Below are 72,089 nucleotides of genomic sequence, written 5' to 3' on the forward strand. Positions count from 1 at the left end.
GCCTAAGCATTGTTTCTGGTGTTTGGACAAAGGGATCGTGCCTTTCAAAACGTTCAAACAACATTCGCACACGGTATCGATGACCTCTTTGGAGGCTGTTTGAATGAGTTTTTTTCGTAGGGGTGGAGAAGCTTTGGACAGGACAGATAACATGTCCCCATGTTTGGCTAAACGTGGTGGTAGTCCTTTCCTTTTCTTTCCTTGGGGTTTTCTGGAGGGTGACATCTTTGAGTCTTCAGGAGCACCAAAAACCACTGATACCCTACTCGGTCACAGGCCTTTTTTATACTGGAACGCGTCGCCACTGATTGTCTTTAGGTCGTATCAGTTTGAGGACAGACATGACACGTCGTGCAGGGGTACGCAACGGACTAAATCGAGCCAGTTCTTGCTTGGACAAATCCAGTAAGCTTTGTAACATGCCCGATCTTTCATGGACTTTGATTTTGGGAGAAGGTACTTTGTGAGCAGCAGCCACTGCCACTAAATTGGAGGGTCCTGCCACTGGGGAAGTTCTTTTGGGGGTCATCAACGGAGAAGTTCTTGGTGTGATCAACGTCTCCAAGTACTCTTCAGTTCCTGGTGTCATCAACGGAGAAGTGGACAAACGTGAGGATGCCGGAGACGCAGTCACTGCCGTGGCAGATCGTGGTTTGCGAGTGTAAGGTTGCGTCCTGGCCGAAGTGCCTCTCTTGCGACTAGTTTTCTTCTGTGGACTTTTCTTTTTCTGGGGACGTTTTCTCTGTTCCTTTTTCTGGGGGCTTCTTTTCTTTTTCCGGGGTGGTGGTGTCTGGTCAGAGGAGGGTCCTGCCACTGGAGAAGTTCTTCGTCGGGACCTGGTCTTTTTCTTCTTGGGGCTTCGTTGGACTTTTGTCTTGGGGATAACTTTGGGGGCATTAGGATCCCATCTTAAGAGAGAGCGAATGATGACCCCTCCTAGAGTACCGCTCCCTCCAGGTTTCAAAATGATTTGTTTTTTGGTTTGAGTGTCGATGCGGGGATCGGCCAGTTGGACCAAAGCAACTTTGTTTCGATCGAAAAAGCGTTTGGTTTGATGAGGAATCTGAACGATTCCTTGGAGTAGTTGACGTGCCGTCACCGTGAACCATCGTAAGACTTCTTTGAGACTAGCTTCTAAGACACGAGCTCGTGTTTGTGGATTTTTTTCTCGACTGATGCCATACAAGGCACGAATCAATTTGACGGGAAGATGCGACTGAAGGGACGTCATGTTCACACTGTGTGTCAGACAGACGAAAAGGGTCTGAGGTTTTTATAGATTTTTTTATGGGGAGTGAAATGAAGTCGAGGACGGAGACGTGTACAGGACAGGCCCTCCGTCTTGGCACCAGTGGTGAAACAAGTGGGTACGAAATCGCAAATCCTCGGGGGTCGTAGGTTTCAAATCGACGAGTAAATAGGCGTGTGGAGTTTGAGTGGCATCGTCGTACGCCTGAGTCAGCCAAGGCGTTCCTAACTGTTTGGCTAAGACTTGCACTTGCGATTTATCTCGAGGGCTTTTAAACAAGACCACGTAATGCGCATTGAGACTGATGGTGCGATGGGCTTTACTTTGTTGAAACAAATTTTGGGTGATGTAAACGATACTGGCATTACGGTGATGCCCTTTGCGCGTAAACCACAGTTTAATTTCTTCTTCGTCTTCTCCTAACATGTCGTCGAAAATGACCAAATGGGTTTGACGGGAGTCAAAGACGATGCCGTCGTCTTCTTTAGGAATGCCTTCCACAAACACGATGGAATCGCCTTGACTTTCTCGCAAGAGGCTGTACGCCGATTGCCACTCTTTGTAACACCACACGATCCATTGAGGTGGTCGATCGATCAAATGATGTTTATGTTCGATCAAACGTTTGACGAATTCGGTTTTGCCTGAACAGCTAGGTCCAGCAATGAGCATGTTAAAGGGATGGCGAAGATACAAAGCCTCCCAACTGGCACGATCTAAGTGTTCGTCGATGACTTTGACAGTAGAGGAAGAGGGAGCAGAGACAGCAGAGGTAGCCATGGTGTGAGAAATGTCACTTGTGACACGAAAACAAACAAGACAAGAGTTTATATACTTTTTCAGAACACGTTTATTGAATGTTTCAAACATGAATACGAAAGACAAAAATACATAAAAGCCAAAGGCTTAAGTACAAGAATAAAAGGCACATGATAACCATGAACGTGGAATAAACACAAGTGTCTGTACAACATGTTTTGGGTAAAGTTCTAACCAGTTCTATAGTAGCGGGTAAGGTCACACAAGTGTCCTCCCGAAAGGGTTTTTCAGGCCTGTCCACGACAGTCCCGTCCTGGGTGACGGGTTCTTCTGGCACCGTCACTAACACGGGTTGAAAAGTAACTTTTTTCCTTGAATAACTCTCGTGCATACTGGGCCACCTCTTGTGTCCAAGCCTCAAAACCCTGGTCTCGGTGATGTCCAACATTTGACTGCTAACCAATCTGGTTTCTTCTTCGTCAACGACATGGTAAGTTACTTCAATGAACAATGAACTATCGATCTTGCCTAGGGTTCCTTTTCATATACAGACCAATACCGACGTGACCGTACGGTAAGGTGAAGTGATTGGGAAGTCGCACTCACTTCTGGTATACAATTTGATAGACTTTTTCCAAGGGTCGACTGACGATGTGGTGAGTGGGTAAACGTACAATCTTGTTCGGTTGATAGGTGGTCACTTTAAAGTTTCCATCCTCTCTCGATTGCAAGGCTTCTTTCAATACCCCAAAGTTGACCACTCGACTGGTACGATGATTCAGAGTCAGTCCTTTCACTTTGCACGTCGTGTGCACTTCTCCTTGTTTGTCCCGGTATTCGTAGCCGTAATTTTTGGGACCACCACTGACGAAACTTAGAATCTTGTCGTCGGGATGCTCGTCTGTCCAGGCTCCTAAACGGTCTCCTTCGATGTCAGGGTGCTGTTGAATCGGGTGATGGATGTAAATGCAACTGTCCGTGTCAAAGTACAGGACGCGTTCTTCTAACAGTTCTAAAGCTTCGTACAATTTTAAGCGAGCATGAGCTGTCACGTAAGCCGCAATGATGACATTTCCAAAAGGGTCGTCTTGTACAAAGTCCAGATCTTCTTCGTAATTGACCAAGATCAAATCCTCTCGAACGACGTCCACGTGTTTCATGTATTTGGTTTTGTCGTGAATCATCTGGAAGTAGCGGGAAGGTTCTGTCAAATATTCCGTCTTGGGTAAACACGGTCGTTGTGCCATTTTACCCCACAAGCAATTTAACATCACTTTGGCAAACGATCGCCTGCCTTCGTTTTTTTCGATGTGGTCTAAAGAGATGCCTTCTTGTGCGTAGTATTTCTCTTTGAATTGTATTTGGTCTTCGAGAGTGTGACACCAGGAAGGATAGCCGCTGGCTTCTTGTTTCAGTTTCAAAAAGGCATCCACGTAGTCGGCGAAAATGCCTTTCTGAGTAAGGTCACCCTTGTGGTACTGTTGTGTCTTGGGAAAGTGGCAAATTTCGTACACTTCTAACAGTTGGTATCCCATGTCCAGAGCTTTCAACAATTCCACGCTGACCCAGGTTCCCGTCAAGGCACGTTCTTCCTGGCTGTGATGGCAAGGTTGATCCTGGTTGAACGTTTCGGCACAAGTTCGGCACAAGGGAAACATCAGTTTGCCTTGACAATGGTGAGGTAAGACGGGATGGTATAGGTTCGTGGGAGGCAAAACTTTACACTTGATCAAGCCTTCGTATTGTCGAATGTTTTTCAGATCGATATGTTCCGTCAACAATTGCGGGTGCCCTACAGGAAAGCGACAATATTTGCACACGTAGGGATACAGCGAACACGCGTCCAAGTATTTGATTTCTTCTCCTTTCTCTTCGTCGGCTTGGTACAGCAAACAGGTGGCATTGGTCCTTCCTCCGTACAAACTATCCCTCGGGTTCAGCGGGTCCATGAACTGGTAACTTTCCACGAGGCGTTTAAACTCGGGATCGGTTTTCATACGGTGATCGTACTCGTGTTCCCACATTTCCACCACTTGGTATCCTTGCTGTTCTAACTTTAGGCGTCGCTGACAAGTGTCCTGGTACAAGTCTTCCATGGTTCGTTGCAAAAACTGATTTTTAGTGCCACGGTCAGGGTAACAGACGGGACATCCGTGAAATAAGCAACCGGTAAACTCGTACACGATCTTGCGGTTTTCTAAGTCCCAGCCGTCGACCGAATACGTTCCGATGGTCTTTTCGCCTCCTCCGTTGCGGGCATGCTGAATCCACTTGTCTTCCTTGTCGCACAAGTAATGTAACCAACGTAGGGCTTTGACCGAGTATTGACGTTTGACATAGTGGGTCGTTTGAGGACTGATGCCAGCCACGGTGTTTTCAGGCATGAATCGTTGGCGGTACACTAAGGAACACGCTTTGGCAATGGTGCAAGCTTCTTTCAAAGGATCGACCCCTCTGTGTTCCATGAACAGTTCTCGAAATTTTCCACAGCAACGTCGTAAAATGTCCACGTCGGAACGACAATACTTTAACATTTCTTCCTGAAAGTCGAAGGGGTCAGAGGCATGAGCCTGGTACCAAGCGTAGAAAGCTTCTCGTTGTTCGGTACGCATGTTGTCGGGGTCGTAATAGTGAGCCTCAGGCAAATGGGGTAGAACGGCGTGTTGATTGGCTTCCGTATTGAAAAAGTGTGGAAAGTACCCTTTAGCCATTTCTGTCATTCCAAACGTTTTAGGCATTCGACTCAAAGGCATGGCCAAGTAACTCATCGAATCTTTAAACTGCACTTGTCCCACTTGCATGAAAATGATTTTGGCTCCGTTCAAAATCACTTTAGGACGTTCGGTGCCATGTTCCGTATAGTACCTCAAAAGAAACTGTCCATCGTATCCGGAGAAATTGTGAGCCATCACCGTGGCATGACGATGACAATCTCCGTAACGATCGATGTCCTCTTGGTTCCACGTCTTGTCGATGAGGTCTAAGACCCATTGGGCAAAATCGGCTAACGTGTTTGGTCCCCGAAAGATTTTTTCACGCCCTCCGGGAATCTTGCTGCAGTGAGGGCAATGACTGAAGATAGGTTCTTGAATGCACTTCTCGCACGCTCGATGAGCCACGCAGAAATTAGGGATGTGAATGCCAGTCTCTTGCATGCATTCGAAATCGAAAAAGATGAAATTGCCTTTCTTCTTGTGACCGTCCTCTTTCTCTGGTGGGGGTTGGTATTTTTGCACGTAACATTCGTGTTCCAAGTCCACGATGTGGTGACAAATGTGACATTTTTCTTTCATCGACATACGTGTGCCTTGGCATTGTTGGTAAGTATGCCTTGTCCACACGTAGGGCACAATCTCAGGAGTTGACAAGCACATTTCTTCTGTGAACCTTGTGTTTTCAAATGTTGCTGGTAACAGGCAGGGCTGACAAACGTGCGCAGACAAGTTGAACAAGGCACTGGTTCTTCGCTCAGACAGGGTGGAGAGGCCAAACATCCTGGGCATTTCAATCCACAATGCTTGTGTTGCTCTCGATTGTTATAACCATAATCACATTTCTCACAATAATAACTGTATCCCAGGAATCCGGTTATACTGGTAATGGTATCGAAATGGTCATCGTGATAATAAAGGTGAATGTATTTTCCGTCCTTAAAATCCTGGCCTCGAAACAACAGAGACCCGCGCATTTCTTGAGGGTGCACTTTCAAGGTGTAGCGTGGAGCTAGGGCATCTTGCAATTTTTGCATCTCAGGAATGCCACAGGGTGTGTCTTTGGACAGGCCAGCTTGTTGCAACAGGAGTTCTGCTTCGTTTCGTTGTTTGGCTCGATCGGATCGTTGAATAGTGTTCCAGGTTCTTTTCCATTCTGTCGTGTCGTTCTTGTTGGCATAGGTTCGTCCCACCACGATGGCACGGGCTAAACACATCTGGTCATGAGGATTGTGAATTTGGACAAGACTACACTTAATGCTGCGAAGCTCGTTCACCAATAACATCTTTTTGCGTCCTGTCCATTGATGAAGAGAGACGTGGGCCATTTTCAGTGTGGCTTTACCATCGGTGATGTCAAACTGGTCATTAGATTGTTGTACGTGTTGAATCTTGTCCATGATTTTGGAAGGGGTTAGTTCTGCGGGTGTGCTAAACTCGATCCAAACAGGGGATTTCAAACCGTCGTGATCTATGGATAGTGTCAAGCGATCGTCTTCTTTGGGTTGACATTATCGCTTGAGTGCGGTGAGCAAAGAATCCCACATCTCGGTGATAAACCCTTCTGCTTTCTCCAACGGTACGTCGGCCTTGAAATCTTTAAACTTCACCGTGTAGGTGTAAGCCGTGGTTCTAAATTTTCTAGAGGAGCGCTTTTCCGTCTCTCGAATGGAATAGTACTTTTCAGGGTTGACTAAGGGTGGTGAACTTGGTTTAGAGGGTTCGGATTCTGGTTCACTCATGTCCTCTTCAAAATCACTGGCATGAATTTGTGCCAAGATTTCAGCCCTGGTACGAGGCGATAGATCACGTTTCTGCCTCTTACTTTCTTCTTCTTCTTCTTTCTTCTCGAATGAATGGGATCGTTTCATCTTGAGTGCAAAACGTCAAATGACTCAAGTTTAAACACCATAGACTAATTTATAGTCTTGGCAAACCAGCGTATATAAAAAGGGTGTGTCTTGTCCTTTCACTATTCATTTCACTCTCAAACCGAGGAGAACGATGGAAGAGACTACCCAGATGGAACGTTTCGTCAGAGCTTTGCGAGGGGTCATTAGAAAATTCTCTTCAGACCAGCCGACGGACTACTCTCCTTCCTTTCGAGATAAGAGTCAGGATACTTGCTATATCTGTCAGAAGAAAGGGCATTGGTCTTCAGAGTGTCCAGACCGTCAAAAAAGAAAAAAAAAACAGGGGCTAAAAAAGACAAAAGTCAAGATACCTGTTATTATTGTAAAGAAAAAGGACATTGGTCTCCAGATTGCCCAAAAAAGAAACAAGAGGAGTCAGAAGAAGAGAGGGATTCTTCGGAAGAAGAGAGGGATTCTTCGAAAGAAGAGAGGGATTCTTCAGAGGAAGAAAGAAGACAATTCTATTTAAAAGAAGCAAAGAAACAGGAGAAGAAAAGAAGAAGGGAAGAAAATGAGGAAAAAACGGTGAAGAAATTCAAAAAACAGAGAGACTAAACAAGGAGAAAGAAGTCAATGAACTTTTAATTAAAGTGTTGTGTTGTTAATTGGATTGTAAAAGATGGATAAAAGAATACATGAATGATATAAGGTAAGTGTCTTTGAGTTTTGATTTTAAAATAAGAAGCTACACTCACGCACTCATACACAGACACGTACTATAAGGGTAAAATGGGTGGGGTTTATTTTTGAGTTATTGGCAAATTGAAATTGTATTTCTTTTCGAGAAATGTGGGTGGCCCTGAAAAGGGCCTTTTTATTTTGGTGTAGGGGTGAGTTTAACCAATCAACTTTAACTGCCTTAAGCCTTTGCCACGGCCAAGGCCTACTTCTGATGATTGGGTTGAAATCACTAAGGGTGGTACGACAGGCTTAGTCACAGGGTTGGCGTGTTTAGCTCGGGAAGGTCGTATTCTCTTCGGTCGTGATAAAGAAGTCTGATACATTTGTTTCAGACTTCTTAACTCCGCTAAAATGTCGAACAGTACCGTAGCCGTTTGATTTTCACCCTCTTGTTTCTTTGCTGCTACTTCTTCTTGCTGTTGTTGCTGTTGTTTTTTTCTTACCTCTTCTTGTTGCTGTTGCTGTTGCTGTAGGAGAAAAGCTTGTTCCGCTTCCTTTTGTCGTTGCATAAATTTCTCCAATTCTTCTTTCTGTCTCTGTCTAAAATTCTCCACTTGAGGTAATGAAGAAGGTAACGAAGGTTCCGGAACAAATTCTTGCGAGGTAAGAAAGTCCACAAAATCCCAATGTACCTCTTCTGAAAGTAAGTCCGGGTTCCCTTGGGCAGTCTCCCCTGCTGGTGCACCCCAATGGATCGTTTTCTGAGTTTCCGTCATGTTGAATCACTGTCGCATAGATTGACTGCACACAAGCGCTAACGAATCTATATAGACCACGTGACGTCACAGACTGCTCTCTTCGGATTGGATGCGAGCTGACTGAATTTTGTAACGCGTGTTCGGATTGGTGAATGAATTCAATCCGTTTCAATCCTTCCTGTACCTATAAATAAGCGCAGTTCACTGCATTGATTCACTTGTTCTCGTCGCTTCAAGATGTGGACCGATGTGCAATCTCCTATGCTTGTGTCTTCCATGATGTTCCGGACGGACATGCTCATGTATGTCCGATCCAAGTGGACCGTTGTCCACAGGACAAACACCAGCCTGTGGATACGTAGGATCTACGTTGAAAGACAAGGATGCCTGAAAAGAGTGCTGATTTACGGACCAACAGTGAGACGTAGCCTAAGGACAAGAAGAAGACCAATGCGGTACCATTTATGTTAATGAATACATTAACATAAACCCAAAGGCCCTTTTCAGGGCCAGCCATATTTCTCGAAAAGAGATAGCATTTCCATTGCCTACCCCTTTATTAAAAAAAATTTAAAAAAAAAAAATCCCATATTCAATTCCCCTTTGTCCCTAAACATCCCCCAAACTCTATTCCCATGTTAAATTCCCCTTGTACGTATATCGGCCCACAATTTTTTCCCATGTTAATTCCCCTTGTACGTATATTAACCCACAATTTTTCGCCATATTAAATTTCCATTGTACGTATATTCACCCAGGGGTCTCCGTAATGCTAATTTCCATTGTACGTATAGTGCCCCACTTAACTACTCACGCCACAGACATGTAGCATTATGTCCTACCCAGTAACATTATCCTGACATCAGGCCGACCAGTCCTAAAACTAACCTCTCAATGCTGAGCGCCATGCGATGCAGCTGCTATTACCATTTTTTATAAGTCTTTGGTATCACTCTGCAGCGTTTCCAACCCGCGACCTCCCTCTTCAGAGGCAGACGCTTTAACCATTTAGGCCACCAGAGCGGTCTTCGAAAAGTTTAAAATGAAACTATCTTAATGTTGGATAATTTGTGACTCGGAATGGGAAATTGAACAACTTGAAGCACTTAACTATTTTTATATTATCGAATTCAAGACTACATCCTTTAGAAGTATTACCGCTATTTTTAAAAGTAACCTTCTGGTTCTTTATCCTCGGCCATTGATTGTCTCTCATTATCAGATCAGGTGCATGTTATAAAGGTAACTGTAAATCACTCTTAATGGTTACATCAATCTGTGCCGACAGTTGTACATTACCGCCAATGGTTACATCAGTCTGTGCCGACAGTTGTACATTACCGTCAATGGTTACATCAATCTGTGCCGACAGTTGTACATTACCGTCAATGGTTACATCAATCTGTGCCGACAGTTGTACATTACCGTCAATGGTTACATTAATCTGTGCCGACAGTTGTACATTACCGCCAATGGTTACATCAATCTGTGCCGACAGCTGTACATTACTGTCAACGTTTACATCAATCTGTCCAGATAAGATTTAATATTATTGAGTACACGGTGAACTATTTTTAACAATCGTGTGAACAGAGAACAATATTATCATAATAACTACAACAACCATCCTCATTAAGAAAAAGTTTTCAAGTACAAACTTCTCTTATGTTACCTATGAACATACAAGTACTAGCATCATGTCCCACCCAGGTTCTCATTGTATCTTATTTCTATTGTACCAAAATTGTATTTGGAGGAGCTCTTCCTTGCCGCTCACTTCGAATTTACCCAATAACAACAACAATAAAAACTATCCTTGGTAACATTATTGGTATATATAATAACTTTCAAATGTCTATACCAAAATAAAGATAATTGTTGGCCTCCCGTGCTTCCTTTATCTTCTCTATTTGCATTCATACCTTAAAAGTGCTCTTAGCCGCTTGAGTTTAATCAAATCTTTAGGAAAGTATATAAGCAAACGTTTCTTATTTCCGTTCCTGTAATCATCAATCGTAACATTTTTGTTGAACTTTCTTTCTAGACCCATTCACAGACCATCATTTATAAGTCAATATAATTTGTGTACCAAGCTGTGCGCGGAATTTGGTGATGTAACCAAACGATATCGTAATTTGGATAGTGTAAATCTTTGTGTTATTATTTTTCAAAAGAGTGTCAGTGATTGTCAGATCTATTGGAGAAGCACAAGTTTTACAGTGCAATCTATAATCATAAAGTTGCCTTTATCAAAGCCAAATTCAATGGCAAATATTTGTCAATGAAGGTGAATTACTCACTAGTTAGATTATAATACGAGCTGTAACCAAATTCCTTTTGACTTTTCAGTGTTTATACTAAGTCAAAGAAACTTTGACAATTTATGAGAACTAATGCAGATTTTTTACTGTCATCTAAAGTTGAATAAATTTGGAAAAATGTCATTAGAATATTGTGACGTCAGTTGAATACTATTGTTTATATTACTTATGTTAATAGTTTGTGATCTTTTCTGATCATATGGATCAAATTATCTGCACATGATGTAACTTATCCTTGTAACTTCTCCATATACCATTACGCAAGATGTAACTTGTCCTTGTAACATTATACGTGATGTAACTTCTCCATATACCATTACGCATGATGTAACTTGTCCTTGTAACATTATACGTGATAACTTCTCCATATACCATAACGCATGATGTAACTTGCCCTTGTAACATTATACGTGATAACTTCTCCATATACCATTATGCATGATGTAACTTGTCCTTGTAACATTATACGTGATGTAACTTCTCGCATAAGTTTTTATGCAATAAATGAGATTTATCCACTTTAGCAACAGATGTCAATTTTTAAAAGAATAAAGGAAACTTCCAAAGGATGAAAAGCTTTCTCGAAGTCAATTAAACCGAGAAAATAAAAACAGACGTATTACTCTTCGTAGTATAGCAACTAAGGTCGCTACGAATATTTTATAAACACATCTCATCTGATGGGTTTTATTTATATCAGGCAAAACAGTTTTATTATATTTGCAATACGGGCTGGATCTATTTTATAAGACACATTTAATTTCAATGGCAGACTGATGGCCGTTTAGTTGTTTCAAATATTGCTTTTGTTTTTATCGCATTCCGTAAGCAAGCAACGGCCACTTCGTTTTGAGTGAATAATAATAATAATAATAATAAAGAGGACTTTGTATAGCGCCTAATCTTTAGAAGCTCTAAGCGCTTTACAACATTAGACAACGCCTATGACATTCAAATCATAAATAAAGATATTATTACAGAAAACAAACACCATGATATTAGGAAATATAAAAACATGCTGTAAATATTTAAGGTAGGTCTTTAAATTTGTTCTTGCGGTCGAAATAAGTAAGTTTTAAGAGCACTCTTGAATGGGATCACTGTGTCTAAGTTCAGTGGGCAATTCATTCCACGTTGCTGGGCCCTGGTATGCAAAAGAGCATTGTCAATATGATTTCGTTTTCGTAGTGGGAATAATGAGTAGACGATTCTCAGAAAAGGAGCGTAAGTATCTTGCTGATGTGCACACATGGGTGAGTTCGGATAAGTATGTTGGACTGGAGTCCATCAGTGAAACGTAGCACAGAGAACAAATTTTGTGTTTGATTCTGGATCGAATGGGTAGCCAGTGTATGGTACAGAGCAGCGGAGAGGTGTGCTCTGATCGTGGTACTCTAAGTATAATCCGAGCAGCAGTGTTTTGAACTTTATGAAGTTTCTGTAGTAGATACTAAGATGAACCAGACAAACTTGGTAACAATAGTCCAGTCTTGAAAGTACTAATGAACATACAGGTGTTTTAGTGACATCGACTGAAAGATATTTGCGAATGGAGCTCATGCGTCTCAACTCCAGATACGCAGCCTTGCACATGTTCTTGACATGTTGGTGCAATGTGAGAGTACTGTCCAGAGTGACACGTAGGTTTTGTACTGACTGTGTGAATGTAGTGTTGGTGTTACTGATATTTATTGTTTGAGGTAAAGGATGTGACTGATAAAGTCTTTGTGTTGTGATCAGAATGGCCTCAGTTTGGTCATCATTCATCTGTAGCTTGTTACATGTCATTCATGATTTCACATCAGAAATGCACCTCTCTACACCTTGGATAGTATCATCAACTTCAGTTGGGTGGCTAAATTTGTATATTTGTGTGTCGTCAGCGTATGATTGGTGAGACTATTGATGATGGTCTATGACACTTGAGAGCGGCTGAGTGTATAGAATTAAAAGAACAGTTACAAGAACAGATGCCTGTGGAACACCAGAGCATAGATTAACTGAGCTGGAGTGTACTCCATTTGCAGACACAATTGGTGTCCTGTTGACCAAGTAGGACTTGAACCACAGTTAGGCTGTATCATGAATGCCAAATACATACTGGAGACGGTGAAGTAATATATCATGGTCTATTGTATCAAATGCTGCAGACAAATCAAGGAGGGTGAGGACTGTAATATTTCCGCTATCCAAAGCAGAGAGAATGTCATTAACTACTTTTAGAAGAGTAGTTTCAGTACTGTAGCAAGGGCGATATGCAGCTTGTACATTGCTAAAAAGACTGTTTGAATTCAGATGAGATACAAGCTGGGATAGAACAACGTTTTCTAATACTTTTTATATGAATGGGAGATTAGAAACTGGGCGGTAGTTCTTTAAACCGTTGTGGTCGAGTGTTGGTTTCTTCAGCAAAGGCTTTACAATGGTGGTTTTGAAAAATGATGGGAATTCCCCGGATGAGATTGAGATGTATTAATAACATCAGTTGGTGAAGGCAATACTGGATCTAAGCACTCAAGCATCAGTGATGTTGGAATTTGATCAAGTTCATATGACTTTGGTACACTCTTCATCACGATTGTACGTATTAAATCCATAGAGACAGGTTCAAATGATGCTAATGGTTACCCCTGAAATTCTGTATCCCAACTGTATGGTGACTACGAGTCAATTGAAATTATGTTGTCAAACTTATCTCTAATGGTATGTACTTTGTCACGGAAGACATTTGCAAACAGGTCCAGAAGGTCGACTGGAGAGATGGTAGTTGGAAGTGGTGTAGATTTGTTCCTTGACATTAGCTTGTTAGTAATCTCAAAGAGTTCTTTGCAGCTGGAACTTTTCATGACCATAGTAGTGTAGTGGGCTGATTTCGCTGTATCGACTATTTTTATGACATTCTTCTTATAGCGGCTTCGTAGATTTGCTTATGAATAGTGAGTCTGGTGGAATGCCAAAGCCTCTCAGCTTTAAGGCGGTCTCTTTTAGCAGTACGGAGCTGGTCACTATCACTGCTATACCATGGAGAACGCTTTTGAATTGATACTCTGCACTTGGTGGTTAGGGCATGTTTGTCGAGCAATGAATGCGGACAGTTATCGAATTGTTCTGCTGTAGGAGGTAGGCAAGTTGTTAGATTTCATTGGACGTCATGCATTAGTTTGGTTCTATTTATCATACCGAGGTTTCTCTAAGTAGCAAATAAAGGTGGAGTGTTATGGACTGATACGTCAAGATGGCATATAATGAAGAGGTGATCTGATGCAAGTTCGTGGGATACCAGGGAGGAACTTAGACTATTTTTATTAGGTCTATGAAGAATCCAGTCTAAAATGTGACCATGTTTATGAGTGGGTTGGTTAACTGAATGTTTAAGGTTGAAAACATTAATGGAAACTAGGAGTTTTTATGTGTTTTGGTTTCCAGGACAGTCAAACTGAAAGTTGAAATCTCCAAGAATAATAAGGTTGCCACCTATAGAATTCCCATATTCCAAGATTCGGAAACTGCTTTAAAAAGAGAGATTCAGTCAGCTTGTTTTTTCTGCTAGGAGGAGGGCGGTATAGGCAGCAAAAATGGACTGACCTTTGTTCCAGTGTTAGTGTGGTTTGGACTAGTTCAAACGATGTGTGGTAGTAATTGAAAGTTGTGGTGTGGTTAAGACGTTTGATCATGTAGTTCTTTGTGATGACAGCAATTCCACCTCCGCGAGAATTACAGGGGAACGACTTGATAGAGTAACCGGTGGGTGTTAGATCCGCGCATTTGGGCTCATCGCATGAAGTTTTTAGCCATGTTTCTGTCAGGAAAAAGGCGTTGATAATCGGTCTCACTGAATAGTTTCGTATTTGACACACACACCCAAATTTTTAAGGTAGAAGGCATGAACCTAATTATCACAAGCCTATCATTTATAAATTCACACATAAGCTAAATCTATAAAGTGGTTTAGATTTACTTTGAGTTAGGCTTGGAAATAGGTTGGCTTGTTGGTGACTGCCTGTCACAGCTAGATGCGCATTGGAGATCAAATGCGTAACTTGGGATGCAAATGAGCTGCCGACTTGACTTACGTATTTATGTGCGTCTGCTACAGAGGTAAATATCTAAAAATCTAGATGGTTGTTGTTGTTGTTGTAGGGTTTAACGCCATTTTCAGCACAACATAGGCTATACACGGCGGCCAGTATTAATGGTGGAGGAAGAACCCGGGAAAACCCCGGAAAGAACCACCGACCCACGAGAAGCTACTGGCAAGCTTTCTCACATACCAACATAGGCCGAACCCGCGACTCGAAACCACGCTGTCTAGATGGTTGAGGGGTGATGAAATGTATGCTAATTTGTTTTATTACTAGTGAACTTTATTCATGCATAATGCACATACTGATTCTTTTAGCTGCCTTGTCACAGGAAAATATTAAAAATATATATTTCTTGTCAAAAATGAACGTAATATTTAGGGGTTGGTGGCAGTGTTGGTTCAGTATATAAACCACCAGTTGCATCAGGAATTAACCTGATTACTGCAGTCAAAATCTCACATGTATGCTTTCTACAAAAATCATTAGTTTGTTTGTTATTTGTATCTTCAGTGTAAATGTATTCTCATTTTTCTGTAATTGGTCATTGTTTCAATGAAATTCACCAGATAAACTGTCCAGTGAGACCTTAATTCTGATTGATGATACAATTAACTATTTATGTGCGCTTTTCCGGTGGTCCTACTGACTGGGCATTGAATAATGCAATACGCAGATGCATCTCTTGGATAGTTGACACAAAGGTTGTCGATTTAATAGGGATTTGAATTAGGTTATCTAAATTAACGGTCGAATTTTTAATTTGTTGAGCCGGAAAAGGCATAAGGGAGATAACTGGAATTCTTCTTCCTTTTCTACGCCGACCAGCTTTGAAACAATGTTTCTTTTTTCGCTTCTGTTGACATTTAAGTAATGATGAATGTAGTCCCAGTTCGTTTAGTCTGGTGCACAATGTAGTGTGGAGAGCCAAAGAGTGGCCAAATAAAGCAATTAATGAGGATCCATCATAGCATAAACGGGTTGACTGGCGAGTATCACGTGATGGCAGTCTGTTCAACAACAAAAGAAATTGTTGCAGTGGAGCAGGACAGCTGAGAAAAAGTTTAATTGTTCTCGTTTCCAATACAAGGAGATGAAGAAACACAAACGAACTGAACAGACAAAGCATGACGAACACATTAACGTAGACGAAGACAGACAACAACTATATATATCATGAAAAACGGCACAAAAGCAGAAGAGCTGATTCAAACCGGTTAAGCGATAGCGGCCATCTTGTACACATATATAATGTGCATGGGATTTAAGAGAAATTTATCGCTTTAACTAAAAAGGACCACTCCAAATGAACTTAAACAATTAGCCCAAAATCGTTGTGATCCTCTACTTTATTTGTTGCTATGTTTATGAATGGTTTAGTTGCTTCGCAAATAGGACCCTCTAATGTTTCTCCTTGTGTATTGTCCAATTTAGAAATATGTGGGTACCTTAAAAACAGACTCATACTCAACGTGTTGAAATGAGTATACATTTGGATAATATAACTTCCATTCCACTTGACTCCCAGTTAAGCTACCATAAATCTGTATTTGAATCGTCATCATCTTCATAATGATGCAACATCTTTAGTTAAATAAATCACCACCCTTAAGACCATTCTACCATTAAATAAATATATTTCATTCTTTTTCATCCAAATTACCTCGGTTTCTTGTTTTCGTTTTCTTTAAAATCGATTCGCTTGTTTCTGACCGTTGAATTTCGTTAGCAAATCTTGTATGTAAACATGTGTCTGATTTAAATTTGAAACGTTGATTATCAAGGTCAAGAAATAACACATATCGTATTAGGCCTACACTTACGTTCAATTTCGCAAGCTTTCACGTTTACCGTTCCATCAAACGATATGAAAGTTTAGGTACAGCGTTGATGCTATAATGACACAATGCATATTGATTGCCAGCTATTCATTCATCACACCTGGTTTCCAGTTTTCAACATACATGAACACATTGGTGCATTAAAGCTTGCAGCTAGACTGTATGGCCTTACCGTGCACATGTGTTAGCCAGCATTATCGCTTACAGTTAAGCTGTACGGTCTTAACGCAAACTCATAACCTGCATTATTGCTTACAGTTGGACTGTACGGTCTTAACGTATACGTCTTAACCTGCATTATTGCTTACAGTTGGACTGTACGGTCTTAACGTATACATGTTAACCTGCATTATTGCTTACAGCTTGACTGTACGATCTCATCGTGCACACATGCACGCACTTGAAAAGTTTACTTATCAAAACTCTAATCATGCGCATTTTCACTTGACCTATTGCGTAGTAGAATGTTAAGATTGGCGACGAAAAAACTAGTATAATTGTATACATGACTGTCACTGAATTCTCGTTACGTAAACAGCCTAGAATGTTCTGAACTAAATAGTGCAGTCAATGTGTTTTTTAAACCTTCAATCATGGACAAAGGTTAGTCATGTTAACATTCTGTTTATTACGGAAAATTATTTTAAAGTACAATCTACAATTATGGACAAAATTTAAGTCTACAATATATATATATATATATATATATATATATATATATATATATATATATATATATATATATATCTTTGGGAACTGAACAAAATTAAACCATATTTAAGCAATCACATGACTCGTTATATTTAAACAATTTATTCTTCATGTCACGTGATATAACTTAGTTCCCATTCAGTTTTGTGTTTAAGAAACTGGTACAGTTTCCTCTTATCTCGATCATCAGCGCTATATTTTTGTACCTACTTTATTGTGCTGCTTAGAGCCATGTTACGTAGATCTGATTTAACTCAGATTCATTTTAATTTAATTAGTTTTCAGTTTTAAATTTTTTACTCAATTATATATTAATTTATTAACTGGAGATGATATATTTCCAGAAAATCATATGGCCTTAATCATTCTTTCGTAAACACCAGGTGTTGACCTAGATCCTAACCTTGATTCAAAATTAGTGACAACAACGAAAATAAGTTCTATTTTTATTTTAAAATTATTGGTTGTTGTCGAAGCCATAATTTAAGATGTAAAAAAAATATTTTTAATTTTTATTCTCGGAGTAAAATCATTTGTCTAGTCAAGGCCATATTCTGTGTACGTGATTTTTTATATGTAAACACGGTCACGTGGCCCTGTGTTTCGCTTTTCCGGTTTTTCCATTACTGCGCATTTATTAGTTTTAATAGAGATGCGTAGAGATAGATTTCTCAGTTTTGAGCTAGTTACACTGATGTCAAGTTATTTTGTTGTAGCCAGATTTTGAGTTATAATTTTCTTCAGATCAGTTGCATTTGAAAAGGATCAAGTTTTTTGCTCTGGAAATATATTGAGGAGTGCTCATACAAATATTTGGGAAAGACATTGCTTACAAATTTAATTTAGATTTCCAACACTGGAGTGTCATTATTTTTATTTCTACAAAGAACTGTAGATAAGCACAGTACTGACTACAGCATACGTCATCGTCATCCATCTTGGATTTTCCATCAGGATTCGAGCTTGAAATTATTAGAACATTTATTACTAGGACTTTTGCAATTTAATTCGTGGCTTATTATTGGATTATTTGTGGATTTGATTCTTGAAACCGTAAGTTCTTCTCCTTTTTTCATTTTTACAGAATTTTTACAGGGAAATAAATTATTTGTTAAATTTTAAAAAGCTTGTTGTTTTCACTCTTTATGTGTTGCTGTTTATTAGAGCCTGAACACGGTACAGCCAACAAAAAGTGTTTCTTCAAGTTTTAGTTTTCTGCTCTTAAGCTGTCAGGGTATTGTCAGGTATACTTTCTGTTTTTTATTTTCTTCCTGCAGGTTTCGGATTTGTTTATATTTTGGCCATTCTCTACCGATAAGCCGAAAAAGTCTCTTTTTATCTGACTGACATCAAAGCTAATCTCAATTTCTTGTTTTATATCTTTCAGCGAACTGCACTTTTTAAGAGCTTTCTCAAATACTGTGTTACTGTCTGATTCAACCTGACTTCTGTATACTCTTTATTTGCCATCTTCCCCAGAAATGCAGGTAGCTCATCTGTTGTTTTCTCACTAGAATCTGCTCCTCAGCCCTCACAACTTTTAAAGTACGGTAGAATATTTTGTAAACTGGTTTACATAAGATTGTGAAATGTCTGACTTTTAATTTTGGTATGTACTTCAACAGGTCGACATGTTTTATCAGAGTAGATTATTGTGATATATTAGCATTCTTGCATCGTTGTTGGTGGGTTTGGGTGGGTGGGTTTGGTTGGGTGGGTTTCGTTGGCTGCGTTTGTGTATGTGGGTTTGGGTGTGTGGGTTTGGGTTGGTGGCTTTGGCTGGGTGGGTTTGGGTATCACGATACCAATTGTTTTTCCATAGACCTTAATGCTAATGTTTGGAGAAATAAATATATTTTCTATCCTACTTTAGCGTGCATGTCACACACTTTTCTAGAGAGCAGTGTTGGATTGTCAATTTGACAAGGACAAAGCTAGGTACTCCACTGCATTTAAGAGAAATAAATCTGCTGGAACTAGACAGTGATAAGAGTTATCTAGTCACAACAGACAGTTTCAGACATGTGTACCACATTTTTAAAAAAAATCATAAAAAATACAAAATATCATCTAGATAGGAATTAACATAATCTCACATGTTGCCAGGAGGCACAACTTTTTTTTTTAAGTCTAACAGAAAGTACAACTCTTACATAATGCACCAATCACAGTTAGTTTTGTTGTTTATTTCGAAATACAATGTTCCCTACACCTTAAGCCAAGCCCACCTGTACTTGCGCAATTGGTACCGTTATACCTACAGCAAGCCTTAAGTTTTCCAATAATCTGTAAAATAGTTCAGGACTGCATAAGTAACAAACGTACTTAGTCTCACTCGTGAGAAACAATTTTATGAGGTACTAAGCTATGTCTGATATGATTGTGTATAGAAATGTCATTGAGCTGTTTTGAACTCTTGTTTTCATACTTTTGCTTTACTCGCAAAATCATTTTTTTAAATAAAATGAATTCTTTTAACTATGAGTTGTATCTTATTCATATCAGCAATTATTAAAGTTCACATGGGTGATATGGGATAAATCACTTTGTCATATCATGTAATAACTAGGTCAAAGGTCAATGTACCAAATAGTATGTACCTGTCCTACTTCAAAATGTACAATTCACCTAAAAGAAAGGATTTATATTTGTTTGGTAGATGCAGAACTTAACACCAGAGACAGGTGGACATGACCCAATCTTATTATAAAGTATAAGCTTTGAACAGTTTACACTGTCTGCAGGTACAAGAGGTCACTAACCACCAGTCCTCACACAAAGGTCTACCTATCCATCCTCTTTGTAACACAAATGGATAGCTTCCCTTCTTTGTAATGTGAATAAAATTGATTCAGTAAGCCAATCAGTCACCAAATATAGTAAATCACATCTTCTAAGTGGTTATGTTGGATTGGGGGTGGGTGGGTGAAATTAGGGGAATAAAATACAGAAAAATGCCAAATATCAACACTAAGTATAGTGCATCAAATGGAGTTAAAACAGTAGGAAAGTGTATATCCAAAAGGAAGAGGTAGCTTATGGTAAAGGAATTAAAAATCACCAATGCGAAAAATGAGAAGTGAAAGTTTGATGACCTTACCTTGGACAAATATATGGGGCAGGGTCACATAGGTCCAAGGACAGCCCAAAGGCAACTGTGCTATAACATCCCTTACAGGTACACACATTTCAGGTGATGTGGTGTTCATTTCCATCTAATATAAAAGGGTGAATAATTTAGATAATATAAATACATATAATGTATATTTCTTCTACATAAGAAATTAAAAATAATGGGCTAAACAGTTAGGCCGTAACTTGCCTTGACCAAAGAAAACATACTTTCTCAGTTTTTAAACTTGTACACTTTACTGTGAGAACTTATTAAATTGCTTCTACTTACATTTGCATCAAGATTGAGGGCTAATATAATACTTCACAAATCTTCTCTTTATTTTCATAACCAGTCACTGAAAATGTGAGCTTTTATTTTATTTAAATGTTATGACAGGTGTAAGGGAGATAACTGAATGATATAGATAAGTGTAACATATTATCCATGTAATATATATATGAGTTCATGAACAACCTGCATTAACTTCATTGCAATTAAATTATCCAGATTACATTATTGATAAAGTGAGAACCTAACATTTACACTTCTATATTTAGTGGAGACTGGAGACCTCAAGAGTCATGTAATTTTAATGTCTAAGATGACGCGGCTCTTTCATATCACATAGTTCATATTTTTCATAATGCCGGCGTGTAAAGTGGAGCCTTCCATAACCATACAGACATGATCTGATGCCAGTTTGGATTATTGCGATGGGATGCAAAGTTTCAAGAACACAGTGGATTTGAATGGAATGAATGCACACTGTGTGACTAAAATGGTTATCCATCAGTAATGTTGGACCTAATATGGAAATTCCACAAGAACATATGGACAGAAATAAATAGAATTAATTGAAAGTCAATAGTAGATTATAACTGGACTTATACAAGTGTCAATGGGAAATGCTGACTGAAAGAAACTGCTCTTGTTTGATGGTATTCCCTGCTACTTCAACAAAAGCGAATGCAAGGGAACTTGACTAACTGCATGAACAATTTCAAGGCAGAAAAGTGTACACAAATGGATAATTAGAGAAGGACAATTCAAATCAAAGTGGGTAGAAATACCATGTCTTTAATAAATTACCTAAAATTACTCATACTAGAACATCCTACATTGTACAAGTGATCTATCTACAAGTAGATAGAGTGTTCTCTATCCTGGTTTATGGCATGCCTTACAAGAACAAGATAGCTGTTTTTGCACACATGATTTTTCATCTTTTACAGGTAAAATAGTCTATATTTGGCCAAAATAAACTATATTATGTTTACATATCTTATTTTGTTGCATGTATTCAAATCTAGGAGTTAACATCAAAGATATAAAGGCATCAGGCAACACAAGTCTATATCTGCTATAACTATAGCTATCAAAAGTCCCCTTCCAAAGCCAACTTGTGCTATTTTCTGAAGATTTCATACATTTTATTCTTAAAGGACTTTCAATATTTGACCAAAGCTGTTCAGCACCCATTTGTTTTCCTACATCAAACTAGTAAAGTTCATAAATACCGCCCATATGTATGCGTTTCCATGGATACACTGCGAGGCTATTCTTCCCTTTAGTTATCACGGTACCAATCGTTTTTCCATAGACCTTAATGCTAATGTTTGGAGAAATAAATATATTTTCTATCCTACTTTAGCGTGCATGTCACACACTTTTCTAGAGAGCAGTATTAGATTGTCAATTTGACAAGGACAAAACCAGGTACTCCTTTGCATTTAAGAAAGATAACTCTGCTGGGACTAGACAGGGGTAAGAGTTATCTAGTCACAACAGACAGTTTCAGACACGTGTACCACATTTTAAAAAAATCATAAAAAATACAAAATATCATCTACATAGAAATTAACATAATCTCACATGTTGCCAGGAGGCACAACTTTTTTTAAGCCTAAGAGAAAGTACAACTCTTACATAATGCACCAATCACAGCTAGCTTTGTTGTTTATTTCGAAATACAATGTTCCCGACACCTTAAGCCACGCCCACCTGGACTTGCGCAATTGGTAACGTTATACCATTGGGTTGGTGGGTTTGGGTGGGTGGGTGGGTTTGTGTGTTGTGTGGGTGGGGCTGGGTGGTTGGGTTAGGGTGTGTAGGTTTGGGTGATTGGGTTTGTGTGGGTGGGTTTGGGTGGATGGGTTTGGGTGTGTGGGTCTGGGTGGATGAGTCTGGGTGTGTGGGTCTGGGTGAAGGGGTTTGGGTTGGTAGGTTTGGGTGGGATGGTTTGGGTGTGTGGGTTTGGGTTGGTGGGTTTCGGTGTGTGGGTTTGGGTGGGTTTGTTTGTGTGGGTGGGTTTGGGTGGGTGGGTTTGGGTTTGTGGGTTTGGGTGGGTGATCAACGTTTTGACGATGCACTAATAAATTGTCAATATTTGTACTATTTAACTCTGACTACGCTGATGCTGTGATTCAGTAACACCTATGTATTATTGACAATATTATTATTATTGACAAAAACATACAGACAGGAATGAAAATATGATAAAAGAATGAATTCTACGCAATTGACCCAAAAGTCTCGCTCAAGTTTAAAAAATGCTCTGATCTGTGCATTTGATTGTTTCAAAAATTTACTTAACTAAATCAAGGATTTCTTCAAGTAAAACAACATCATGTATTAAGTTTAAATATTCTAAGAGTAAAATCTTGTAATCGTTTGTGTAAATCGAAGCCTTTTTTTATAGCTATTAAAGACGTTTTTAGTGTGGGTTTTTTGGGGGGTGGGGATAAATGTAATCAGCAGATTCCACTCGATCCTTTCATTTCGCATTTTGTAAAAGTTTAGCGTGGGGTAAATATTTTAAGAGCTATTCTATAATTTCCTGCAGCGATAAAACGATTAGATTTGTTTCTAATAAACAAGGCGTATTCATGGCACGTTTCTAATAAGCTATTTTGCAAATGTCTGAACGATTCGAACTTTGTCTGTCTGTCACGACCATCAACTAATGTGGATTGAGATGACCTTACCCTCGCATAAATTAGCCTTAGGTAAAGTTATGAAACCATATTTCCTTTGTGACAGATTGAAAACAGTATTGGGGACTAGAACATTTATTTACTTGTACCTTCTGTTTCTGCAAATTTAGACAATTTAATGTCAAACTATAGTCTACTACCAAAGCCATGTTTGATCCAGTCTTTGTACGTAGTGCTACAGCTATACTTCACAATTACATTTTTCAAAAATTTGATACAGAATTTAGTGACCATGACGCTCCTAATGTAGCAATCAGTGTTAACGTGTAGCCACAAGCGGACTACAAGCGTCGTGTCTATACCAGATATGATTTTAACAAAATCAACGCTCTGATAACAGGAACTATCTGGGCAGATCATTTGCACACACAAATAGATACTGATGTTGCAACTTTATATATTCACAAAAAATTATCATTATTCGCAGCTTTATTTATTCCTTGTAGAAGTGTAAAAATTATCCCAACCGATAAACCGTGGTTTGATTCCCAATTAAGAAAAAATGCAAGGAAATGAGACAGAGAATGCAAATTTGCCTTCAATTGTGGCTGGCCAATTGAATGGAATACTTTTAAAGAAATTAGGAATAAAGTAAACAGCATGAACAAAGGCAGCATATGGATAATATTGAGGTTCGTCTTTCAGATGATGAGGAAAAATGGTCATAAAATATTTAGGAAAATTACAAAATCACTTTTGAAAAAGATAAATCCATCAAAATCTATTCCACCTCTCAAAAAGTTACAATATATAATGCTTCGTTATGTATTTATAATGAAGAAACAAAGGTCAAGTTACTTAATGATTATTTTACTTGAATTACAACTATTAGTGATGTAATGCTTATCTCCCTTTATTTAAAAAAAAAGATCCTAAACGAATTATTATTACTAAAAATGGAATTAAAAATATTAACAATGTCCACGTCTGTCAATAAGGCAAGGGGTCTGATCACATAAGTCATATAATGCTTCAAGACGTCAGTGAAACAATAGGAGCGCCACTAAAAAATCTTTTTAATCGATCCTTGAAGTAAAATAAATTTCTACATAAATGGAAACGTGCTCAAATTCTTCTTCCTAGAAAAGGTGAATTACACGAGATTGCCAAGTGTAGGGTAATCTCTCTTTGAAAGGTTCATTTTTAAACAAATATATAATTACTTTCATAAAAACTGTATATTTTGTAAGTATCAATCAGAATTGCTTCCTGGTCACCCCACTGTTTTTCAACTTATTGAAATGTACCTTACATAGTACAATCAAGTCACTGGAACAATCTCAGAAGTTTTATTGTAGTCAGTGATCTATCGAAAGCTTTTGATCGACACTTGAAAAGAACAAATGTTGTGTTTTAGGTAACATGATAAAATCGTTGAAAATCATTTAAGTCTCGATTTTGTATTGTGTAAAATATATTTTAAGACATCAAAGTTAACATTCCAGATAATCTCTAGAGAGCCCCTTGCAAATATGAGAATGTTCGCGAATAAAGCAACCAATTAGTTGGCTCTGTAGAGGAACTGTGAGGATTAATGGTGTTTATTCCACGTTTTCTTTTCCCTTGTGTTTGAGGAGACCAGCATGGTTTGTTTGCTTGGCTCTTTTGGTCGCGTTGAATATTATATCATTCTTGTAGCTCCTCCTTGTTATTTGTTGGGTTTGCTCTATGCTCCTCATATCGTTGTTATGTCATCAGACAAGTTACTTTATATTGTAAGTGACTGATTGTGGAGGATGTAATGTGTGCAGCATATTGGGTATGCTGAACAAGGGCTTTATTTTTTTCAGGTATACTGGCATTCACTGGCCTGACAATATTTAAAGTTCGCATTAATGGCACAAATTAAAAGTAGAAATAATTGACTTTCGTCTCGATGTACCTTCCAGTGATCATATTTGTCATTTGCGTTGCATATGTGCATGTGCAGAATTAACATTGGCATATAGACGACGAAATCCTTAAGGAAGAAGGTATGTACGTTGAAAAGGAAAGCGAAAGTTTGTATTCATTAAAAATACAGCAACATTTATACAATGGATGAATTTAAGCCTTTCTTAAATTTAAGATGTGTAAAACAGATTTTATACTCATGAATGTCTACATTTTGACATACTGCTTTAACTGACTAATTCAACTTGTGCAATGGTATTTTTTAAAATGTATTGTTTGTTTATTTGTTTATGTTGTTGCTTTATTAATTGAATTTTCAAAGTCTCCAGTAGCCTAGAGATTAGAGCATCCGCCACGGAAGCGGGGGGTCGCGGGTTTGATCGCCGGCCGAGTCATACTAAAGACGTAAAAATGCTACTAACAGTTGCCTCGCTAGGCGCTCAACATTAAGAGTTTAGTGTTAGGACTGGTCGGCCTGGTGTCAGGATAATGTTACTGGGTGGGTCATGATGCTACATGTCTGCGGCATGACGCCTCAGTGCTAGACATCGCTATAAACTGCCACAATGCAGACATCATAGCGATATGACAGAAAATGTTTTAAAGATACGTCACATATGCCAATCACATGCACACACACTCAAATTAATTGTGTATGTATGAGAAGACGTGTACCATCACACACGAGAATATTCATAATTACTGAGACACACATCACTTAATTAGCTTAAAACAATATAACTTACACCATTACAAATAACATGGCATTTAAAGTGTTTGTATAAAGCAAATTGTGATCCGACCATGGCGCAGTAACACTCATACAGAAACATTGTGCAACTGTGCGCTGATGATTCTAGGTCAATGATTAATTTCCATTTATTAAGCATTAATGACGTATGAAAATAACGATAAAAAGTATGAATAATCCCTCCTTTCTAATGGAATTTCACATGGTAAACAAATTTCATCGCAATCCTTTATGCTTTCCGCACACCGCCCCCACTATCTCACGCATTCATGCAAAAGGAACAAAATACGCAGAAATCTGGAGTGAGAAGGAAAATGAGTTTTGGTCAGGATGAAAACTTGAAACTGATCTTACACCAAATAACTTACAAGAATATGGATAGTCGTTATGGTATGTGTACACTTTCCTTAAGATTTCAATCATACAAAGTCTCGCTTGTGTCATACGACGATGTTTCTGGACCAGTGAATGATGGTAAAAGTTAAGTCGAACCCACGAGAGAGAGAGAGACAGACAGACAGACAGACAGAGACAGACAGACAGTCAGAGAGAGCATTTTATGATCGGTATTATGGTAAATTACAACAGAATAATGACTTTGATAAACTGCTTTTAAATGTATTAAATATTGAATTACCTCTTGTTGGTTCGTCATGTGTGTGTGTGTGTGTGTGTGTGTGTGTGTGATTTGGATTTTTAACATAGCTTTAACAATGTTTCAAGCATATCAATACGATGTTAGCAGTGAGACCGTTTATAGTGATGTCTATCACAAGGGTATCATGCCGCAGACATGTAGCATGATGTCACGCCATGTCACATTATTCAGACACCAGGCCGACCAGTCTTAACACTAACCTCTTAATGCTGAACGCCAAGCGAGACAGCTGTTAGTACCATTTTTGTTATAGAAAAATTTCATTTTTGAGGCAATAAAAACATTGCCACAACACTAACTATCAATGCAAATTAAATTAACATAACAATTACAATAACTCTTCTAGCCATCTGAGTATTGTGTAACGCTATTAAATCTAATATAAATAACGTATGCACGAAATTGTACTTTAAGCTATCAAACGAAGAAAGGAAACAAAAATTCATATCATTTATTCCTGTACTAAAGAATATGAATCATGAAAACACGATGCCCTAAATAAAGTATAATATTTTTGGTCGCAATTATAAAAACTTAATTAGATTAAAAATATTGTTTGCAAAGAGATTGTCTAAGTTTTTACTGATTGAATCTATACAGTTCCTCTGTTAGAATGATTTGGGTTGGTAATGCACTGAATAAGGAAAATATGCACTGAAAATGAAACAGCCTACCTTTCGCTGCGGCATACATTCGGTTACTTTGTTTCGTGTAGTATAATTTGTTAATATAATTAAGCAATAGGTAGAATTTTAAGAAGATTAGCATGTAATAAAAAGTTTATTGCATTTGTATGGGAAAATGTGAACTCGTTTTTTCGGATGGATATACTGCACTCCCAAGGTCGTGCTGTATTTCCATTCTAAAAAATTCGTTCATATTTTCCCATACAAATGCAGTAACTATACATATTATAGGACAGAAACATTAACTTGGATTTAAACTGAATTCAAACCTGGAATTAATTGCCGTGTTTCAAGTAAGATTGTTGCTACAACAACAAGACACATGCCGCCAGAGGCACATCAACACCTACAACGTTGGACTGATTTTGGATTTAGATTAATGTTTACTCAGAGCTTTTATTATTAGGACTTGTGTTTTTAAATTCGATGATTATTTTGGATTTAATTCGCAATACCGTAATTTCTTTCTTTGTTTTTCAATTTTTATTTTGTATTCTAGGGAATTAAATCAAAACATTATTTGTTGAATTTTACAAAGAATGTTGCTTTTCACTAGTTTCCGTTAATTTTTTTAAGAGCACAGTATTGTAACATAATGATATCAGTAAACTGTTATGCTTTTCTATGTTTCCGCCGGAGGGACATAAAGAATCTATCCGGAGGGACTTACAGTCTTTCCTGGACACAACATTTAAAAATCGTGAATTTTACAAAGCGTGTTGCTTTTCACTCGTTTCCGTTACTTTTTTAGAGCACATACCCATAACGTAATGATATAATAATAATAATAATAATAATAATAATAAACTATATTTAACGGGGATAACACATCTGGTCATGGCTGACCCATCTGCCATGTGGTCTTCAGTATTTGTAATTTAAAAATAATATATAAAAAAATGGGCGACCATGCACATTACCATGTATCGTCGCACACTCATTCGTACATGTTTGACATGAATGACTATGTGTGACTATATTGGGAAACATACAAATATATATCAATTATGGATATGATTATATAGTTTTCTATTCAGAGCTTTTAATATGTCGTTCCAGCTGGTATAGAAGGAAATTCGTTAATGATATTTTAAAAGAAGCAAAGGAAGTTGAATTACGTATCTCCATTGGTAAGGAATTCCATACAGTAAAAGAGCTTTTGTAATGATTGGTTTTCGACCAAGGAATCTGGAGGTCGTTGTTAGTCGTCAATCGGAGATTAAGCTCCGTATTCGATGATCTTAGTTCAATTATGTTAGAGATATAATCTGGAGAAAGACCGTTTAAAGACTTGTATGTCATGATTCCTTTAAAATAAAGAATACGTTTTTGTATAGGTAGCCATTTCAGACGTGAAAACAAAACATTTGAGGGAGTCATAACAGGAAGTTTCAATATTATTCTGGCTGCCCTTTTCTGGAGTCTATCAATTCTGGACAGATTATAATTTGATGTGTTTCCCCTTATGGTACAGCCGTAATCTATCAGTGGTAGTATATAACCCGAAAAATAAATCTCAAGTGATTGTGGAGGTAGAAATTTCGAAAGCAATTTTAATAGTTATTCTTTTGACTACCATTGCACGTAAGTGATCGATATGCGCATTCCAGCTGAGGTGTTGATCAATGTAGATACCAAGAAGGTTTTTGATTTTTGACAATAGATACGTCTAAGACATTTTGAGTTAGAAGCAAATCCATGTTAGTAGATAGACGCTGCCTTGTTCCAATTGTCATACATTTCGTTTTAGAGATGTTTATATGCATTTTGTTTTGATGACTCCAAACTGATATATTGTTGAGGTCGATTTGAAGTTTATTTTTAATGGAGTCTAGAGATTTATCAGATAAATGTAATGTCGAACAGTAAACTGTTATGCTTTTTTAAGTTTCCGCCGGAGGGACTGAAAGAATCTAGCCGGAGGTACTGAAAGAGTCTTTCCTGGACAAAACATTTAAACATCGTGACAATATATAATGCTGTATATGCCTTTATAATGTGCATGACGTCACGAACGTAATCAAGCTTTCGGACAGTTTCCTCATAAAAATTTATGCATTCTCACAGGCTTCAAAAGAGTACATTTTAAAAAATTATATGCTTCTTTTCTTTCTTCTCCGTTAACTTTACATTATCAGAATAGTTCAATATTTTACGATATTGCACACCTTCATATTGCACCCATGCGCTGGACACGTGTGTCCAATAGTGTATTAGGAAATACTTCGTAAACAAATCATGTACATTCGCATAGTAGACGCAATACGTTTAGGTTGATTAAATTTGTTTCTGAATGAACAAAAGCAGATGTTTCGTGGACTGCAACATGCCAACTGTTTTGCTATATTCCACTTTTTGATACATTGTTTCAGATTTTTCGATAGACATCAGATTTCATAACATTTCTTGGTACCTACAAATAACACGCAAGCTATAAAAGCATAATCTGTCTCCTTTTGTTGGTAATAAGAATGGCAAACAAAATATACTTACAGTTTTACATCCAGAATTTTCTCAAAATGTACTTTCTTAGTTCTGCAAATCCAAATTACATGAGCCATGTCATGAGTTCTCAAGCTTGATTACACATTTCGATATTGTACTGTAATTTCGACTATATTCCAAGTGCAATTACATCTTCCTTCCTGTACTCAAAATGAAATAAACAATAAATTCAATAGCGTCCTTTTGATAATTGCAATTGAAACACTTCATATTTTCCCCACATAATGATTTCAAATAGTCAATGACAGAACAAAGACACTTGCAGATATAAACACCCTTCTCCCGCGCCGCTTCAATCCGATGTATTTCATGTACAAGTTGCACAGATGAATCCAGTCCAAAATCACAAACTTTCGTCGAATCGAAACAAAATACCAAAATCTATTCATTCCAGATCAAATGGAAAAGTTGTTGCAATGCGCATTCATTCACAATATGACTGCAAATTTCAATTTTAACTGGAAACGCCATTATGAGCATATAATAAAAAGGTTACTGCATGAGTTATATGCGCATTAATAATGATGTTGTGTAATGATAAATCTGCGCTTGTGTATTTGGTTTGGAATATGGCATTCATTCATTTTCGTTGTTTCTTGTAGTGTATTTTGTTTATATAATTAAACCTTAGGTAGAATACAAAAAACGAGCTTATAATAAACAGGTTACTGGATATGTATGGGGAAAATATGAACTCGTTTTGTGGGAAGGATATACTGCACTCACAAGATCGTGCAGTATTCCATCCCAAAACTCGTTCATATTTTCCCATACAAATGAAGTACCTATAAATACTACATTTTCGGGGTAATATTTTATGCCTGATACTCATTGTTATGAAGTCGACACTTGAGCATGTCTTAAGTTAATACGATACTGATGATATCCGTCTTTTACAAGCACTACTTATTAAGGAGCAATGGCGGGGGGGGGGGGGGGGGGGTCGGAAATGACCGTAAGCGGTCGTGCGATGTTAGAAATCCGCCCACGTGCTAAATGAGTAGAAGGGGGAAACTCGGTAAAACATCGACTGAGAATTTAGGCATTGTTTCATAACAGTATTTCAAAAACCGGGTTCATGGCATACAGATCGCGTATTCCTCATTACTAATACGCGCCCTCAAGAGTAATTTTCTTATCATACACTGCCTTATGTTATGTATTATACCCCGTCAATTGAGATACCACATCAGGTAATTCTACCTTATTTGACTACGGTAACCTTGCCGACAAGATATCGACTGTTTTCGTAGGTCACTGCATTAAGTCACATGCTCGTGAAATCGCCTCAATAAAAATATCCACCCAGATATATTAGAATCACATCGCCCCGATACGATTCATCGTGATTTACTTATCCTGATGTATGTGTTTGGTTAATGGTGTGAATGAATCTGGAGCGTTATTTATCTTCAAACATTTCTTGAAAAGTCCATCGCACTGACATAAGATTAAAATAATTGGGAAAGAAACTATTTACACTTTTAGAATGAAGTGCAATATGCAAAGGTATCAAAGGCTACTTTATTAAAAGTCATCACCCTTCTGTCTGATCAAATCTCTTTTTTACATCGTATACATACTAGCAAATTATACACTAAATGGATACAACACTTTCAAGTCATACGACGGGAATAAGGTTTTTCCAAAAAATGTTTATCAATACTTGGAAATGGGCGTAACTTGTTGAAACCACTTATGAGAGCCACATCCCGCCAAAATCATAACTTGAGGGTCGTCCGTTTCAAAACAATATTCAATTAAGTTTAAGAAATAGGATTTAAGAATTTAATCTCTTTTTAGATATAATATTATGAGAGAAGAGAGAGCTTAGACACAAAATTTACGACCTGCCAACTCACACAACAGGGAATAAGGTATTTTCTAAAAATGTTTATCAGTAATTGGAAGAGTGTTTGACTTGCTGCGTCCGGTTCAAGATAACGATATCGCGCAAAGATCATCATTTGAAGGTCGTCATTTTCGGCTTCAGGTTAAATTTACGCTTGGAAATAAGGTATGGTGTGCTTTTGTTCTCTAAATTCTCTTTTTTTTTTTTTTTTTGAGGTGATTCAATATCGATGGTTTGATTTGTTTTGTGAAATATTTCGATACAGCGGCTGATTAATTAGATCAAAATACTTTATTTAACTATTTTAGAACGGCTTTTAAAATGTATAATTTCTTTCTTTTTTCCTTTCAGTTGTATATTAAAGTTTTGTTTTATCTCTGAATTTGGAAATTGTTTCTGTCCGCTTTTTAATTTCAATGTATTCGATTCATCCATTTTCTAATAATTTTAATAGCGTCATGTTATCTCAAATTCGGAAATTGATTTTGCACTATTTCATGATATTTTAAATAAACATTGAGACATTTTTTAATTCCAGTTTGGTTCGCAACAAAATTTGTTTCACAATATATTGTCACCCTATATCCTATTTGGACGTAAGGGTAAGACTTTTAAGTATGTAACTCATGCGTTTGAAGTTTGTATTCGAACAATTGTAAATATATATTTTCCACTCGTGAAAGTATTAACAAAATTCAAAAGGAACGTGTTTTTCCGCAACAAAATTTATTTTGAGAATCGTTCAACTCAAATTGATCTTTACCTTTTTACACTAAAAGATTATAAAGAATGTTTTCAGAAAGCAACCGCTACACTTCGTCTCATACATGCATTCGTCGTCAGACAGTAACCTATACAGTGTCTGATGCATACCTGTAGATAACAACCAATACACTTTGATGGATACATTCATTGGCAGAAAGCAATCAATACACCTTGATACATACATTCACCGGCAGATAGCAACAGACACACTTTGTTTGATACATACATTCACCAGCAGATTGCAACAGCTACACTTCGTCTGATACATTCATTCATCGTCAGAATGAACTTAAGAAAATACGTTGGATGAATTCAGTTTCTTTAGCTGTACTCTGCAACTATAACACGAAATTTTAGACGCACTGGAGATGAAGACGTAGATGGGTAATTTTCAGCAATAGTGCAGTTGTAATATTTTCCGGTGATTAAGATTTAAACATATGGATGAATCTGAACGATTGTCTTCAATGCCAGGCTACAATCGGCTGAACCGTTTCTGTCGAGACTATTTGCAAGGCCTTGGTGGGAACATGGCGCGGGAATGACAGCAATACTTTGACAGTTTTGTTTATAAAGGGATTGGACCAATTGTTGGAACTTACTGATACAAAAGGTTCTTGCAGAAGATGTTACCCATTACCTTTTGCATGTCAAGTGAGGCTACAGCATAGTTTTCACGCTTGTTTAGTTTTAAACGCGAAATTCGAAGAAAAATAAGTTCCAGCCACGTTTGAGATAAGAGCAATAAGAATTAAAAAAAAACAAACGAGAATATCGTTTTCTTTCTTCTAGATTATGACGGCATATTTATGCCTCTTTCGTTGGTAAAAAAATAGTTAGGTGCAAAATGCATCATTCCCGACAGAGCATTCACAAAATTAGTATTGGACATTAAATCTTATTACATGTAAACGTGACACCAAATTTTTGTAAGTCGTACATAAGAAAAGTACAGAGATAGAAAATGATTAATGAACAAGGTACAGACTGTTTGAAAGCTAATACCCGCAGTATCTTCGATATGTAAAACATGTTTAGTCAAACATTAGCAAGTGGTAGACCTGAGATACTCGAATTTGTTTTCCAACCTTATATTTACAGCGGGAATCAAACTGCTATCAAGAAATTGCATCTGGACTCGACTAATATAAATATCTTCATAAATTCTACAGTTCAAATAATGAATTTATACAAGAAATTGAAAAGAGCTGAAAGAGTAACCAATACTAATGATGGATAGAAGTACATTGGAATTCTGTTCACTTAACAAAGCTGGCAGTGAGAAATGTTTAGTTATGTCACCATGTATTGATTATTGCACGTGGAGAGCATCTCACCTCTCATTGACTTTACATGGTAGCTAGAGACCTCCAAGATGGCAACCCATTTTAGAAGTAAAAAAAACTAAGATGGTTTCTGTTACGGTTATCCTCATATGTTATCGTAAAGTATAATGTTATTTCGATAAAGTCGTATTTTATAGATAGATTACATCAGCGATTTCGGATATTGTCTGTTTTTATCGTCAGAATATATATAAATTTGACTATTCCAGGATTGTATTGTCTAATAGTAAAATAAATGCAGAATACCTATTCTTCTCTCACTAAAGTGGCACTCTACAGTTTCGTATTTTGCATAGGGGTTAGAATTTTAAAGTAAAAGAATGTTCCCGGGCTGCCTCACTGGTTATACTGGCTATTTAAAAATACCTTGCATAAATTAAGTATTTTTCAAGAAACCTTTAATTCCCTTTATTTTGGTGTATGATTGATGGGTGTAATATGGGCTATAGAGTATACAGCTTGGCCTTACTTCAGATTTGCATCTTTCAAAATATTACTAGCTCCATTTGGTCATTTTCATTCCTGAAATTCAGAGATAAATTGTCAAAAAAGAGCCGATAATTGTATCGTCAAATCCATCTTCATCTGCTTCAACTGCTACTGTTATTTCTTTTCAATCATTGTCATGTAATTATTAAAAAAACTCCGCAGAAAACTGCAGTGAAATATCACCGTAATCGGCCATTTTGCGTGTCTATGTAGCAGACGTACGCCAAATTGTAAACTATGCATTTCAATCAAAGAATATTTGAAAAAGTATAAAGAGGTATAATTAATATTTATATGCTGAAAAAACTATAAAAGATGAAACAATCGTTTCACAATTACGTGTATTCAATGTTTATTTGTAATTCAGACAGTACAAAAACCGAACGTAGTCCCAGAATTTATCGATGTGTAAAAAATTCAGATCAGTATAACGTGACCGTTTACAGCCAATCGTATTGGAGAAAATCCGTTTAATTTAATTAAAATTGGAATTATATAATTATAGCCAATGTCATAAGGTCTTCTTTGGATTTCATCACCTTAGAATGAAATGCCAAATCAGGGACGATGGAAGAAACGAACTGAAAGAAAAACGGAAGCCACCAGATGCCGTGCGCTAGGTGGCCATGTAAGCATTTATGAAGTTAATTTTAATGTATCAATGAAACTAAAGTATACCAGTTCTCATTTTTGACAAAAGATTGTTAATTTCACGTCACTCATGAATTACAGATTTAGACCAATTCACGTGTATATTAGTTTATCACATAGTATGTATAGTTTTTCTATAGTATGTGCAGTTTCATATTTTTCATATTACCACATGTTAAAATATCACTTTATGTGCTTCTGATTGGTCCAAATAAGGTCATGAAATTCTTGTGCAGTATATTCTTTACTAATTGGCTGGGATCGTGGTAAAACGTTTTGAATTCCACCTTCTTGAATGTTTGGTTTTGAATGAACATTTTGGCGGCCATTTTTGGACTCGACTCGTGAAAGGAAATTGAGGTAACATTACCTCTGCTGTCTGAATATGGATGTGTTACCCCCACAGGGGTTTGTTATGTCACGTATAACAATATCATAATGAAAAACATGGCGTTGAACTACAAGACATGAACAACAATAAGAAGTAAAACTAAAGGTATTGCTTATTTGATGTCGGGGTGGGGAGAGGGAGCGGTATATATATAACATAGATATAAATTCCACCGTATATGCAAGCGTGGTTTAAATGTTAACTTACAGAAGTAAATAAGCTCACGTCTGTTCACAGAATACTTTGGAAATATATGGGTCTCCTAACTGACAGAACTTTATCCATACGCAGCATCTTTACGCAGTATATTATGGAATACAAATTCGACTCAGAAAGAAATTTGTTTACGTTTTCTGTACAGGTTATTGTTTCAGTCCAATACTGTAAATATCCGGTTAAAATGCATTGCAGTAAATGTGGGAATTTCTGCATCCAGTAATCCTATTTCCACATACAAATTGCAACAACGTTTAGCTCTGCAAGTGACATTTTAGGGTTTAGAATGTTCTGTTTATTAGGACGGAAGCTTTTCTTTGATTTATAGTTTGTAAAAAAGTACAATCAACTTTTACTACTTCAACTTTGTTTGGGACTATATTTTATTCACAACAAATGAAAAGTGCACTGTCTGTCAGAATGAACGAACTTATTCGTTCTTCTTTCTATCTAAATAATTTCTACTGAAATAAAAACTACGTGATAAAAGTAATTTCAAATGGGTGATGATTTAATATTAAATTTGTTGAATAATATTCAGCCTTTGCTCGCCATGGCTCGCAAAAGCTGGACATTATTCAACTCGTTTCATAAATTCAATATAATAATAATAATAATAATAATAATAATATTGCGTACTTTGTATAGCGCCTAATCTTTAGAATCTCTAAGCGTTTTACAACATTAGACAACACCTATAAGATAAAAAAACATACATAATGATATGATTACAAAAATAAACACCATGAAATTGGAAAACATAAAAAGAATGCTGAAAATATTTAAGGCAGGACACATTATTAGGGCTTTAAGTTTGTTCTTGAGTGAAATAAGTGTGTTTTCAGAGCAGTCTTGAATGGGATCACTCTGTCTTTGTGTCTAAGTTCATATTAAATCGTTACCCTTTTGTTGTTGAGTTTATTTATAGTGGCGTGCGCACAATTGTGTATGTGCCACTTTTTTTCTGACTGCACCGCAGCCTGCTAGTTGTTCCTGGGGAAGGGGATGGTGCCACCTCCCCGGGGCTTTTATGGATTCAAGGAACCCTGATAGTTTGGCCTCAATCTGTGGGTCCATAAAGGTCCCTACAGTTGAATGGTTGGCTGTCATTAGTGGGAAGGAGACCTCGGGAACGGTCCTGCTTGCTTTACATCGCTGGTTTCTTGTTGCATTTGCCTGTTGTTTCTTAAGGGGTTTTTTATTATTTGTTTTTATTATTGTTTTCTCGATTTTTTTTTTGATTTTTTTTTCTTCTTCAAAATGTTCTAAAAGTAGGGGGAATGTTCTATGCTGTTTATAGAGGTTCTTAGTAGATATCATGTATGAAGAGAGATTTTCAAGGTTATTATGGTATTACTAGTGGAAGTGTTTAGGGTGTGTTTCCTACGTTATGTTATTTATAAGTTTTTAGATATTACCTCTTTAAGTTATTTATTAATCGATGTTTTTAGAGATTGAATGTTATTTATACTTCATTTAGCAAGAGACCGGAGTCCTAGCCGATTACACGGTTCGTTAAGGACATCTAGGACCGGAATCCTAGCTGATTACTCGGTTCGTTAAGGACATCTAGGGCATCCGATTTTGCGGTTTCCTTAGTTTTTTATAGGTGCCTCGCAAGTAAATTATTTATTAATACTTTTATAAAATTGAATGATATGTTATGGGTTTTTATGTGGTGGCTTCTAAATTTATTTAGCTAGTTACTGGGTCTTTTGGTTTTGTGGGGATAGTAATTATATTTTGTTCCTAAGTCCTGCTGAGTCTATGAATTGATTTATATTTTTATATGCTGATTGTTTATTTTTATTAGAGTCCATAAGTAACTCTGGGTATGTGTGTGGTGATCCAATCTCTTTTTGGTTTTTGATAAATATTTTCCCAGCGGGTTGATATTTTGGGCATATATTGAATACGTGGTGTAGATCTTCGGTGGTGTGGCAGTTAAAGCAGTTAATGGTTGCTGGTTTGGGTCCTATAAACCTTCGAAAACTGCTTGCTAGTTTAGTTTTTCCAGTTATTATCCTGTTTATGGTTTTCTGTTCTAAATAGGTACCCTTAGGTAGCTGTATGTTCCTATCTACGTTTTTATTTTTGGGTTTCATGGTGCTTTTTACCTTTTGTGGAGGAGTTCCAAAAATCTTGCCATGTTTGGTCTATATATGTTTGTGCGAAGCTTATTGCTCCTGTAAAGCTATAGTTAAGCTTGTCAGGGTTTTGATCTCCTAGTTTGATTTTTGCAACTTTGCTGTTTCGTTGCCAAAGATTCCAATGTTCGACGGTATCCACATGAGCTCGACTAATTGATATGCTGTGGTGATATCGTCGATTAATTGGCATGCTCTGTCGAGGAATTGTTCCCTAGAGTGTGTATTGCGATTTTGGATCGATTTGATAACGCTTAGGGAATCGCTTATAATGACTGCTTTAGGTATTTGGTTGTCTTTGATCCATTGTAGTGATTCAAGTATAGCCCAGAATTCAGTGGCGTAAATGGAGCAATAGTCAGGTAATCTGGATCCCGTTTGTATATTGAATTCAAGGATGATTTTTGTTGCTGTTCTTGGTGGGTTGTTTGTTTTTGATCCATCGGTATATATTTTAACATAGTCCGGGTATTTTTGGTTGATTTCGTTTACCAGTACAGGTTTTACTAAGTTTTCTTGTCCTTCTTTATTGCCTAATTTGGTAGCTTCAGTGTTAATCCTTGGTGGTTTTTGTAACCATGGTGATTTGTGCTGGTCTGTATTGTTTGTCACCTGTTTTTTTAGTAGAGGTATCTTTTCTCTTAGTTAAAGGATTACTTTGCCACTTGGTGTGATAGGTATGATTTTGGGTTTGAAGACAACTTTACACTTATTTATAGCTATTTTGGTGGGATGGTTGTCTGGGTGGGTATCTAATCGAATCGAGTATCGGACGAGCAGTTCTTGCCTACGTAGTTTTAAGGGTAGTTCTCCTGTTAGTGTTTGTAGTTCTTCTAACGATGTTGAGGGGAGTGTTCCTGTGCATAATAGTAAGGCTTCTCTCTGGATAGTGTCAAGGTTTTGTAGTACAGGCTGCTTAGCCGAGTTATATGTTTGGCAACCGTAATCCAGTTTTGATCTAATTAGGCTTTTATATATCGTGAGGAGGGTTTCCTGGTTGGATCCCCAGTCAGTCCCTGTGATGTTCCCGAGTAAATTGAGATCTTTGTTACAATTCTGGGTGAGTTTTCAATGTGCTTTTTCCATGTGAGGTGGTTGTCAAAGAACATTCCTAGGAATTTTACTACTGTTACGTATTTGATTAATTGATTTTGTATATAGAAGTTTGGATAGACTAGGTTGTTATTTCGTTTGGGGGTGGATATGATTGCTACAGTTTTGTCATGAGATATTTTGAAACCCCATTTGTCCGCCCATCTTCCTATGTCGTCTAGGCTCTGCTGGATTTCTTTAACTACTGTGTTATTGGCAGGATTTCCATTCCTCCATATGCCACTATCATCTGCAAATTGTGACAAGTTTCTTTTTGTGGAGGCTACATTGAGGTCAAGGTCGTTTACCATTAGGTTAAATAGTAACGGACTTATTACACTGCCTTGCGGTGTTCCATTTTCAAGTGAAAATCCTTCTGAATGGGTGTTGCCTTTTCTTGTGGTAATTTTCCGGCCTGTGAGGAAATCGCCAATCCAGTTGAACAAGCGTCCAGTTATTCCAAATTGGTTTAATTTGGCCATTAGTCCATTGGTCCATGCTAGGTCGAACGCTTTTTCTAGGTCTAAAAAAACCGCTATGAGGTTGCGATCGGTTTTCCTATGTGCGTTAAAAGCGAGTTTGATGTCTGTTTCCAATCTGAGAAGTTGGTCGGTGGTGGACCGTTTGTTCCGAAAGCCACATTGATTTATGGAGAGTAGGTTATTGGTTTCTAGGTGGTGTTTTAACCTATTTGCGATTATTGTCTCCATTATTTTGCAATTATTTTTTGTAAGGGAGATGGGTCGGTACGAATTTATGTTGTTGGGATCTTTACCTAGCTTGGGGATTGGTATTACTATGGCCTGTTTCCATTTGGTGGGTAGTTGGCCTTTATCTCATATCATATTAAAGAGTTTGATTATGGCTATTGTTATATTGATAGGTAGTTTTTTGTAGATATTGTAACCTAACTGATCCTTACAAGGGGATGTTTCGTTTTTGGATCGTAGGGCTATCTTCCATTAATGTACTGTGATGTCGCTATTTAGGTGAGATTCTTTTGTTCCTTGGTCTTGAAACATTTGAGGTTGGGTTCCCTCCATTAATTTTTTGTGTTCTTGAAAGTTTCTGGTGTGATTATTGTTGCTACTCATGTTCGAAAAATGCTTCGCTAGGAGGTCTGCCTTATCTTTATTAGTTATGGCATTTTTAATTTTTAGGGCTGAGGTAGTTGCTTTCCCTTTTATGGCTTATATCTTGTCCCATATTTGTTTTGAGTTTGATTTTAGACTCAGTTTAGAGCAAAAGGTTTGCCATAGATTAATTTTAGCAGTTTTTATAGTTTGTTTTAGTGCTTTTTCTTTATCTTTATATTGCTGGAAGTAGATAGAACTTTTGATGCGTTTATATTTATTTAAGGCCCTTTTTTGGTCTTTATGTGCTATAGTGCACTGTTTAGTCCACCATGGTACAGGGTTTTTATTTTAGATATTAGTTGTCTTTGGTATGCATCGGTTAGCTGCTTCTATAATTGTGTCTGTTATGTTATCATAATACATGTCAATACTTGGGCTTTCTAAGTTATCTGGATTTACTCTAGCTAGTAATAATTGGAATTGGTCCCAGTCTGCCTCCATTTAGGTGGGGTTTCGTTAAGAATGTGTTGAGTTTTTGTTTGAATATTGATTGTGATGGGAAAATGGTCACTTCCTAACGTATCTTCCTGATCCACCCACCAATTTGTGATTTGAGCCAGTTTTGGGGTAGTGATGGTTAGGTCTATGGCTGAGAGAGTGCCATCCTCAGGGTTTAATCTAGCGTTCGACCCGTCATTTAAGATGACCAGATTGTTCTCAGTTATCCATTTTTCAACCATTTTTCCTCTTTGATCTTTCTTTTTACCTCCCCATAATAAACTGTGTGCGTTGAAGTCGCCACAGATCATTAGATTGTTGTTGTTGTTATTAGTGACTGCCTTTAGTGAGATTAGGTTGGTAGGGCAGAAGGTACCCCCTGGGTCGTATGCATTTATTATTTGAATGTTTGTGGTTCCTATTTTTATCAGTACTGACATTATTTCGATGCTATTATTGATGTTTAGGTTAGGGGGTACTTCTATTACTTCATAGTAGATTAGTGTATTTATTAAAAAAAATTGCTAGTCCACCCCCTTTCTGCCCCATGGGTCTGTTTTTAAAGATTCCCTGGGTATCGCCTTGTAGTTTGGGCAGGCGTTTGTGTTCTTGTGTTATGAGGGTTTCCTGTAGGCAGATTACGTTTGGTTTTATGGCCGTATTATTCAGTTTGTTCTGCAGTTCTGATAGGTTTTTAAGGATTCCTCTGCAATTCCATTGCTAGATGGTGATTTTATTATTTTTTGTACTATTCATTTTTGACGTTGTCTTTATCTGTTAGTCTTGTGGTCCAATCAGTTAGTATGGTGAAAATGGTTTTGAGGGTTCTGATTATACTACTGAGATCTTGCATTAGGATTCCTGTTGTTAGGTTCATTACTTCCTGTATTAATTCTGTGTTGGGGTGTGTGTTAGGTTTGGAGATGTTTGGGGTGACAATTTTGTTCGTGTCTGGAGTGTTATCAGGGTGGTCATGGTTTGTTAAAATGTGGGCTGTAGTTTTTGGTTCTAATGTTTCCTGAGTCGAGGGTATGTTTTGTGGTGCAATGTTTTCCCTTCTGATACAGAGTGGAGAGTTATGGTGCTCATTGATTGTTTCAGAGGTAGATTTTGGTGTGTTGGGGTTGTTTTTACAACTAATGTTTTTGGCAGAATGGTAGGTGAGGTGTTTTTCTTTCCTTAAGTCCACTATTTGTTTCTCTTTTATTGCAAATCTGCATTCTGCCGATCTAGGAAAATGGTTTTCTTTACAGTTAGCACATTTTTGTTTAATTGTGTGGCATTCTCCCTTGTGTTGACCTACGCAGCACTTACATCTTGGTTTGAATCTACATCTGAGGGCATAGTGTCCCCAGTGCAGGCATTTGGTGCAAAATCTTGGCCTATTTATGTAGTTTACCAGCTTATGGCACACTCCTGACTGTCCTAGTTTTATTATTGAGGGTATTGGCTCGGTAGCCTCTATAACTGCTTTGTTTGTTCCTTGTCCCTTGTGATTTTTAAGACGATATACTTTGGTGGTCTGTGTTCCATTTGCTGTGAGTTTATGAAGTAGGAGTTCATTGCTTATGTCCTTGTTGTATCCGTTTAGTGCTATTACTTTTTTAAAGATAGTGGTTTTAGTGGGTTCAGCCAGATTAGTTGTGGTTTCACTGTGTTTGGAGTTCGAAGTGACTCGTGGTTTCCTCTGAGTGCTATGGTGTCTCACTACTTTGATCTTTATTGGGCCTATAGTTTCAATTTGGATGAATTTTTCCACCTGTTGGATTGTGCTGCATTGGACAATCAGGTATTTTCGCCTTGAGTAGTTTGAGATCCTCTATATATAGTCAATTCTGACGTCACGCAATTTACTACGCCATGACCATGATGTTGTGAATTAATAATTGTTTTATTTTTATATTTTTTTTAGTAAGCTGATATCTCCGATTCTTAATGAATATACGATCTAACCGGACCTGGAGTTAAACAAATAAATTTTGCTGAGGTGACTACTGCATATCATAAACTGATAAATGTCATATTGACCGACACGAAGAGTATGTCAAGTTGCAACTTGTACGCTTCATAGCACTTGACATTCATTCAAAATAAAGGGGATAAGATATTTCCTAAAAATATGTATCATTACTAGGAACTGCCTGCTCCTGCTACCGCAGTTTCATTTTGTAAATCATTCTCTTTATATTTGTATTTCGAACAAGAAAAAGTTTTCGATTGCTGTTGCTGTCATGAGGACGAAGTCAAAGTTGAGCGCAATTTTTTGATTGAGTTGTTTTACAAAGATGGCCATTTGTATTGTTTACTAAATAAAGAAAACCTAACTCTTAGTTTCATGTGTACTTTAAACGAACATAATAAGTGAATCAAAATAAATACTAATGTGTTATTAAAACAAACCTATCGCTTGAAAGATATGACCAAATAATTATTCAAACACTCACGTCGGGCTACGAAATAATTAATCGTTGCCACGAAATACCAGTATTAAATCTCGGACATCACGTGAGCAAGCAATGCAGACATCTGACAGAAAGTTACGTTTAGAATGAGAAATAGTTTACACAGATTACGCCAATGAACATTCTTTCATTATTGAGAGAGAGAGAGAGAGAGAGAATCTATACAGCGCATATCCTTACGAGCTTGTTATTATCAACATCAACCAAGGACAGGACAATAAGCATGATGTACAGTATTGCCTTGAACTAGCCTATCAACCTTGTTTTACACTGGGGAGAACACAATACCACGTATTTATCTATTCCATTATGTCGACATCAGTAAATAGCATTTTATTATCATAGAAAATAATATATGTACTAGCCATGATTAGCATACAGTTTAATTAACCTTTTCCTTCAGGTTTATATTACGGGAAAAAATAAACAGTTCAACCTAATTATTTTACTCGTTTCTTTTTATTGTATTCTAGGTATTTAGGAAATTGACTCTTCCAGCAAACATTTCTAGATAGAAAAGAATTTATTTTTGTGTTCACTTTAGTTTGCTCTTTGGATTATTTCATAATGGGTTTAAAATATGACTGTTTTTATATTTTTGTGTATTTTCAAAAATGTTTTGGGGGACGGGGTTTATATCTACGATCCGTTGTTTTCTGTTCATGCAATCTAGTCATTTTAAATGAAAGTTTCATCTGTATATCAAGCCTTTTATATACAGTGCCATCATGAAACGAATATGACTAGTGCATGAAGAATGTATTATGTAAGTGCAGGGATGCTTTCACTACCTCTGGCAAAGGGCGTATTTAATCTCAAACGCGTTTTCTTTTCTTTTTATCGTTATCGTACACCTTCAATATTCAACAACTACTAAATGTAATCCATGATAACGCAACAATAACTTACTATTACTGTACAGAGGGGAGTGACGATAACTGTGATAATATCCAGTCTCACTGAGTAGAATTGAATTCAAATATTGCATTGTTCCATGTATATTGACATACTATATGTGTGTGTGTGTGTGTGTGTGTGTGTGTGTGTGTGTGTGTGTGAATTTGAAAAGAAATAGATCCATCAGTGTTTCTTGATTTATCTAATACATTTAGAGGATATTTTCTTTTTCAACTTTAACCCTGGATATATTTCATTGCTAGATATGGAAAACCAGATATTAGCCACTCGTGTTTGGAACCACAAGATGAATAAATCCGATCCTCATGCGGTAGAAGACAATTTGCATTGTATTATACACCTAACTTGCTCCGTACAAGATTAAACTCTCCTTGGTATAACTTTCGACCCTCCTTGTCGTAAATTCATGCTACTTTCATATAATAGTAACCATATACATATCAATGACTTGAGAGTGTGGCATGATTTGACTGACCTGAGATGTCACAGTAAAATACATTTTTGACATGTCTTAACTATCGACAACAAAACAAGTCCTTTTCAGAATATATATTTTCACAATAAAATAAAGATTTATATATGAAAATTATTTGAAGATAAAGTCATGTTATCTTAAGATCCATAATATAAGGTATGGTTCCAGTTTTATATTAGTATTGGAAACTGTAGAACTATTACAATATATAACATTTCTATGCTTAAATTCTCTTTCGCGAAAATCATTTTAAACTTTTCATTTTTTAGCGAAGGGTGGGCTGTTTAATTTTCAGTGCATATTTTCCGTATCCAGTGCATTACCAAACCCGAATCTTTCTAACAGAGGAACTATATAGATTCAATCAGTACAAACTTAAACAATCTCTTTAAACAATATTTTTAATCTAATTCAATTGTTATAATTGCAACCAAAAATATTATACTTATTTACGACATCGCGTTTTCATGATTGATATTGTTGGTTATTTCTATGACACCATTTATTCATTTTTTAAACCATGCATGAACTTCAAGTTTCAGAAAACGACTTTTAAACATATCTCATTGGGTGGGTCTTAATATACATTCTGGTTTTTTTTAATTGCCGTTGTCATCAGTTTCTAATTATATGCAGTTTTCTTTAGTACAGGAATAACTTATATAAATTTTTGTTTCCTTTCTTTGTTTAATGGCTTTACGTACAATTTCGTGCATACATTATTTATATTAGATTTGAGAGAGTTACACAATACTCAGATGGCTATAAGAGTTATTGTAATTGTTATGTATATTTAATTTGCATTGTTAGTTAGTTACATTTTTGGTATTGTTTTTATCGCATCAAAAATGAAATTGTTATATAGTATTTTATATTATACTTACCCTTGTCCTAAATCAAGTCTATTTTCTACTTGACCTGAATTATTGATTTTTTTAAATAAATTGTGTAAACAATTATCGCATACCTAAAATATTTTCATTGTGAATGGGTTTAATATCAGGATCATTATTAATAGAAGTAACATGTTTATTTGTGTCTGGATCTCGGTTCTTGGAATTCCGCCAGAATTTATCTGGCGTGTCTGACATAATTTAGGTTATATAATATAATTTTTGTAACATACTTTCTAATTATAACTAACGTTTTATTTTGTAAACATGAGGAAGTTTATATAAGTTTTTTTCCCATTAGTTAATATTATTTTTTAGAAAATGCTAATTGTGACCTGAGGTCAAGAAGAGGATTATATAATCTTGTCACTGGAATGATTATTCGTTCATGCTTTAAGATCTAGCACAATCAATTTGTATTACTATTTTGTCCAGAAGTTCATTTGGGATGGAATTTATTTCTTCTAATTATTCAATTCAAGTGATGTTTCTCTGAAAATACAGAGTGCTCATAAAATATATCAGATTCTAAGACAGAGACATTCACATAGATTTAAAGTGAATTCAAACCTGGAATTATGTTGCCGTGTTTCAAGGAAAGACGGTTGGCACGACAACAAGACACGTGCCGCCAGAGGCACATCAACAACTACAGCGTTGGGTTTAATTTGGATTTCTGTTAATGCTTATTCAGAGTCTTTATTATTATAACTTTTTTTATTCGATGATTATTTTTGATTGAATTTGCAATACCGTAATTTCTTTCTTTGCTTTTCAATTTTTATTCTGTTCTAGGGAAATAAATCAAAAAACTATATGCTGAATTTTACAAAGCGTATTGCTTTTCGTTCGTTTCCGTTACTTTTCTTTCAGAGCACAGACCCGTAACATAATTCTATCAGTAAACTGTTATGGTTTTTTATGTTTCCGCCGGAGGGACTGAAAAAGTCAAGCCGGAGGGACTGAAAAATTCTTTCCTGGATACAACATTTAAACATCGTGACAACAGAGGATGCTGTAAAGGCGTTTAAGGTGGCGCTCTACAGTTTCGTATTTTGCATAGGGTTAGGATTTTAAAGAAAAAGAATTTTCCCGGCTTTCCTCACTGGTTATACTGGCTATTTAAAAAAGACCTTGTTTATCTTGGGTATAATTCAAAGAACCTTTAATTCCCTTTATTTTGATGTATGATTGATTGGTGTAATATGGGTTATAAAGTATACAGCTTGGCCTTACTTCAGATGTACACCTTTCAAAAAAGTGCTAGCTCAACTTGGTCATTTTCACTTCCTGAACTTCAGAGGTAAGTGGTATACAAAAGAGACGATAACTTTTTTTTTACATTTTATATATTTGGTAATTCATTCATTGCGCTTTCAGAAGCTGGTATTGTCTAGTCTGGCAAAATTCGTTTTCCCTACTTTAATTGCTGCTATGTATAGTGTACTTTAGACTAATTCAGGCTGACTTTTTAACACAAGGGAGCAGTCATTTTAGTCAGCAGTGTGCTTAAATCACCTTACTTCACCTTACATACGTCACTCTCTCAAAAGTACATATTAACTGGTGAGCGCCCCCATAACATGTTTATGACGTCACGAACGTAATCAAGTTTTCGGGCAGTTTCCTCATAAAAATGAATTCATTTTCGCCAGGCTTCAAAATTCTTTTATTCGACATTTTCGGGGTAATATATAATGCTCATTCTAATGAAGTCAACACTTGAGTATGTCTTAAGTTATTACGATACTGATAATATTCGTCTTTTACAAGGACTACTTCTAAAGGGGTAATGCGGGGGAAATGACGTAAGCGTTTGTGTGATGTTAGAAATCCTATCACGTGCTGAATGCGAAATAGAGAGAAACTCGGCAAAACATCACCTGAGAATTTAGTCATTGTTTCATGACAGCTTTAAAAATCGGATTTGCAACATACAGATCGCGCCTCGAGAGAAATTTTCTTATCATACACTACCTTATATTATGCATTACATTCCATCAAGTGAAATACCAGGTCAGATATTTCTACCTTAATTTACGACTTTGACCTTACATACAGGACATCGACTGTTGTCGTAGGTCACTGCATTAAGTAACGTTCTCGTGATATCACACCAATAAACATATCCACCAAGATATATTAAAATCGTATCGCCCGAAATGATTCATCGTGATTTTCTAGTCATATCTTGATGTATGTGTTGATTAATGGTGTGAATGAATCTGGAGCGTTATTTATCTTCATGCATTTCTTGAAAAGTCCATCACACTGAAATAAGATTAAAATAATTGGAAAAGAAATTTACTTATACTTCTAGAATGAAGTGCAACATGCAAAGGTATCAGAGGCTATTTCATTAACAGTCATCACCCTTCTGTCTGATCAAATCTCTTTTTTACATCCATACATACAAGCAAATTATACACGAAATGGATACAACACTTTCAACTCAAACGACGGGAATAAGGTTTTTCATAAAAATGTTTATCATTACTTGGAAATGGGCGTAGCTTGTTTAAACCAATTATGAGAGCCACATCACGCCAAAATCATAATTTGAGGGTCGTCCGTTTCAAAACAATATTCAAATTAAGTTTAAGAAATAGGATTTAAGAATTTAATCTCTTTTTCGATATAATATTATGAGAGAATAGAGAGCTTAAAGACGAAAGTTACAACCTACCAACTCACAGAACAGGGAATAAGGTATTTTCTAAAAGTGTTTATCAGTAATTGGACGAGCGTTTAACCTGCTGGGTCCCGTTTAAGATAACGACATCGCGCAAATATCATCATTTGAAGGTAGTCAGCTGCAGCTTAAAGTCAAATTTACGCTTGGAAATAAGGTATGGTGTGCTTTTGTTCTCTAAGTTCTCTCTTTTTTTTCAGTGATTCAATATCGATGGTTTGTTTTGTTTTGTTGAATATTGCGATACACCCGCTGATTAATTAGACCAAAATACTTTATTCAACGATTTCAGAACGGCTTTTAACTTTCATATTTTTCTGTATTAGTTCCTTTCAGTTATATATTTAAGGTTTTGTGTTATCTCTGAATTTGAAAATTGTTTCAGTCTGCTTTTTAATTTCAATGTATTCGATTGATCCATTTTCTAATAATTTTAATAGCGTCATGTTATCTCAGATTGGGAAATTGAGTTTGTACTATTATGTGATTTTTTAAATAAACATCAAGACATTTTTTTTTAATTCTAGTTTGGATCGCAACAAAATTTATTTCACAATATACCGCCACCTTATATTCGTTTTGGACGTAAGGGTAAGATTTTCAAGTATGTAACTGATGCGTTCGAATTTTTCATTCGAACAATTGTAAACATATATTTTCCACTCGTGAAAGTAACTGACACAATTCAAAAGGAATGTGGTTTTGCGCAACAAAGTTTCTTTTGAGAATCGTTCAACTCAAATTGATCTTTACCTTTTTACACTAAAAGATTATAAAGAATGTTTTCAGAAAGCAACCGCTACACTTCGTCTCATACATGCATTCATCGTCAGACACTAACCTATACAGTGTCTGATGCATACCTGTAGATAACAACCAATACACTTTGATGGATACATTCATTGGCAGAAAGCAATCAATACACCTTGATACATACATTCACCGGCAGATAGCAACAGACACACTTTGTCTGATACATACATTCACCGGCAGATAGCAACAGACACACTTTGTCTGATACATACATTCACCGGCAGATAGCAACAGACACACTTTGTCTGATACATACATTCACCAGCAGATAACAACCGCTACACTTCGTCTGATACATTCATTCATCGTCAGAATGAACTTAAGAAAATACGTTGGATGAATTCAGTTTCTTTAGCTGTACTCTGCAACTATAACACGAAATTTTAGACGCATTGGAGATGAAGACGTAGATGTGTAATTTTCAGCAATAGTGCAGTTGTAATATTTTCCGGTGATTAAGATTTAAACATATGGATGAATCTGAACGATTGTCTTCAATGCCAGGCTACAATCGGCTGAACCGTTTCTGTCGAGACTATTTGCAAGGGCTTGATGGAAACATGGCGCGGGAATGACAGCAATACTTTGACAATTTTGCTCACAAACGGATTGGACCAATTGTTAGAACTTACTGATACAAAATGTTCTTACTGAAGATGTTATCCATTACCTTTTGCATGTCAAGTGTGGCTACATAATAGTTGTTCACGCTTGCTTAGTTTTAAACGGGAAATTCTAGGAAAATAAGTTCCAGACACGTTTGAGAAGAGAGCGATAAACAATGCACAAACACGAGAATATGGTTTTCTTTCTTCTAGATTATGATGGCATATGTATGCCTCTTTTGTTGGTAAAAACATGGTTAGGTGTAGAATAAGTAAGCTGTTATATCATTATTGTATTGGCAAACCAAACGTCATCATTCCCGACAGAGTGTTCACAAGACCAGCATTAGACATTAAATTAAATCTTCTTACATGTAAACGTGACACCCAAATGTGTGACGTCATGCGTAAGAAAAGTACGACGAGATAGAATATGAATAATAAACAAGGTGCAGGCTGTGTGAAAGTGAATACACGCAGTATCTTCGATAGATTAAGGATGTTTAGTCAAACATTGGCAACAGGTCGACCTGGAATACTCATTTTTGTTTTCCAGCCTTACATTTACAGCGGGAATTAAACTTCTTTCAATAAATTGCATCTGGACTCGACTAGGAAAAGTATCTTCATAAAGTCTACATTTCAAGTAGTAAAAAAAATTATATCGAAAATTGCAAAGAGCTGAAATGAGTAACCTGTTTACTAAACATAGCTGGCAGTGAGAAATGTTTAGTTATGTCACCATGTATTGATTATCGCACGTGGAGAGCATCTCACCTCTCACGCTCTCATTGACTTTACATGGTAGCTAGGGAACTCTAACATGGCAACCAATTTTAGAAGCTTAAAGATTTAAGATGGTTTCTATAATGGATATATACATATGTTTTCGTAAAGTATAATTTTATTTCGACAAATTTGTATTTTATTTATAAATTACATCAGCGATTTCGGATATATTTTGATTATATCGCCATAATATTTAAAATTTGGATATCCTCGGATTTTGTATTGTTTAATAGTAAATTAAATACAGAATATCTTTTTTTCTCTCACTAAGGTGCGTAGAGAGATATTACTTAGCTTGGGCTTTTACCTTGAACACTAAGAAAGTGTTTGTTTGTGACCAGTTTGGAGTTATATTTTAATTTTTATTCAAATTTTTTGGATTCCAAAAGATTAATTCTCTTTTTCTGGAAATATTTGAGTGCTCATACAAAATTCTTGGACAAAGACGTTTCTTTCAATTTTATTCGGAAATTCAAACACCACAATTTAGTTTGGGAATCAACAAAGAACTGTAGACCCATCCATAATATAAAGGCTACAGTATACGTCATTACCTTCCATCTTGGATGTTTCGTCGGGAGTCCAACTTGAATTCATTAGAATATTTCTTTACTAGGACTTCTACAAGTTAATTCTTGGATTATTATTGGGTTACTTTTTTCATTTGATCCATACAATAGTTAGTTCTTATTTTCTCATTTTACAGTGGGTTTTTTTTTCTTCTTCAGGGAAATAAATTATTTGTTTTATTTGTCAAAGCTTCATATATCACTTTTTCTTTTGTTACTGTTTATTATTTAAATACGACATTTAATGACTGTTTAACATATGTTATATTACTTTAATCCTGGATTTTTTTAAAAATTTCTTTCTTTTCATTTAAAAGCATTGAGTTCAAAAGATTTTTCTCTATTTTAATTTATAATTTCTACGATATTGTTACAATTGCAGATTAAAAACATAAAAATATTTATTTACTTACTTACCTGCCTTCCAAAACATCAGAATAATCTTAAAGATTTAGGGAGCAGTTCGTTTGGAATTATATATTGCACTAATACTTTTCCACTTTTGTCTTGCTCACTTCGATCTGTAAGGTTATTAATAGAATAGGTTTTGTAATTTTATTGGTTTATTGGCCTATTTATAAAACTTTATCAGTTCAGATACTTTGGCTTTCAATTTTCTTTCAATGATCAAATATGGCAATGATATCAAGGTTCATGAAACGTTGATGCAGCTTTGTTACAAATAAAATTTCTGATTCATATATCCTTTTCATTTCTTTTTCAATGTTTAAATATTGTATAATTTTTAATATTTTTTATTTAATTTGTTTTTTGTTTAAAACTCCAAACCTAGATTGAAATAAAAAACGAGTATCTATTTATCATTTTTTGAAACAAAATATAAATTATATTTTTTGTAAAAATATGTCTCCATACTTAGTTGAAGAAAAAAAAAAAAAAAAATATATATATATATATATATATATATATATATATATATATATATATATATATATATATATATATATAATACAAATCATATGGTAAATAGCAATCCTTTCAAGTGCACGGTGTCCAGAAAGGAATCACGTTTGTCAGGGATTGATTAAGATAAATGCAATCAACTGACAACGAACAGTGCGAAACTAGTATCTACATAGCAATTTCGCACTGTTCGGTGTCAGTTTATTGCATATATATTAGCAAAACAAAGGATACAATTAAGAAATCAGTAATTACTCCATACAAAAAAAAAAGATAATAATGCAAACGGAACTTAATACACATATTGGGTATTAACATTCACAAAAAGATTACAATGTTTTTATCATATTTTATCCAAAAAATATTATAATAATACTAATTATTACTTTTATCACGGATGGAAAAATGGCAGATATAAAGATATATTTATGTGTCATTTTATTTTCTTTCATATTTATTTAATTTAATTATCAATTGAAAATAACGATAAATACTCTTCAATATTTTATTAGTTAGGCTTGGATTGCTAACAGGCTTAGAAGAATGCATAGAAAAAGTAGAAAACAGTACGATGCATACGGGACTGAAAAAAGGTAGAAAAAGTACATCGATCTGGTGGCTTAAGGGGTTGGGGCGTCTACTTCGGATGCGGAAGGTCAGGGGTTCGAACTCCGAACATACCAAAGACATATAAAAACGGCACTAACATCTATTCATTTAAGAACTTGTTTATCCTCAAAGCTTCGATAGAGCAGTGCTCATAGATTCAATATATAGATCAGATTGTAAGGGGGGGGGGGCACTATTATTAGTATGCTCAAGAACAAATTTTGTTTTCATTAGTAATACTAGATGTCTCATTATTTATGTTTTTTTGAAGGTTTTACAAATGTTTTACTTAAAAAATTGCCTATAATATCTACCAGGGCCTAATTTTGGGGGAGAAGGGTCCGGGGTTTCCTGACACCCCCGGACTTAAAGAAACATTCACCCACCCACAAAGGTACAGTCCCTTGTCCCTTGAAATGTTATCATCGTTGTATTCTTGCGCACTTATATTGGGTATTATACACACTTTGAGAAACTAAACATAGGTTTCGTTTGGTGCCCTTTAGAGGAAAGTCCTTTTGAAATTTGTGTCACCAGCCCAATTCCTGACCTGATATGGCCCTGTCTAAAATATATTGTAACCATCGCTGCATTAGTTTAAATAGCTCACATCTGCCTTTTCACAATGCCACATATATGTAATGCCATTTTCAGCTACTTTTAGAGTTTTTCGTGCAACATTGGTCTTGGTACTGAATAGTTGGGTTGTTGTTTTTTCTTCTAATTATTCTCTAATTGTATCCCATGACCTTGCATCAGATCACCTCTGCATTATAGGCCATCTTGACGTATGAGTCACTAACCATCCACCTTTATCTGCTACTAAAAGAAACCTATGTATGATAAAAAGAACCAAACTAATGCACGACATCCAAGCTAACCTAACAACTTGCTTACCTCCTACCGCAGAACAACTCGATAACTGTCTGCGTTCATTACTTGACAAACATGCCCCAGCTACCAAGTGCAGAGTATCAATTCAAAAGTGTTCTCCGTGATATAGCAGTGTTAGGGACCAGCTTCGCACTGCTAAAAGAGACCGCCGTAAAGCTGAGAGGCTCTGGCTTTCCACCAGACTCACTATTCATAAGCAAATCGATGAAGTCGCTAAGAAGAATGTCACAAATATAGTCCATGCAGCGAAATCAGCCCACTACACTACTAAGATCATGGAAAGTTCCAGCTGCAAAGAGCTCTTCGAGATTACTAATAAGCTAGTGTCAAGGAACAAATCAACACCACTTCCAACTACCTTCTCTCCAGTCGACCTTCCGGACATGTTTGCAAATTTCTTCCGTGACAAAGTACAAACAATTAGAGATAAGCTTGACACCACACTTTCAATTGACTTCTCACCATAGAGTTGGGATACAGAATTTGAGCGGCAACCATTAGCAGCATTTGAACCTGTCTCTATGGATTTCGTACGTACAATCGTAATGAAGAGTGCACCAAAAGTCATGTGAACTTGATCCAATTCCAACATCGCTGCTGCTTGAGTGCTTAGATCCAGTATTGCCTTCACTAACTGATGTTATTAATACCTCTCTCTCATCTGGGGAATTCCCATCGTTTTCAAAACTGCCATTGTAAAGCCTCTGCTGAAGAAACCAACACTAGACCATAACGATTTAAAGAACTACCGCCCAGTTTCTAATATCCCATTCATTTCAAAAATCTTAGAAAAGGTTGTTCTATCCCAGCTTGTATCTCATCTAAATTCAAATAGTCTTTTAGCAATGTACAATCTGCATATCGCCCTTGCCACAGTACTAAAACAACTCTTTTAAAAGTAGTTAATGACATTCTCTCTGCATTGGATAGCGGAAAGATTACAGTCCTCACCCTCCTTGATTTGTCTGCAGCATTTGACACAATAGGCCATGATATATTACTTCACCGTCTCCAGCATGTATTTGGCATTCAAGATACACCCTTACTGTGGTTCAAGTCCTACTTGGTCAACAGGACACAAATTGTATCTGCAAATGGAATACACTCCAGCCCAGTGGATCTATGTTGTGGTGTTCCACAGAGGTCTGTTCTTGGACCTGTTCTCTTCATTCTGTACACTCATGTCATAGATTATCATCCAGTGTCTCACCAATTGTACGCTGATGACACCCAAATATACAAATCTAGCCACCCAACTGAAGTTGATGCTACCATCCAAGGTGTAGAGAGGTGCATTTCTGATGTGAAATCACGGATGACTTGTAAGAAGCTGCAGATGAATGATGATAAAACTGAGGCCATTCTGATCACAACACAAAGACTTTCTCATTCACATCCTTTACCTCAAACAATAAATATCAGTAACGCCAACATTAAATTCACACAATCAGTACGAAACCTAGGTGTTACTCTGGACAGCACTCTCACACTGCACCAACATGTCATGAACATATGCAAGGCTGCATATCTTGAGCTGAGACGCATCAGCTCAATTCGCAAATATCTTTCAGTTGATGCCACTAAAACACTTGTGTGTTCATTAGTACTTTCAAGACTGGACTATTGTAACTCAATTATGTCTGGTTCATCTCAATATCTAGTTCAGAAACTTCAAAAAGTTCAAAACACAGCTGCTCGGATCATACTTAGAGTACCACGATCAGAGCACCACACCTCCCCGCTGCTCTGTACCCTACACTGGCTATCCATTCGATCCAGAAGCAAACACAAAATTTGTTCTCTGTGCTACATTTCACTGTCGGACTCTAGTCCAACATACCTATCTGACCACACCCATGTGTACACACCAGAAAGATACTTACGCTCCTCTTCTGACAATCGTATACTCATTATTCCCACTATGAAAACAAAGTCATATGGACAGCGTTCGTTTGCACACCAGGGCCGAGCAACGTGGAATGAATTGCCCACTGAACTTAGACACAAAGACACAGTGATCACATTCAAGAGGACTCTCAAAGCTCACTTATTTCGACTGCAAGTACAAACTTAAAGACCTAATAATGTTTCCTACCTGAAATATTCTCAGCGTGTTTTTTATTTTTTAATATTTTTCTAATTTCGTATTGTTTGTTTTTGCAATAATATTATTATGTTTCTTATCTTACAGGTGTTGTCTAATGTTGTAAAGCGCTTAGAGCTTCTAAAGATTATGCGCTATACAAAGTCCTCATTATTATTATTATTATTATTATTATTATATAAACTCACTGTACAATCTTTATTTTTTAATAATTAATTATATTCTCCTCTTTGTTTGACATTAGGAAATATAATTTCTAATTCTGTTTCTATAGAATTATGTTGAATCCTTAGTATGTACTGGAAGACAATGTTTTCTGTATTATTATAAAAGCTAAATTAGTTAAATTTTCGTCCAATATACTTTACATATCGTACAAAAAGAATTGTTTGCACTGCATTATATATTAAATAAAAAGCTAAAAAACTTGTACGGAATATTTATTTATTCTTTGATCGCTTAAATGATTACTATTACAAAGTATTTTTATATATCACACAAACCTTCATATTAACTTACTAAACACAACTTGTTCCCCTGGCGATTTAAGAATATATATATATATATATATATATATATATATATATATATATATATATATATATATATATATATATATATGTAACTTATCGCTCTCACGTCATACATTTTATATTTACAAATTTCCATGTTTTTGAACCCCTAGTCCAGTAGAAAAAGACATCAAAAACAGCAAAAAATTAATCTTGTCATACGTTCCAATAAGGTCGATCTTCTGCGATTTTTATAAAAAAATATCCCATTTTATAAATGCCTTAGGTTTAATCTGTCTGTTGAGATAATGTTATGAAGAATAATGTTTTATTAAACTTGTGCATGTGTAGTTCTTGAGGTCATATGAACTTAAATTTTAAATCTGAATTTAAAAACATTGTTTGTTAATACTGTTTATCATCAAAACATATCTTTTTTTAAAAACTTATATAACCGCGAAATAAAGTGTAAAAAGTTTAGTTCCAGTACCTTTTATGTTGTATGATCTAAAAATGTTTGTTACTATAAATAACTTGTTGCTTTTATAACTTAGCATTACTATACATTTTACAATCAAGTAATGCTTTTACGTCATACTAATTTATGACATCATAGATTAACCTTTAAACACATTTAACTATTACTTCATTCTAATGAACATATTTTAGAACGTGATATATCTCTCTTTCTCTCTCTCTCTCTCTCTCTCTCTCTCTCTCTCTCTCTCAAAAATGTCATTACAAGCTTCACATTCTCGCTAAAATGATAAGCACTAAAACATCCATTCAAAATTAATTTTAAAGAATAAAACATAACATAAATTGTAATCAGCACTTTAGGCATCCGACCAAAATTACAAAACATAATAAAACAGAGTATAATACAGAGTGCGCCATAAAGAATATAGCAGAATACATTTGTTGAGGTGTTGATATTTATACGTTTGAACAGCTACTCTCTTACTTTGAAAGCAAAATACAAAAATTTTGAAACATATGTTATAAGGCTTATTTTCTGAGTAGCCATTAAATTTACAAATCTGATATATTCTCCTTGATGAAAATACCCCGATTACACTTAGTTCGCAACCTTTGAACAAAATTGTCAATATAAAGACAAAAACATCTTTAGCTTATAGACCAAATTGTCAATATAAAGACAAAAACCATCTTTAGCTTATAGACCAAATTGTCAATATAAAGACAAAACCATCTTTAGCTTATAGACCAAATTGTCAATATAAAGACAAAAACATCTTTAGCTTATAGACCAAATTGTCAATATAAAGACAAAAACCATCTTTAGCTTATAGACCAAATTGTCAATATAAAGACAAAACCATCTTTAGCTTATAGACCAAATTGTCAATATAAAGACAAAAACCATCTTTAGCTTATAGACCAAATTGTCAATATAAAGACAAAAACCATCTTTAGCTTATAGACCAAATTGTCAATATAAAGACAAAAACCATCTTTAGCTTATAGACCAAATTGTCAATATAAAGACAAAAACCATCTTTGGCTTATAGACCAAATTGTCAATATAAAGACAAAAACCATCTTTAGCTTATAGACCAAATTGTCAATATAAAGACAAAAACCATCTTTGGCTTATAGACCAAATTGTCAATATAAAGACAAAAACCATCTTTAGCTTATAGACCAAATTTCCACAGACATATCTACAGAAAAAATTAACACATCGCATGATGAATTTGCATATGACAGAGCCATTCATGAATTTAATGCAGGAAATAGAGAGAATTATTAGGTACATGTTCTTTGGTTCATGGGTAAATACGAAACGGCATTTATGTTTATAGTCAGACAGACAGACGGACATTTTATAGTCAGACAGACACACGGACACCCATTCATACATATGTGCATGCCTGCATACAGTTCGATGGATGGATGGCGATGTGTGTGTGTGTGTGTGTGTGTGTGTGTGTGTGTGTGTTATCTTCGTTTTTCATCTCCATATAATAATTACATTAACTTTTACGTTGCTGATATATCCATTATTTATTTAGCTATTTATTTATTTATTTATTTATCTATTTATTTTTCTATCCTCTGATGTTGCCTGTTTAGGATCGAATAAACAGTAACACAAGACAAAGTGAAAACAACAAGCTTTGAAAAATTTAGCAAATGATTTATTTCTCTGGAAAAATAGTATAAAAATTGGCGAACAAAATATACGGTTTTAAGAATCAAATCCAAAAATAACAAAGAATAATCCCCGAATTACTTTTCTAGAAGTCCTAATAATGAAATGTTCAAATGATTTCAAATTCGAGACCCGACGATGAATCCAAGATAGAAGGTGATGCCGTATCCTGTATACTGTATTGTTTTGTGGTCTAAAGTTTGTAGAAACACAAGTAATCCGTTGTTTGAAATCCGAATAAATATATTTCCTGAGAAACGAATTAATACTTTTGAATCCAAAATAATTTGAACAAACATTAAAATGTAATTCCCAAAATGACACAACAAGATAAACACCTTTACGTGTCAGTGTTTAGAAGTCAGCTGATATTATTTCTATAAGCAATTGTTTAAAACTCGAATTGTTGAATTGTATGCAAAACAGATGCCTGGATAAAGTTCACGTGATCATATCATATACAATAGCACGTAGTATGTCCTTAATAAGAACCAATCATTCTACTCCGAGAACTTTTCAAACTTACAAACTGTTAAATCAGATCTAAATTAAATCAAATAGACATAACACTCCATCAAACCATTTATTTATTTATTTATTTATTTATTTATTTATTTATCTATTTATTTATTTATTTATTTATTATTTATTTATTTTTAAATTTATTTTCAGCATGGAAGGAATCATAAGCTACATATCACTGACATGTTCCGCGTTGTCTCTTATTCTTGACATAGTTGCTATTGCCATTCCTAATTGGATCTCACAGACACCACTTCATTTTGGACTTTGGAAATATTGCGTCTTAGATGTATGCATCGATATCAACGATGTGTATTCTTTGAAAGGTGTTCAAGAACCAGGTAAGTCAAAATTGACAAGACAGACACACGAATTGCCTATGAATTTCTCATTGCTATAATTGGCAAGTAGCTCCTTTTTTTAAATGTTCTTAAATTGATATATACAGTAGTAGTTAGTATGGTACGTATATATCGGATGGATGTGGTTGAAATGTTAATTCACAACGATAATATGGAAATGTATGTAACAATGTCCATCTCGGCTGTTTTGTTTGTTGAGGTCGTTCCTAAAACTCTTCAAAAAAGCACCATAAACTGTATAGATGTTGACTTATAGGCGAAAAGATTCTTCATCTACGTTACAATGGTTTTTTTTTTTTTTTTTTTTGGGGGGGGGGAGGGGTCTTTACAAACTATCTATATAATTAATACACTGTATAAGTATGTAGTGCTATGATTGCTTGGAGGTACAAATAGAAGGATATGTGGATAGTGAATGCACCAATAATTACCTAAGTTTCTACTTGGATATAGTATCGATATTTTCGACATTCATGTCCTTTAAAAGATGCAAATGGCAAATTAATAAGGTTCTTCATATCTGATTGAAATAAAACGACCTTAAAAATGTTGTCTTTTATTGTACTGTAACGTTTTGAAAAGTCTCTCTCTCTCTCTCTCTCTCTCTCTCTCTCTATATATATATATATATATATATTGACTGAAACAAAACGACCTTATAAAAGTTTACTATATGGTACTGTAACGTTTTGAAAAGTCAATATATATATATATATATATATATATATATATATATATATATATATATATATATATATATATATATATATATATATATATATATATATATATATATATATATAAAGCATATATGCAAATATTATTGATTGTATTATAATAAATTCAGAGTATGCGCATTTGGTTATAGCGCCACGTTTTAAGGAATTTTTTGATATTTCTGATTACTTGTTTGATTTTAGGAGAGCTCGGTTCAAAGAAAATATTCCTTAGCCCGAATTAATTAGCAAATTTTTTGGAGCAAACGTCACGGAGTGAAGTGTTAGTGAGTTTCCATGATGACATGGTTAGCTTTTGGTAAATTCAGGTCAGAGCCGCATGAGTGTCGCTGTCGTCCCATAGTCCCTATTAAAATCTAGTGGTGTACATTGGTGGCGTGGCTGCAGTTGCAGTATTTATGTTTGGAAACAAAAGAATAAACAAGAAGGACTCGGCAGATACCGTTCATGTCGTCATGGTGGCAGATGTGATGCAGTTTCACAGGCAAAATGTGGCCCGAAACCATGGTTCGACTGGCCTAAGGTGGCGTAGTAAAAATGGTTCTCTGTGTTAAGGGGTAGTTGTATAGTTTCTACGACGTGAACTGCTGACGGTACGGAAAGTTGATGAAGAGAAACCATGCAGATGTGCGGTTGATAGACAATCGTAAAGTTGTGAGATCTATGATCTTGCATTGATCAGAGTAAAATTTATTTGTAGAATGGACACGTTGGGCTTTCTAATTTAACACTGGGGTTGTATGGAAGTCTTTCAAAATTTCGGGTAAGCTTATGACTTCTAGCGGAATCGCGCCAGGGTTTTACACCGCTCGGCCAAGCAAATACAACTGGCTTTTAACAGTATTAAAGTTGTTTTTACTTTTTATGCATTAAAGTTATTTCTCGAATCTTCATTTGATAGAGAACTCATGACAAGACTGAAATAATAATATATACAACGAGTTGTTTGGATATAATTATTATGTATCAACGTTTATAAACGTAATGTTGACTTTTGGGAGTCTCTCTGATATCATATAAAGTTATGAGTTTTACATGACTCAATGTCCCACGTGGTGTTTGAAAGAATTTTAGAGAGAGTGACGTATGTAAGGTGAAGTAGTTCGCATTTAAAACATGCACAATGGAGAGAATGATGACATACCTTTATGGTACAGTAATGCAATGTGGATGATATTTCTTTGGATATTGTGCTTTTGGAAATTTTACATGATTTAAGCACACTGCTAACTAAAATGACTGCTCCCTTGTGTTAAAAAATCAGCCTGAATTAGTCTAAAGTACACTATACATAGCAGCTATTAAAATAGGGAAAATGAATTTTGCCAGACTAGACAATACCAGCTTCTGAAAGTGCAATGAATGAATTGCCAAATATATAAAATGTAAAATAAAGTTATCGTCTCTTTTTTATACAATTTACCTCTTAAGTTCAGGAAGTGAAAATGACCAAGTAGAGCTAGCACTTTTTGAAAGATGTACATATGAAGTAAAGCCAAGCTCTATAATCTATAACCCATAGTACACCCATCAATCATACACCAAAATAAAGGGAATTAAAGGTTATTTTAATTATACCTAAGATATACGAGGTCTTTTTTAAAAGCCAGTATACCAGTGAGGAAAGCTGTGGAAATTCCTTTTCTTTAAAATCCTAACCCTATGCAAAATACGCAACTGTAGAGCGCCACCTTATATGAATGGAAAATCAGAAAATGGGCGGTAGTTCTTTAAATCGTTATGGTCGGTTGTTGGTTTCTTCAGCAGAGACATTACAATGTCGGTTTTCAAAAATGATGTGAGTTCACCGGATCAGAGAGAGGTATTAATAACATGATTCAGTGAAGGCAATACTGGATCTAAGCATTCAAGCAGCAATGATGTTGGAATTGAAAGTTCACACGACTTTGGTGTACTCTTCATCTTGATTGTACGTACTAAATCCATAGAGACAGGTTCAAATGAAGCTAATGGTTGCCGCTGAAATTCTGTATCCCAACTTTACGGTCACGACGAATAAATTGAAATTGTATTGTCAAGATTATCTGTAATGGTTTGTAATTTGTCACGGAAGAAATTTGCAAACAGGTCCGGAAGCTGAAATTTCCATGATCTTAGTACTGTAGTGGGCTGATTTTGCTGCGTGGTCTATGTTGGTGAAGTTCATCTTAGCGGCTTCATATATTTGCTTATGAATAGTGCATCTAGTGGAAAGCCAGAGACTCTCAGCTTTACGGCGGTCTCTTTTAGCAGTGCGAAGCTGAGTTGTTCTGCTGTAGGAGGTAAGCAAGTTGTTAGGTTTGCTTGGAAGTCATGCATTAGTTTGGTTCTATTTATCATACAGAGGTTTCTCTTTGATGGAAATAAAGGTGGAGGGTTAGGGACTGATACGTCAAGATGGCATATAATGCACAGGTGATCTGATGCAAGGTCATGGGATACCAGGGAGGAAAGTATAATATTATCATCAGGTCTATGGAGAATCCAGTCTAAAATGTGACCATGTTTATGGGTGGGTTGTTCAAATGACTGTTTGAGGTTGAAAACATTAATGTTATCTAGAAGATTTGATGTGTTTGGGTTTCCCGGACAGTCAAAGGGAAAGTTGAAATCTCCAAGAATAACCAGGTTGCCACCTATCTAATTTCCATACTCCAGGATATTCTGAAAATGCTCCATAAGGAGAGATTCAATCGGCCTGTTGTTTCTACTAGTGGGAGGACGGTATTGGCAAAATAAAATGGACTGACCTTTGTTCCAATGTAAGTGTGGTTCAGACTAGTTCGTTTGGTCTAGAGCACAATGTAGTGTGGAAAGCAATTAATGAGGATCCATCATAGCATAGACGGGTTGACTGGCGAGTATCATGTGATGGCAGTTTGTTCAACAACAAGGGAAGTTGTAGCCGTGGAGCAAGACAGCTGAGAAAAATTATAATTGTTCTCGTTTCCAAACCAAGGAGATGAAGAAACACATACGAACTGAACAGCCAGTGCATGATGAACAAAATAACGCACACGAAGACAGGCAACAATCACATATATCATGAAAAACGGCACAAAAGCAGAACAGCTGATTCAAGCCGGTTAAGCGATAGTGGCCATCTTGTACACACATATAATGTGCATGGGATTTAAGAGAAATGTATCGCTTTAACTAAAGTGGACCAAAACCACTCCAAAAGAATTAAAACAATTAGTCCCAAAATCATTGTGATCCTCGACTTTTATTTTTGTTGCTATTTTTCTGAATGTTTTAGTTGCTTCGTAAATAGGGCCCTCTAATGTTTCTCCTTGTGTATTGTCCAGTTAAGGAATATGTGGGTACCTTAAAAACAGACTCATGCTGAACGTGTTGAAATGAGTATGTATTTGGATAATATAACTTCCATTCCACTTGACTCCCAGTTAAGCTACCATCAATCTGTACTTGAATCGTCATCATCTTCATAATCATGCAACGTTTTTAGTTAAATAAATCCCCACCGTTAAGACCATTCTACCCGTAAATAAATATATTTCATTCTTTCTCATCCAAATTACCTCGGTTTATTGTTTTTATTTTCTTTGAAATCGATTCGCTTGTTTCTGACCGTTGAATATCGTTAGCAAATCTTGTATGAAAACATGTGTCTGATTTAAATTTGAAACGTTAGTTATCAAGGTCGAGAAATAACACATATCTTATTAGGCCTATACTTGGGTTCAATTTTGCAAGCTTTCACGTTACCGTTCAATCAAACGATATGAAAGTTTAGGTACAGCGTTGATACCACAGACACAATGCATATTGATCGCCAGCTATTCATTCATCACACCTGGTTTCCAGTTTTCAACATACATGAACACATTGGCATATTAAAGCTTGCAGCTAGACTATGGTCATACCGTGCACATGTGTTAGCCAGCATTATCGCTTACAGTTAAGCTGTACGGTCTTAACGCACACTCATAACCTGCATTATTGCTTACAGATAGAATCTACAGTCTTAACGTACACGTCTTAACCACCATTATTACTTACAGCTTGACCCTATGGTCTTAACGTATACGTGCTAACCTGCGTTAATGCTTACAGCTTGACCCTACGGTCTTAACCTATACGTGTTAACCTGCATTATAGCTTACAGCTTGACCCTACGGTCTTAACCTATACGTGTTAACCTGCATTATAGCTTACAGCTTGACCCTACGGTCTTAACCTATACGTGTTAACCTGCATTATTGCTTACAGCTTGACCCTACGGTCTTAACCTATACGTGTTAACCTGTTAACCTGCATTATAGCTTACAGCTTGACCCTACGGTCTTAACCTATACGTGTTAACCTGCATTACTGCTTACAGCTTGACCGTACGGTTTTAACCTATACGTGTTAACCTGCATTATTGCTCACAACTTGACTGTATGATCTCATCTTGTAAACATGCACGCATTTGAAAGGGTCTGCATAAGTAACAGACTTTTTTTTACTATAAGCTTACAAAACATAGTTGGTTGTCTCTTTTCTAAAAGTGATGTCTCAAAATATAATTCAATACACACACACACACACACACACAAACAGACACACACACATACATCTGTTATATTTTAAAATATCTGAGGCATGTTATGCGCGATTATATTGATCTAACTATATACAAACTATAACGTATCTGATGCATATCCTGTAACCATCAAAATTACACCGTTTACAGCTAAATGCAACAAATATACTCATTAGACTTCGAATTAAAATAGATTACTACAAACGCTGCCTGCTAATAACCTCTATAAACAGCATAGAACATCCCCCCTCCTTTTAGAACATTTTGAAGAAGAAAAAAGAAGAAAAAAATCGGGGTAAAATAAATCGCAAGAAACACCAGGCAAATGCAACAAGAAACCAGCGATGTAAAGCAAGCAGGACCGTTCCCGAGCTCTCCTTCCCACTAATGACAACCAACCATTCAACTGTAAGGGACCTTTATGGACCCACAGATTGAGACCAAACTATCAGGGTTCCTTGAATCCATAAAAACCTTGGGGAGGTGGCACCATCCCCTTCCCCAGGAACAGCTAGTAAGCTGCGGTGCAGTTAGAAAAAAGTGGCACATGCACAATTGTGCGCACACCACTATAACTAAACTCAACAACAACTTTGAAAAGTTGCCTGCAAAGACCACGGTCTAAAATGATATAATATAGTAGAAACAACTTTCCTGTCACTCTTCGCCTCAGTGAAAATAAAGTAATGAGACTACAGTAACTAGGATCGGATATAAAGCAAATTAAAAGAGCACGTATAAACGTTGAACCCACATAAAATGCATAAGTTAAACAATATAAATGATTTAGTGTTTATTTCTTTGAGATTATCGTAAAGAATCATAGACATTGCTAAGTGTTTTTGTAAAACAACATTATATGTTATTATTAGATCCTCTGTTTGGGAAAATCACTTACGTATCCCCACTGAACTTACAAATAAGAGTTAGAGAACCACATTAGGTCTTAAAACGTGTAACAGAAAGAAAACGTGTGACCAATAATTTAAGTAAAGTCAACAAATAATTTATTTATCTAAATGGCGAAGTGTACATTTTAGAGACACTTACAGTATTGTGAAATAAATCCCAAATAATCCTAAATGTCTATCACATGTCCAAAAGTATATAATGTTCTGAGTGAATTCCAATATTCTTGAATGTCCTGAATATCTCACAATGATGCAATCCAGAATGACTTTGACTAAGTACACAGAAATTAAATAATGATCCACAGACAACGAGGACTTATTAATTCCAATGAATAATTTAAATAATTCGTCTCAAATTACATCTGAACACAACTTTGAACGGTTACACAGACAGATCATAAACCAGTAATTAATTATTTACTTATAAAAACTCTAATTATGCGTATTTTCACTTGACCTATTGCGTAGCAGAATGTGAAGATTGCCGACGAAAAATCCTAGTATAATTGTAAACATGACTGTCACTGAATTCTCGCTACATAAACAATATAGAATGTTCTGAAATAAAATGGGCAGTCAAAGTGTTATTTAAACCTTACAATCATGGACAAAGGTTAGCCATATTAACATTCTGTTTACTATGGACAATTATTTTAAAGAACAATCTACAATTATGGACACAATTTAAGTCTACAATATATATATAGACACAATTTAAGTCTACAATATATATATATATATATATATATATATATATATATATATATATATATATATATATATATATATATATATATATATATATATATATATATATATATATATATATATATAACACTCTGATACAACCTTACATGTTCTTACAGCGAACACGATTTAAATACAATCTTTGGGAACTGAACATAATTGAATCTTATTTTATCTATCACATGACTCATTATATTAAAAAACTTATTCTTCGTGTAGTTTCTGCTAGTGATGAGCAATAGCTACGTCACGTGATATAACTTAGTTCCCATTCAGTTTTGTGTTTAAGAAACTGGTAATATTTCCCTCATACAGCCAATACAGTTTCCTCTTATCTCGATCATCAGCGCCATATATTTACACCTACTTTATTGTGCTGCTCAGAGCCATGTTACCTATATCTTATTTAATTCAGATTAATTTTAAATTAATTGTTTTTCAGTTTTAAATATTTTATTCTATTATATGCTATTATAACTTAAATTTTATTCACTGGAGATGATATTTGTCCACAAAATCAGATGAACTGGATCATTCTTTCGTAAACACCAGGTGTTGACCTAGAACATTACCTTGATTCAAAATTAGTAACAACCACGTAAATAAGTTCTATTTTTATTTTAAAATGATTTGGTTGTTGTTGAGGCCATGACTTAAGATGTAAACATTTTTAAAAAAAAATGTATTCTCGGAGTAAAATCATTGGTCTAGTCAAGGCCATACTATGTGTACGTGATTTTTTATATTTAAACACGATCACGTGGCCCTGTGTGTCTCTATTCCTGTTTTTCCATTACTGCGCATTTGTTAGTTTTAATAGAGATGCGTAGAGAGAGATTTCTCAGTTGTGGGCTTTTGACACTGATGTGAAGTTATTTTGTTGTAGCCAGATTTTGAGATATAATTTTTGTTCAGATTAGTTGATTTCAAAAGGATTAAGTCTTTTTTTTCTCTGGAAATATTTTGAGGAGTGCTCACATAAGTTTTGGAAAGACATTGCTTACAAATTTAATTTGGATTTCCAACACCGGTATGTCATTATTTGTATTTCTACAAGGAACTGTAGATAAGCACAGTACTGACTACAGCATACGTCATCGTCATCCATCTTGGATTTTTTTATCTGGATTCGAACTCAAAATGATTAGAACATTTATTACTGGGACTTTTGCAATTTAATTCGTGGATTATTATTGGATAATTTTTTAATTTGATTCTTGAAACCGTAAGTTTATCTCCTTTTTTTCAATTTTATACAGAATTTTTCCAGTTAAATAAATTATTTGTTAAAGTTTAGAAAGCTTGTTGTTTTCACTCTTTCTGTATTGGAACCTAAACACGTAACAGCCAACAAAAATTGTTTCTTTAAGTTTTAATTCTCTGTTCTTGGGCTGTAAGGGTATTATCATATATACCTTTTTTTTCCCTTGCAGGTTTCAAATTTAATTATCTTTTGGCCATTCTCTACCATTTGCCCAAAATGTCTCTTTTAATCTGACTAACTTAAAAGCTGATCTCAATTTCTTGTTTGATATCTTAAAGCGAAATGCACTTTTAAGAGCTTTTGTCCGATTCAACCTGGCTTATGTATACTCTTTAGTTGCCATCTTCCCAGCTAGCTCATCTGTTGTTTTCTCACTAGGACCTGCACCTCAGCCCTCCCAACTTTTCAAAGTACAGCAGAATCTTTTGTAAACTGTGTTACTAAAGATTGTAAGATAACTGACTTTTAATTTCGGTGAGAATGTACCTTAACAGATCGACAGGTTTTATCAGAGTAGATTATTGTGATATATTAGCATTCTTGCGTCGGGGTTGGTGGGTTTAGTTGGGTGGGTGATTAACGTTTTGACGATGCACTAATAAATTGTCAATAGTTGTACGATTTAACTCTGACTACGCTGATGCTGTGCTTCAGCAACACCTATATATTATTGACAATATTATTATTGACAAAAACATATAGACAGGAATGAAAATATGGCAAAAGGATGAATTCTACACAATTGATTTGAGAAGTCTGGATCAGGTTTCAAAAATGCTCTGATCTGTGCATTTTGATTGTTTCAAACCTTTACTTGACTAATCGCTTGTGTAAATAGAAGCTCTTATTTTAGCTATTAAAGACGTTTTTAGTGGGGTTGGAGTTGGGGGGATACATCTAATCAGCAGGTTCCACTCGATCCTTTCATTTCGCATTTTGTAAACGTTAAGCGTAGGGCAAATATTTTCAGATTTATTCTATAATTTCCTGCAGCATTATAACGATTTCTCGAGACTGAAAAGTTAGATTTTTTCTAATAAACGAGGTGTCTTCATGGTACGTTTCTAATAAGCTGTTTTGCAAATGTCTGAACGATTCGAACTTTGTCTGTCATGACCATCAACTAATGTGGATTGAGATTACCTTACCCTCGCATAACTTAGCCTTAGGTAAAGTTATGAAACCATATTTCCTTTGTGACAGATTGAAAACAGTATGGGGGACTATAACATTTATTTACTTGTACCTTCTGTTTCTGCAAATTTAGACAATTTAATGTCAAACTATAGTCTACTACCAAAGCCATGTTTGATCCAGTCTTTGTACGTAGTGCTACAGCTATACTTCACAATTACATTTTTAAAAAAATTGATACAGAATTTAGTGACCATGACGCTCCTAATGTAGCAATCAGTGTTAACGTGTAACCACAAGCGGACTACAAGCGTCGTTTCTATACCAGATATAAATTTAACAAAATCAACGCTCTGATAACAGGAACTATCTGAGCAGATCATTTGCACACACAAATAGATACTAAGTTTGTAACTTTATATATTCACAAACATTATTTGGATTTGGATTCTAAGCTTTATTTATTCCTTGTAGAAGTGTAACAATTATCCCAACCGATAAACCGTGGTTTGATTCCCAATTAAGAAAAGATGCAAGGAAATGAGACAGAGAATGCAAATTTGCCTTCAATCGTGGCTGGCCAATCGAATGGAATAATTTTAAAGAAATTAGGAATAAAGTAAACAGCATGAACAGAGGCAGTGTATGGATAATATTGAGGTACGTCTTTCAGATGATGAGGGAAAATGGTCCTAAAATATTTAGGAAAATTGCAAAATCACTTTTGAAAGAGATAAATCCGTCAAAATCTATTCCAACTATCAAAAAGTTAGATATGTATGTATATATATATATATATATATATATATATATATATATATATATATATATATATAGTGCTTCGTTTTGTATTTATAATGAAGAAACAAAGGTCAAGTTACTTAATGATTATTTTACTTCAATTACAACTATTATTGATGGTAATGCTTATCTCCCTTTATTTAAAAAAAAGATTGTCGGATACCCTAAACAAATTGCTATTGCTAAAAAGAAATTAAAAATATTAAAAATGTCCACGTCTGTCAATAAGACAAGGGGTCTGATCACATAAGTCATTTAATGCTTCAAGACGTCAGTGAAACAATAGGAGAGCCACTAAAAAAATCTTTTTAATCGATCCTGGAAGGAAAATAAATTTCAACAGAAATGGAAACGTGCTCAAATTCTTCTTCCTAGAAAAGGTGAATTTTTCAGGCATACTGGCATTCACTGGCCTGACAATATTTAATGTTCACATTAATGGCACAAATTAAAAGTCGAAACAATTGAATTTCGTCTCGATGTACCTTCCAGTGATCATATTTGTCATTTGCGTTGCATATGTGTATGTGCAGAATTAACATTGTCATAAGGAAGAAGGTATGTACGTAAAAAAAAAGAAAGCGAAAGTTTGTATTTGTTCAAAATATAGCAACGTTTATACAGTGGATGAAATTGAGCCTTTCTTAAATTTAAGATGTGTATAAAAATAAAACAGGTTTTATACTCATGTATCTCTACATTTTCCCATACGGCTTTAACAGACTAATTCAACCTGTGTCACGTTTTTCATTGTTTGTTTGTTTGTTTGTTTATGTTTTTGCTTTATTAATTGAGTTTTATTAATTGAGTTTTCAAAGTCTCCAGTAGCCCAGTGATTAGAGCGTCTGCCACTGAAGCGGGAGGTCACGGGTTCGAACCTCGGCCGAGTCATACTAAAGACGTAAAAATGCTACTAACAGCTGCCTCGTTAGGCGCTCAACATTAAGAGGTTAGTATTAGGTCTGGTCGGCCTGGTGTCAAGATAATGCGACTGGGTGGGTCATGATGCTACATGTCTGCGGCATGACGCCTCAGTGCTAGACATCGCTATAAACTGCCACAATGCAGACATCATAGCGATATGACAGAAAATGTTTTAAAGATACGTCAAATATCCCAATCACACGCACACAGACTCGAATTAATTGTTTATGTATGAGAAAACGTGTACCATCACACACGAGAATATTCATAATTACTGAGACACACATCACTTAATTAGCTTAAAATAATATAAGTTACACCATTACAAATAACATGGCATTTAAAGTGTTTGTATAAACAATTTGATATACAAGTACTATTGGTGTATCAAATTGTGATCCGACCATGGTGCAATAATACTCATACATAAACATTGTGCAACTGTGTGCTGATGATTCTAGGACATTAATTAATTTCCATTCATTAAACATTAATGACGTATGAAAATAACGATAAAAAGTATTAATAATCCCTGTTTTCTAATGGAATCTCATATGGTAAATAAATTTCATCGCAATCCTTTATGCTTTCCGCACACAGCCCCCACCATTTCACTCATTCATGCTAAAGGAACAAAATACGCAGAAATCTGGAGTGAGAAAGAAAATGAATTTGGTCAGGATGAAAACCTTGAAACTGATCTTACACCAAATTACTTACAAGAATATGGATAGTCGTTATGGTATGTGTACACTTTCCTTAAGATTTCAATCATACAAGGTTACGCTTTGTATCATACGACGATGTTTCTGGACCAATGAATGATGGTAAAAGTTAAGTCAAACCCACGAGAGAGACAGAGACAGACAGACACTCAGAAAGAGCATTTTATGATCGGTGGCAAGGTAAATTACAGCAGAATAATGACTTTGATAGACTGCTGTAAATGTGTTAAATATTTATTTACCTCTTGCTGGTTCGTCCTTTCGCTTAGCTTCTGCGCCACACTTATATCTATGTTTGCGCCGATACGAAAATCGCTGAACGTTCAAGGTTTTAAGTGCTCTACTTTCTTCATTAAAACATTCTTTCATGTTTAAAAAATAAGCGTGTCTTATATTGAGTTAATCAATGTGAACGAAATTATAAACTCAAAAATGAAAACAATCTACTTCTAAAAATGCAAAGGCTATTGCGAATTGCTGCAAAAGTCATAGAACTACATTTGGTAGCGGACACACTCGGCAGGCATGTCAGAAGTTCATTCATCCGGTCAAAACACAGTTGCCTGTAGTCAATCTGAACTCCTCTCATAGGACAAATATGTGTACTTGTTTGTGATATAAATAAGGTATATGTACAGTATGCACGCATGTGTGTGTGTGTGTGTGTGTGTGTGTGTGTGTGTGTGTGATAAAGCAAGAAGAAAAAGGAAGAACAGTAAAGAACATATATAAAAAGGTCAATTGAAACAGCGCCTCATCGTGGTGTGGCCACCACGATGCATCCCTATGCAAATGAAGTATTTTAAGTGCTCTTAAGGAAAGTGTACACAAATGAAGTGAAAAGTAATGGAATACTCGCTTTTTGGTTTATCCCAATAAACAAAAAAGCGAGTATTCCATTATTTTTCACTTCATTTGATATGCATCCATATGACACAGAATGCTCTCGGTGAGTACAGGGAATGAGATGGACGTATGATAGCTTGTTCGTCACTGTGCGGGACTAGGTATAAAATATTTATTGTATTTTTAATTTTCAATTTTTGGGGCATTTATGTAGAAATGAAATGATTTCAGTTCCAGTGAGAACAAAATTTCAACTGTAAAACATAATTTGTTGTCTTTATGCGTTGTCAAGACTCTTGGGCTGATTAGTCGCACATCTCTCCAACATTTCCGATGTACTTATGTTTGTGTGTAGTATAATATTAGTAACTAAAGTGTATACTGATTAAAAGTTCTAATCCAAAAGAAGCGAAACTGCCCTCAGATATTCATATTTGTCACTCATCCATTTTCTGACCCAGACCTATGTTGCTTAAGGGGAGATTTCCACGCTGAAATTGACTTAAAATGCAGATTCAGGACATTATGTTTACCATTGGAGTGGAATTAGTACCGCGAGTCCATAAGCTGTCCCACTGCAGACATCGTATTGATATGGCTGAAACATTGTTAAAGCTACGTTAAAAATCAAAATCAAAATCACACACACACACACACACACACGAGAGAGAGAGAGAGAGAGAGAGAGAGAGAGAGAGTATGCAACGAAGCTCGCATAACTTTATCAGCTATGAATAATAATCGTATATGGTAAACATATGGAAACATTATCATATTCAAAATTCAATAACTTAAAATTTATGGGTGCTGATAATGACACCTATAATTCTTCATGCACATCTAACCTTGGTGCAAGCTTATGTGTGGAGAACACCATATGACCCGCGGCATTTTGTTTACATACATGTGCATGAAACACGTATTATTGATTCTGCACCAAATGAATCAGGTGCTGCTTTCAGTATTGAGTACTCCCGAATCAAGCCTGTAAAAATGCTAAAATTGCACCAGTAGAAATTTGTCAATATTTTTTTTACATTAC

At 35.8% G+C, this 72,089-nt stretch overlaps 1 long non-coding RNA gene across 4 annotated transcripts; it reads left to right on the forward strand.

Moving 5' to 3' along the window:
• The first annotated feature begins 31,302 nt into the window (after positions 1-31,302).
• Positions 31,303-60,449, forward strand: LOC149783314 (uncharacterized). 4 transcript variants are annotated; one of them, XR_016414006.1, is made up of 4 exons: positions 31,303-31,584; positions 34,564-34,647; positions 58,198-58,388; positions 59,330-60,449. It is a non-coding gene; the product is annotated as an uncharacterized LOC149783314 (long non-coding RNA). The 4 variants fall into 4 exon arrangements; XR_016414007.1 differs by lacking the exon at positions 34,564-34,647; XR_016414008.1 differs by lacking the exons at positions 31,303-31,584; positions 34,564-34,647 and adding an exon at positions 45,768-45,870.
• The last annotated feature ends 11,640 nt before the right edge of the window (positions 60,450-72,089 follow it).

The sequence above is a fragment of the Sinohyriopsis cumingii genome, chromosome 14 (assembly GCF_028554795.1).
Source record: "Sinohyriopsis cumingii isolate HCF-2022 chromosome 14, ASM2855479v2, whole genome shotgun sequence".
Classification (NCBI taxonomy): Eukaryota; Metazoa; Mollusca; class Bivalvia; order Unionida; family Unionidae; genus Sinohyriopsis; species Sinohyriopsis cumingii.